This window comes from Oncorhynchus clarkii, chromosome 13 (genome assembly GCF_045791955.1).
Source record: "Oncorhynchus clarkii lewisi isolate Uvic-CL-2024 chromosome 13, UVic_Ocla_1.0, whole genome shotgun sequence".
Lineage (NCBI taxonomy): Eukaryota > Metazoa > Chordata > Actinopteri > Salmoniformes > Salmonidae > Oncorhynchus > Oncorhynchus clarkii.
The window spans coordinates 47,966,814-48,036,563 of record NC_092159.1 but is presented as its reverse complement, the minus strand read 5'-3'; the positions used below and the strand labels follow the sequence as shown (position 1 = coordinate 48,036,563).

Below are 69,750 nucleotides of genomic sequence, written 5' to 3'. Positions count from 1 at the left end.
GCCTGAGCATCATGTCAGCCATGGCTACTTGGATTCAAGACGATGCTCTCTGTGCCCCAAAGGGAGCATTAAGAGATCTCTCCTTGCCCACTCAACTGAAAAACCTCTTGCACAATGACACACAGCACAGACAAACACAAATCAGCAGGCTACACACACACACACACACACACACACACACACACACACACACACACACACACACACACACACACACACACACACACACACACACACACACACACACACACACACACACACACACACACACACACACACACACACACACACACACAGTGGTGTAGTGGAGAGTATACGCAGGTATACGGTGTATACCCACTTATTTTTCAGTGGGCCTTGTGTACACTCCCTTCTTAATCCCCATGATGCATATCAAAGTAGTGTAGTGGAGGTATATGCTGTATCAATAAATAAGTCTGATGCAACAGATCAGAATGTTTCGCTTAAAATGTTGATAAACTATTATTTCTTCAAATTTTAGGTGCAGCAATGTGCACACGGCGGTAGGCCTATATTTAGAAAGAGGGGAGATCTAAAGATGTAACAACTATCATGGGTTGATAATATGACTAGGATAATACCTTTGGCTGCTAGACAATGAAAGAAAGCAGAAAGAAAACCAATATGTATGCATAAGAGGAAGACTTTAGAAAACATTTACCTCCAGATTTCTATGGTGGGATTTTGGCTATATAGGCTACTTTGAAGCAAGGATAAGACGTGCCTCGTAATATAAAGAGATATCAGAATGATATCATGATTATTTGCATCAATTATTGCCATTTGTTTTGCAATCTCCATCTTGTGCTATATGTGCTACAGAAACACCACTAACCAAACAACAGTGCTAGGTGCCTGCACACTTGAATTAAAGGGTATCTACACAAACAAATCTAAATGTCTTACTCGGTTGACATCCTCATTTATCTTTCAATGGTAGGCCTACTATTAGCCTACTTGCACAGTACAGATTGGGTACCTGACTGTGAAAGACCAATATGGGATTGATCATTTTATGTCAGTCAGAGTGTATGTCACTGTTTCTCATGGAATTTTTCACAATGTGTGCCTTTCCTTTGCCGGCCGGGCCGTTTAGGAAATGTTTGGCAAAATTAGAGTATACCCACTTCTCCAGGCACCTCTGCACACACACACAGAGACAGAGACAGAGACAGAGACAGAGAGAAGCCAAATTGGATTTATACCAAAACATCGCACAACTGATCATATTTACACCCGACACACCCTGATAGATTAACATGTCCACCAAAATAAAACAAAAATATACGCTTGCTTTATCGACTTCCAAAAAGCATTTGATTCTATTTGGCATACAGTTCTACAAAGTTATTGAATGTGGTGTAGGGGGTAAAACGTATGACATAATTAAATCAATGTATACTGGCAATACGTGCAGCATTAAAATTGGCAAGAAAATAACAGAATTCTTGAACCAGGGGCGGGGCCTTCGTCAGAGTTGCAATCTGAGCCCTGCACTCTTCAATATTTAGATCAACGAATTGGCCACTATTCTAGAAAAATCCTCAGCCTCTTGTGTTAGTCTCCACAATTCAGAAGTTAAATGCCTACTCTTCGCAGATGACCTATGCTTGCTGTCCCCCAGAGCACATGGCCTACAGCAGCGCCTGGACCTGCTAGCAGTACTGCCAGACCTGGGCCCTGGTAGTAAACCCCAAAAAGACTAAAATAATGATTTTCCAGAGAAGATCCAGATCTCAGGGAAATAAAACCAAAGTTCTCAATTGGTACAAAATATATAGAGTACTGCACACACTACAATTACTTAGGTTTAAAAACAAGCTCAACTGGACACCTTAATGAGGCAGTGAATGAACTGAGAGAGAAAGCACGTAGGGAATTCTACGCCATTAAAAAGCTAATTCAAATTGAAATACCTATTCAAATTTGGCTAAAACTAATTGAATATATCATTGAACCAATTGCACTTTATGGCAGCGAGGTGTGGGGTCCACTTGCAAAACAAGATTTCATCAAATGGGACAAACACCCCATTGAAACCCTGCAGGCAGAGTTCTGTAAGATTCTACTACATGTCCAGAGGAAAACTACCAACAATGCATGCATGGCAGAATTAGGCCAATATTCACTAATAATAAAAACTCAAAAAAGAGCAATTAAGTTTTGGAAACATCTAAAATACAGTGACCCCCTCTCATATCATTACCAAGCCCTGCAATGCCAAGAGCTGAGCAAAGAAAAGAGTCCCCTCATCCAGCTGGTCCTGGGGCTGAGTTCACAAACCGGTTCTACTAACACACTGAAGTCTCAGGACCAGAACATCCAATCAATCAGGATAAACCAAATTACAACACAGTCAAAACAAAACTATATTGCTTATTGGGAAACACAAGCACAAACACAAAGCAAAATGCAGTGCTATCTGGCCCTAAATCGACAGTACACTGTGACTAAATATTTGACCATGGTTACTGATCAAAACCTTAGAAAAACCTTGACAAAGTACAGGCTCAGTGAGCACAGCCTTGCCATTGAGAAGGGTAGACACAGGAAAACCTGGCTCCCTGTAGAGGAAAGACTGTGCAACCACTGCACAACAGCAGAACCTGAGATGGAGCTGCATTTCCTGACAAAATGTCAAAAAATATAAAACAATTAGAGAGTGTAATTTCCCCAAATTTGAAACCCTTATTCAAGGTTTCAAAGACCTCTCTGATGAGAGTAGGCTACCCGTCCTGTTGGGGGAGGACGCAGAGAGCTGTGGGTTGGCAACGCACTGCATTGCTGCCTGCCATAAGTTGAGGGACAGTGTCTGACAGACCAATCAACCTGCACATGTACTCTACTGTATGCTTACTGTTATTGTTGAATGTATAGTTATTTTGAGACTTGGTTATTGTTGTTACTGTTGTACCGTTGACAATTTTGATTCTCATTTTTATTTTTATATTGTAAATATCCAAAATAAGCTTTGGCAATATGTACATTGTTACGTCATGCCAATAAATGTAATTTAATTTAATTTAATTGAGAGAGAGAGAGAGAGAGAGAGAGAGAGAGAGAGAGTGTCAACACTTAGTCAAGGGTCCTCTTATACAATAGGAATGATTTCCTATTGCTGTGGGTCATGCGTCATCCCAACGGGGATCTGCTGTTGATTTGAGAGGGGAGCATTGCACGTGGGCATCAATAAGGCCCTGTTGCCATGGTTATCAGGTTGGTGGCTGGGGTTGTGTGGCTAGCCTGGGGCTCCGTGGCAGCAGTCAGCAGACGCTCTTCGCCTCTTTTATTGACATTTATCACCTCCCAGCAGGCGGCCCCACTGCCTCTTATCTGCTGGCTCATAGAGCCTCACAGCCCACTCAGCTCCCCAACACTCTAATCACTCACATCCCTTTCTCAACTTTTTCATTTTTTAGGCCTCAGAAAGAAAATGTTCATTACTTCATTACTGTCTCACCAGATATGGTAGATTTAGCTAAAATACATTATTTCTAGTCTTCACCCAGATTAACTCTTTCTCTTCCTACAGAATACTGTCTGGGGCCTGGACTAGATATAAGTGCTGACATTAGTGTTGACCTTTTCAAATCTGGGATTGAAAATCTCAGATCAATTTAAAATCTCAAATCAACCAATAGACACTGACCTTTTGAAGCGACTTTAACATTCACTTATAGAAAGCTTTGGAATAACGTGCCATAACATTTCTTTGTATTTGCCTGTTTTATTTATATTTTATTAAAGGTTAATTGTGGGGGTGGATGCTTAGGACAGGATAGCATTCATGAATACATGGTCACAACACCAACAACAGTCTGACGCAGACTTGCGGCTTCGTCTGATGACGCATGGAGCAGAAACACACACAGTGGGTGTACCCTGTGTGAAGGCCTGAGCAACCAGAAGCCACTGTCAACCTATAACTACATTACTATTTCTTGTCATCCTCATCCAACTTTAATGTCTGTGTGTGGGGGGGGCAACAGGGGGTGGGGACAGTTTGGGGAAAATGGAGAGGAAGTGGGGGTGTAGTCTACCACAGGGGGCAGGGGAGAGATTATTTTATCATAGCAACACACAAGCTCTCGTAGTAAGAGAGTACCAACTCCCCCCTGAGTTGTTTTAGTTAATCAGGCATGACCCCCTAACCCGGGTACCTGTCCGTGTACTCCGTTATTTTCAACAACCAATGAGCAACTCAGCCGTAATTCCAGCTGCATATTGAACCTTGAGATTGCTGACAGGCCAGTCTCTGTGGCAAAATTTATTTTTTATTTAACCTTTAATTAACTAACAGGAGTGGCAAGGAGTGGAATGATATCTAAACAGACTGGTACCCAGACTAATAACCCCCACAGATGTCTCACAATTACAGTGCCTTGCGAAAGTATTCAGCCCCCTTGAACTTTGCGACCTTTTGCCACATTTCAGGCTTCAAACTTAAATATATAAAACTGTATTTTTTTTGTGAAGAATCAACAACAAGTGGGACACAATCATGAAGTGGAACGACATTTATTGGATATTTCAAACTTTTTTAACAAATCAAAAACTGAAAAATTGGGCGTGCAAAATTATTCAGCCCCCTTAAGTTAATACTTTGTAGTGCCACCTTTTGCTGCGATTACAGCTGTAAGTCGCTTGGGGTATGTCTCTATCAGTTTTGCACATCGAGAGACTGAAATTTTTTCCCATTCCTCCTTGCAAAACAGCTCGAGCTCAGTGAGGTTGGATGGAGAGCATTTGTGAACAGCAGTTTTCAGTTCTTTCCACTGCCTCTTATCTGCTGGCTCATAGAGCCTCACAGCCCACTCAGCTCCCCAACACTCTAATCACTCACATCCCTTTCTCAACTTTTTCATTTTTTAGGCCTCAGAAAGAAAATGTTCATTACTTCATTACTGTCTCACCAGATATGGTAGATTTAGCTAAAATACATTATTTCTAGTCTTCACCCAGATTAACTCTTTCTCTTCCTACAGAATACTGTCTGGGGCCTGGACTAGATATAAGTGCTGACATTAGTGTTGACCTTTTCAAATCTGGGATTGAAAATCTCAGATCAATTTAAAATCTCAAATCAACCAATAGACACTGACCTTTTGAAGCGACTTTAACATTCACTTATAGAAAGCTTTGGAATAACGTGCCATAACATTTCTTTGTATTTGCCTGTTTTATTTATATTTTATTAAAGGTTAATTGTGGGGGTGGATGCTTAGGACAGGATAGCATTCATGAATACATGGTCACAACACCAACAACAGTCTGACGCAGACTTGCGGCTTCGTCTGATGACGCATGGAGCAGAAACACACACAGTGGGTGTACCCTGTGTGAAGGCCTGAGCAACCAGAAGCCACTGTCAACCTATAACTACATTACTATTTCTTGTCATCCTCATCCAACTTTAATGTCTGTGTGTGTGGGGGGGGCAACAGGGGGTGGGGACAGTTTGGGGAAAATGGAGAGGAAGTGGGGGTGTAGTCTACCACAGGGGGCAGGGGAGAGATTATTTTATCATAGCAACACACAAGCTCTCGTAGTAAGAGAGTACCAACTCCCCCCTGAGTTGTTTTAGTTAATCAGGCATGACCCCCTAACCCGGGTACCTGTCCGTGTACTCCGTTATTTTCAACAACCAATGAGCAACTCAGCCGTAATTCCAGCTGCATATTGAACCTTGAGATTGCTGACAGGCCAGTCTCTGTGGCAAAATTTATTTTTTATTTAACCTTTAATTAACTAACAGGAGTGGCAAGGAGTGGAATGATATCTAAACAGACTGGTACCCAGACTAATAACCCCCACAGATGTCTCACAATTACAGTGCCTTGCGAAAGTATTCAGCCCCCTTGAACTTTGCGACCTTTTGCCACATTTCAGGCTTCAAACTTAAAGATATAAAACTGTATTTTTTTTGTGAAGAATCAACAACAAGTGGGACACAATCATGAAGTGGAACGACATTTATTGGATATTTCAAACTTTTTTAACAAATCAAAAACTGAAAAATTGGGCGTGCAAAATTATTCAGCCCCCTTAAGTTAATACTTTGTAGTGCCACCTTTTGCTGCGATTACAGCTGTAAGTCGCTTGGGGTATGTCTCTATCAGTTTTGCACATCGAGAGACTGAATTTTTTTCCCATTCCTCCTTGCAAAACAGCTCGAGCTCAGTGAGGTTGGATGGAGAGCATTTGTGAACAGCAGTTTTCAGTTCTTTCCACAGATTCTCGATTGGATTCAGGTCTGGACTTTGACTTGGCCATTCTAACACCTGGATATGTTTATTTTTGATCCATTCCATTGTAGATTTTGCTTTATGTTTTGGATCATTGTCATGTTGGAAGACAAATCTCCGTCCCAGTCTCAGGTCTTTTGCAGACTCCATCAGGTTTTCTTCCAGAATGGTCCTGTATTTGGCTCCATCCATCTTCCCATCAATTTTAACCATCTTCCCTGTCCCTGCTGAAGAAAAGCAGGCCCAAACCATGATGCTGCCACCACCATGTTTGACAGTGGGGATGGTGTGTTCAGCTGTGTTGCTTTTACACCAAACATAACGTTTTGCATTGTTGCCAAAAAGTTCAATTTTGGTTTCATCTGACCAGAGCACCTTCTTCCACATGTTTGGTGTGTCTCCCAGGTGGCTTGTGGCAAACTTTAAACAACACTTTTTATGGATATCTTTAAGAAATGGCTTTCTTCTTTCCACTCTTCCATAAAGGCCAGATTTGTGCAATATACGACTGATTGTTGTCCTATGGACAGAGTCTCCCACCTCAGCTGTAAATCTCTGCAGTTCATCCAGAGTGATCATGGGCCTCTTGGCTGCATCTCTGATCAGTCTTCTCCTTGTATGAGCTGAAAGTTTAGAGGGACGGCCAGGTCTTGGTAGATTTGCAGTGGTCTGATACTCCTTCTATTTCAATATTATCGCTTGCACAGTGCTCCTTGGGATGTTTAAAGCTTGGGAAATCTTTTTGTATCCAAATCCGGCTTTAAACTTCTTCACAACAGTATCTCGGACCTGTCTGGTGTGTTCCTTGTTCTTCATGATGCTCTCTGCGCTTTTAACGGACCTCTGAGACTATCACAGTGCAGGTGCATTTATACGGAGACTTGATTACACACAGGTGGATTGTATTTATCATCATTAGTCATTTAGGTCAACATTGGATCATTCAGAGATCCTCACTGAACTTCTGGAGAGAGTTTGCTACACTGAAAGTAAAGGGGCTGAATAATTTTGCACGCCCAATTTTTCAGTTTTTGATTTGTTAAAAAAGTTTGAAATATCCAATAAATGTTGTTCCACTTCATGATTGTGTCCCACTTGTTGTTGATTCTTCACAAAAAAATACAGTTTTATATCTTTATGTTTGAAGCCTGAAATGTGGCAAAAGGTCGCAAAGTTCAAGGGGGCCGAATACTTTCGCAAGGCACTGTAACTAAGTCAAAATCAAACTATAATGTGATTCTGTCAACCTAGAGGAAACACCCATCTCCCTGCACATCTCTCTCTTTCTAATATAGCAAAAGGTTGTTGTTTTCCTTCAGTTAATGAGAATCTACCTCTGGGGATGTCCTCATACCCCCACTGAGTCATTACGCTGCATTGTTTGTGAAAGTAACACAGAGGGTAAATGGAAACATTCAACATAAGCACTATCTGTTCATACACTGTAGGAGTGTTCTCAGTCAGTTGGCGTTAGGGCTGGATTTATCAAGCTGCTTTGGGGAATGGAGTTGTTATAGAATGATCAAATTATTAGCATAACACTCGATGCCTATGGATAAATAATATATACTTTCTATGAATTTAAATACTTGCCCTAAAAATTTGGAATTTGGTCTCCAACTGTAAAGGAATAACATGCCCCAAGTCTCATCTTTCTTTCATGACATTTCCGCCCATCTACTTCCTCCACACACCCACATATTTCCGAGGTAAAAAAAAGTCATTAAAGATGCAAATTCTCTAGAATAACTTAACTTTGACATCAGTGCTAATGTCCTAAAAATAAGCCTTGGTCTTTAACAGGAAGATGTTCTATCAAGGCTATGCGATTACACATAGGAAGAAACAGAGAATGTACAGGAAGCATACATATCAGGGTTGGGGTCAATTTCATTTTAATTCCAGTCAATTCAGAAAGTAACCAAAATTCCAATTCTAATACCACATTTTTCTCATTGAAAAGCATTGAAGAGAATTGGAATTTGTATTTATGCGTACTTCCTGAATTGACTGGAACTTAAATGGAATTGACCCCAACCATGATACATATCCCTTCAATTTCCAAGTGTCCTCACATGAAGTACAAATAAAAATGCAGTCAATAATGACAAAGTATACATCCTATGAGTAGGCACTTGCTGGTGTATGTGTGTTGCTGTGGCTCACAAAAACAAAGGGGGAGCAGTTCAACCATACATTCCACTATAGAAAGTGATAGTCAGGTTACATTTTCATGATGTAACCTGGAGGACAAAGTTCTATCTTTTTTTGTCCCATTGGACAAAAAAAGCTGTCGGTCCAGCTGTCAGCCTGGCTGTCCAGGGCCCCCTGAAACCTGACAGGTGCTGATTCAGGTGAGAGAGATGAATGAAGTCATGGAAGCTGGCAAAGGGAATGGGTTCTCCACAAGCAGTCAACCCACACTGAGATGTCCCTGCAATGCGCAACCATTCCAAATTGCTTACCTACATAGTCCAACTTTGATATTATTACCTCTACATTACACATACAACTGAAATATCCACTCAAGTAGAATGCTGAGGCTTGTAGGACCTCCCATGTCACATAATGAAGGCATTGTTCACGCAGACAGAAAAGTTTACTTTTATACTATTACAGAGACACACTTAAATATTAAAATATATATTTATAAAAGAGTACAATTTAAAAGGTAGATTCTGTATATAGAGATAGGCTACCCCAGTAGAATTGGCCAATTTAGCACGTCTTATGTGAGTTCAGCCGCTTTGGTGATTTTAAGTTAGCCTAAGTTAAGTGAAGTTGTGAAAAAATAGCCTAATCACCTTGTGCATTAGGTCCTCGTTATAGGGTAAAGTGATCTCGAGGGGAGTCAGGCAGTCCTCTGTATCCGTGTCCACCGCAGATGACCCATAGGCACTGTCTGAGTGAAGCCCCTCGCCCTGGTCAACACATTCAATTTCAGGGATATTCTCCATAATGATATCCATCTTCTTTATTTGTTCCTATAGAATCCTTTTGTCAAGGCACGAGTTGAGAAGCTTAATTTTTTTTAATAAGCAGAGCTTTTAGACACGTCGCCGCAATAACTTTATCTCCATTCCCCGCTCTCTCTCCTTTGCTGTCGCTCTTCTCTACACTCACCGCCCCCTCTTTGTCTAAATTCCTTGCATTTGCAGGTTTGATACTGATGCTCCTGGCAAGAACTATAGCCACCTAGGGGGATAATTTCCACAGAGTCGAATAAAAATTTAAAGCAAAGCGCTCCTACTGGAAGCGGACACGGAGGTGTACTATAGTATTTATGAAACCATGTCAACCGTGTGCGTTGAAGTGGAGGACGTGCATCGTGTTCAGTACCATGGTGAGCGCCTTTCTTCAAACGCAAATCATCACGTGCCTTCTCTTTGGGATTACTGCGAATTAGCTATATACACTGCTCAAAAAAATAAAGGGAACACTTAAACAACACAATGTAACTCCAAGTCAATCACACTTCAGTGAAATCAAACTGTCCACTTAGGAAGCAACACTGATTGACAATAAATGTCACATGCTGCTGTGCAAATGGAATAGACAACAGGTGGAAATTATAGGCAATTAGCAAGACACCCCAATATAGGAGTGGTTCTGTAGGTGGTGACCACAGACCACTTCTCAGTTCCTATGCTTCCTGGCTGATGTTTTGGTGACTTTTGAATGCTGGCGGTGCTTTCACCCTAGTGGTAGCATGAGACGGAGTCTATAACCCACACAAGTGGCTCAGGTAGTGCAGCTCATCCAGGATGGCACATCAATGCGAGCTGTGGCAAGAAGGTTTGCTGTGTCTGTCAGTGTAGTGTCCAGAGCATGGAGGCGCTACCAGGAGACAGGCCAGTACATCAGGAGAAGTGGAGGAGGCCGTAGGAGGGCAACAACCCAGCAGCAGGACCGCTACCTCCGCCTTTGTGCAAGGAGGAGCAGGAGGAGCACTGCCAGAGCCCTGCAAAACGACCTCCAGCAGGCCACAAATGTGCATGTGTCTGCTCAAACGGTCAGAAACAGACTCCATGAGGGTGGTATGAGGGCCCGACGTCCTCAGGTGGGGGTTGTGCTTACAGCCCAACACCGTGCAGGACGTTTGGCATTTGCCAGAGAACACCAAGATTGGCAAATTCGCCACTGGCGCCCTGTGCTCTTCACAGATGAAAGCAGGTTCACACTGAGCACGTGACAGACGTGACAGAGTCTGGAGACGCCGTGGAGAACGTTCTGCTGCCTGCAACATCCTCCAGCATGACCGGTTTGGCGGTGGGTCAGTCATGGTGTGGGGTGGCATTTTTTGGGGGGGCCGCACAGCCCTCCATGTGCTCGCCAGAGGTAGCCTGACTGCCATTAGGTACCGAGATGAGATCCTCAGACCCCTTGTGAGACCATATGCTGGTGCGGTCGGCCCTGGGTTCCTCCTAATGCAAGACCTCATGTGGCTGGAGTGTGTCAGCAGTTCCTGCAAGAGGAAGGCATTGACGCTATGGACTGGCCCGCCCGTTCCCCCAGACCTGAATCCAATTGAGCACATCTGGGACATCATATCTCGCTCCATCCACCAACGCCACGTTGCACCAGACTGTCCAGGAGTTGGCGCATGCTTTAGTCCATGTCTGGGAGGAGATCCCTCAGGAGACCATCCGCCACCTCATCAGGAGCATGCCCAGACGTTGTAGGGAGGTCATACAGGCACGTGGAGGCCACACACACTACTGAGCCTCATTTTTACTTGTTTTGAGGACATTACATCAAAGTTGGATCAGCCTGTAGTGTGGTTTTCCACTTTAATTTTGAGTGTGACTACAAATCCAGACCTCCATGGGTTGATAAATTTGATTTCCATTGATAATGTGTGATTTTGTTGTCAGAACATTCAACTATGTAAAGAAAAAGGTATTTAATAAGAATATTTCATTCATTCAGATCTAGGATGTGTTATTTTAGTGTTCCCTTTATTTTTTTGAGCAGTGTACTCTTGAGAGATGGATGAGGCATATTGAGTCATATCCTAAACCTGCTTTTAAACTAGTAATTGTGGCCGAAATAATATATTGTATGTCAATAACTAATTTCACACGTGAACACACACAACCCCTTAATGATTATTGATACTATCCAGCCTTTCTGAGAACCTTGGGAACATGTTAAAATAATCACATAAAGCACTGATATTACTCACTAGCAGAATACATTTCATTCTGCTATTTGAAATCAATCAACTAGTCAAAAACAAAATACCCCAAAAAAAGCAAGACTGGACAAGATTGGATTTTTTTTATTCGTTTGTTTTTTGTTATTGTGCCACCAGTGAACCTGTTGCCATGTTTTACCAGAGGCATTCTGTGATTGGCCAGCAGTCCCCTCTTCAGTCCAGCTCTGTCATGCCTGAGTCAGGGAGCCAGTGCCACTATGTCATCATCATCAGAGTGAGTCATGAGTGGGCTGTGGACGGAAGCGTGGACAGAAGTGACATTGAACAAAGTGTGATGTGTCCAAAAAAAATAATACAAGAAGTGGTTCTCAATAGTTTGAAAAAGGAGTTGATATTGAATGGATGGATAAATATATATTTCTCAAAGACTAAAATATGAATAATCTATTCCATTTACACTAAACGGTGCTCTTCTATTCTTTCTGTTAAATGGAAGCATCACTGAAGCAAGTGTGCAAGGGAAACAAGGTCACTTGTAAACTCAGAGACTGAAAAAACAACAAGAAAAGGAGTTTCAGCCAGTCTAGTTTTAAAACATTACAATTAAAAACAAAGGTATAGGGTAGGGTTTCAGAATTGTCTAAAAGGGAAATAAGTGCACGTCTTGAAGCTATTCTCCCATTATAAACTGTTCATATTAACAAAGTAAAGGCAGCTTCGATTTCTTAACCAGACCATGAAATAGTCATGTTGACCCCTCCTGGATGGGAGTTTCAGTGTTGTAGAAATGCTTATGGACAACCAGTAACATTAAAGTGGTAGGTAGATGACAGAAGAGTCTTCACTTTGTTGGCATACAGAGCATAGACCACATGGACAGTACTGCACTGCATATACACTGATACAGAAGAGGCAGCTAGCCCAGAGCCATGTACTTAGAGAGTTGGGCCAACGAGGTTTCTGCATTATAATGTATTTGCTTGACTGTCTAGTATTAGAACAATATTCTAAAAGTTTGCCTAACTCTAAATATATGGCTCTAGCTAGGCCTATATACCATAACTATGACTAGACCCATTGAGAAGCGATGTAGTCCACTGTGAAAATGATGATGCCACACTGGAGAGCCAGGCCACTGTAGCCTAGAATATTACCTACATCAGTTAGGCACTTCCTCTGACACACAAAACCCCCGGTGGCTTTGCTTTGCAGTGATCATGGACAACAAAGACACATCTCAATGTTCAAGAAACAAACATTTAAAAACATATGTCACAGTAAACAGAACTCATGGGGGAAAGAGGACTCTCCCAACTTTAACTTGTCTCCCAGCTGGTAACTCAGAACATTATTATTCTTCCTCCTCCAGGTGAGCTAGCTGAGTCAGATATGTGATGCCGCAACGTTCTAGCAGCACTTTTATACAAAAGACATGTAAGTAAGTGAAGAGGATGCCACGTCACCATTGTGACGACCTCCACCATGACCTTTTAAGCTCCTAATCCTCCTCGTTGTCATTCTCCAACTACTGATCGACCCGGTCCTGTGTAACCTTAGTCTTACAGTAAAGTGCACTTCCCCCCCCATCTGCTGTTCTGATAATAATGCTTGAAAATAAGCACAGAGGTACTAGTCCAGAGGACCCACTGCCCTCTGACAACAATACAACACAGCATTTAGCCACTGTCAAAATGTTGGCCACTGCTTTAAATTCCTTAAAGCAGAAGAAAACTGTGCATTGAACAGAGTTCAAACATATGCGGGTGGGGTTCTCCTCTTTCCAAAGTTCTACCCAGACAGACCCTGAATGAAGACATATGCAGACAGATAACATAACACAAATTGTCCATGTAACGAACAATGAAGTTCGAACACAAAAAAAAACATTTGTCTTGCAGTCTTCGTGTGCAAATTTCCAGCACGCATCTCCTCTGAAAAGGGCATGTAGCCTCTAAACTGGGAGCAGAGCCACTCCTCAGCGTATGTAGGGAGAAGCCGTGTCTATTTATGTGCCTTATGAGTTAGCCTTAGAGACCAGACCCCACTCTCCCCTCAGGACTCACATATCTTCCCCTCTTCTCAGGGCTCACACATTCTTCCCTCTCTACTCAGGGCTCACATATAATCCCCTCTCCCTCTACTATAGTCCAGCATGCCTCCTGTCCGGGGGGCTACCTGATCCGGCCGTCACCTTTGACAGGGCCAAGTTCTGACTTAGGGTCTGGGGCGAGGGAGCTCCAGGTGGACTTGGTACAGGGGCCAAGGGAAGGGCAGGGGCCCGGGGAGGGCAGGGTGGAGCACAGGTCCCCGGTCACCCAGAAGGCCCCCACTGTGCGGTCCACCCAAGCTTCCAGGGGCTTGCCCACCAGCTGGGCCCTCTGCTGGGCCTCCTGCAGGGCGGGCTCCTGTGGGGGCAGCTTCAGAACAGATCTCAGCTGCTGGAAGCCCTGCTCCAGGTACATGTTGCCTGGTGGCCCCGCGTGCAGCCAGCTGTCCTCCTCTGGATCAGGCAGGGTGGCAGAGAGAGGAGGAAAGGGAAGGAGAGAGGACTGTTAGGGATCAGTTCGCAACATCCTCATCTGATACATAAATACATACTGATAGTCTTCCAGTGACTTGAATACAGAGGCTGAATGGCTGCACTGAATCAAACAGAACACCAAAAGGGGCAAACTACCCTGAACTACACTCCCCTTGGAACCACTCCACTTCCTGGTAAAAAGTAATGAACTACCAGACCCTCAAACCACCAGGCTCACCTTGGCGTAGTGGCTCTCGTCCTTTGAAGGCCAGGGGTATGACGAGGAAGCGAGCCTCGGCCACGCGCTCCCACAGCCTCAGCACCCTGACTGTCCAGGCCCCGGGGCGGAGCGGCCGCTGCAGCGGGGGCTTGTACTGCGTGTACTCTGCGTCCACATCCACACTGATGTCATAAGACGCCGCCACAGTCTGGGCGGGGTCGATCCACACAATGGTGGCAGTGAGGTTGGGCCCCCGAACCCACTTCTGTACCGCCACCGGCTCGTCCAGCGGCCCGATCACACCGCCGAAGTTCCGGAATATTCTCTCCTTGGGGTCCCACTCTGTGCCCACCTGAGGGGGAAACATAAGCACAGACATTTCACATCAACGTGGCAGGGCAGTCATGTATCCTGGTTGTCCTATTGGTATTCGAACCTGCTCCTTTGTATCCAATATCTAGTCTACAGTATGTACTGGTATTTCATCATCAAACTAGCTCCACAAACTTGTTCACCCGTAGTCTCAGCCCTTGTCATACACCATTATCTAAACTGAAACAGCCTTGACTGTACACAATACCCATTGAAATACAGATAGATAGAAATATGCATCTCAGGTCCCACCCACCTCCAGGTTCTTGAGCCTCTCAAACTCCCGGAGGTTGTTCTCCAGCTGCATGGTGGCCTGAGGCACGGCCCACACCTCCACCGTTTCCCTGACCCTTGACCCCACCTTCTGCACCTCCTGACGGACCAAGTAGCCCTGGAAACGCTCGTCGTAGAAATACAGGTGCACCGACACCGGGTAGCCTATTGGCTCATACCTGCACAAAAGGAGGAAGAGATTTGAATAGACAAAATTGAGATATCTTTTAGTGTATTCATCAATACCGTAATTTCCGGACTATAATCCACTACTTTTTTCCCACGCTTTGAACCTCGCGGCTTATACAATGACGCGGCTAATTTGTGGATTTTTCCAGCTTTCACAAGATTCATGCCGCCAAAAAACTGAGCACCGTCACATAATGTGACGTAAATCGAGCGCGCTCAAACTTCCCATCATTCTGATTACGGTAGTCATTTTGTCACCCTCATCATGGCAAAGACACGGAGAAATGCATATGATGCAGCTTTCAAGTTGAAGGCGATCGATCTGGCTGTTGGAAAAGGAAATAGAGCTGCTGCATGGGAGCTTGGCCTTAATGAGTCGATGATAAGACGTTGGAAACGTTGGCAGCGTGAGGAACTGACTCAGTGCAAAAAGACAACAAAAGCTTTCAGAGGGAAGAAAAGCAGATGGCCCAAACTAGAAAATGAGCTTGAAGACTGGGTCAACACACAGAGAGCAGACGGCCGAGGTGTATCAACTGTGCAGATCCGACTGAAAGCCAAAACAATCACCACCGCAATGAAGTTTGACAATTTTAGAGGTGGACCATCGTGGTGTCTAAGATTTATGAGACGTAAAGGCCTGTCCATCAGGGTATGGACGAGTCTGTGTCAGCAGCTCAATCGCGACTACGAGGAAAAAGTTTCAAACTACCGCAAACTCACTGATGCAAAGATAGCGGAGCATTCCATCGGCCCGCACGACATCATAAATATGGATGAGGTTCCTCTGACATTCTGAGGCTATTCAACTCCGACACCGAAGGAGATGACTTCAGTGGTTTCAGTGCACAGGAGGAGGAAGATAGTGACCAACGACTTTCTTGGTAGGCTACTGTTTACTGCTATTTTTATTTTTGTTACAAGCCGTGTTTCGTTAAAGCCTATATATTTTTGTTACAAGCCGTGTTTCGTTTAAAAGCCTATTTATTTTTGTTACAAGCCGTGTTTCGTTTAAAAGACTATTTATTTTTGTTACAAGCCGTGTTTCGTTTAAAGGCCTATTTATTTTTGTTACAAGCCGTGTTTCGTTTAAAAGCCTATATATTTTTGTTACAAGCCGTGTTTCGTTTAAAAGCCTATTTATTTTTGTTACAAGCCGTGTTTCGTTTAAAAGCTGTGTAAAGTTCATTTGTTTCAATGTACCGGTAGGCACCTGCAGCTTATAGACATGTGCGGTTTAGTTATGTACAAAAAACATATGTTTTTTTTAATTCAGTGGGTGCGGCTTATATTCAGGTGCGCTTAATAGTCCAGAAATGACGGTAATTAAACCCAGACTTAAGTTGTCCTCCTTTTGAAGAAATCAATCTATTGAGTGTCAACTAGTCTAAGTAATAGTGAAATCTTCCAGTCTGAATCTACCATTTGGAAGAATTGTAGTATTCAGGGCAGGGCCTCACCTGCAGGTCTCCAGGCTGGTCTGGCTGCTCTCCAGGCTCCTGAGGCCCAGGCGGAAGAAGGAAGAGTAGGCCGTGAGGGCCACGTCACTGAGGGAGCCCACCCCGTCCGCCAGCTCAAACAAGCTCTCCCAGTAGGCCTTGATGGCCACTGTCCCTGGGGCGTAGTGTCCATACAGGTGGGTGTCCAGGATGTCTATAGCCTCTTGGTTCACCATGGACTCAAACTTTCGGGCAAAGAACGTGGGCCGGGTCAGTTGCTGTGGGGGAATGAACACATGAGAATCAAGGTTAAATACTACACTTGTTGGCTGAGGAGGAGTGCAGCAGTTAAGGACACTCAATTTGAACTCATGATAGGTACAACAGTGCCCTCTGCTGGCTGACCTGTATCCTGACGAGGTCCTGTGGTTTGAAGTCGTTGGGAGAGCAGCCGCACCAGTCCACTATGTGTTTGTATTGGCACTTACAGCCCAGCTTCCTGTTCCAGTTGGTAACACGCAGGTTGTTGTCCACCAGAGAGTCACACATGTGACTGTTCCCCAGCACTGTGTGGAAGAAGGACTGGAACAAAGAGGGATTATATTCATATTTCAAACACCGGGATGTGACATTACTGGAAATATAATTGCAACATTTCACTATCTCCACAGGGATTCCTGAACAATGAAGTCAATCCAGACATGTTTCAAAACATAAAATCAATACTTTTGACTCTAGTGTACAACATTCAATATTAAGATATGACCTCAACCAACCCACTTTAACTGGCAGCTAAACTCTCTGCCAGACCCCCTCTTCAGTCTAGCACCTCTACTGCCTAGAGAGGCTGTGACTTAAGCAGTCACAGTGTCATCTTCACCATTGTCATTTTCCCTGTCCATTACCTCAGCGGGGAGCAGGGCGTAGGTGTAGAACTGTTTCAGGCCCGCCACCAGCTCATCTTGGGAGTTGATGACATACTCTACGAAGCGCCTGGTGAGGGAGAACCAGTCAGAGCCCCCAGACACCTCCAGACCCTCTGGGATGGTCCGCTCACCCAGCCGCCACATGTGGTTGTCACACTCATGGAACAGCCGGTCCAGACCCTGCTTCTTTATGAACCTGGAGGTCGTAGGCAGTGTTCGTTTCATCAACAATAACTATGACAGAAGATATACCACTTTTCCTTCTTATCTGTTTTGTCCAATCATAAATATGCATGCCTTTGCACAATATAGTGCAATATTCTCATTGGTCTTTCAGTTGCGCATTCTGATTGAGCTGATCTGCCTGGCTCTCCCACACACACAGCTACCAGGCGGCCACGTCAGTCTAGAGTTTTATTTCATAACTAAAACTAGGAAGGATGAAATTACTCAAATTGGTAATTTTAGTAATAGTTAAAGCTATTTTAGTCAAAAGACAATCTAAAATAGCTGACAAAATTAACACAGCACAGGGAAGGACAGTGATTAAGAGTTAACCTCTAGTTTATAAGGCAAGTTCATTGGCAACCGGTTGCCTTGTTGCCCAACTTCCGCAATAATAACTGATCTTAAATAGTTTGTCAGAGATCTGTCCTTGACTATATGGGAAATAAACATCAAACAGAAGCTTTACATCATAATCATCATTCCTTTCATTTTCCCTTCCAACATCTTAGTCCTGTCCTCCAATATGAAAGCTTAACCATTACATCATACTGAGTGATGCTAAGCTCGATGAGAAGAGCAGTGGAGGAAAATCTCATCCGATGTGAGCAGTGTCAGACACTAACAGTGAGAGCCAAGTGTGTCAGACAGACTGACGAGGCTGTGAGTCAGAGGTTTCCTAACTAAGCTCCCTACCTCGCATTCTCCCGCCCATGTGACTTGAGGAAGTTCTGGTCTCTGTGCTGTGACAGAAAAGCCACCAGTTCATCGTTGGTCCTGCCGGAAGGCAATAGGCCGGGGAGAAGACAGAAAGAAAGGAGTGAAGGAAAGAAGAGAGGATTAGATTGGGAATAAAACGCTGACTGGAGCGTGGCGCGAGGAGCAGAGAAGGGGGGGACGATGACTTTCCATGGGTGGAATTAGCCACTGCCGGCAGGATTTGGGAGGCAGCGGCGGCTCCTCTGTATGCATTTATTCCCCCCTTTAAACCCTGGGATGGTTCAGGAGGATTGGCCACTGCTCTGGAAGTAGCTCAGAAGGGCCTCAGAAATCAACCCTAGAACTGATTGACAAGAAAGAGGCGATTTAGCAGTCTGTCTCTGTGCATCAGTGACCAAAACAGTCCATGACAGCATGGGCTTTCATCTAGAAGGAACCGTGGCTCTCCGTTATCTGGTAGTTATAGGAGTCAAAGTCACTGCAGGTCAACGGAATAATTGAATCAAAAATCGCAGAGTGAGTGAAACCAAAAAGCTCCAGCACAGATGAAAAACTACAAATCCAGAGCATGTTTCTTCTAAAACAGACAGAGTTGTGTGGTAGGAGGAATACAGTCTTCATTACACACATGCCAATTAACCATCATAAACATTAAACAATAGTTTTAAAGCCCATCATAAGACAGTGGTGTTGTGGTCACTGACCTGGTGGGGAAGTCAGTGGCACTGAGGTTGATGAAGAAGTCCCAATTCCAGTCCAGCATGGAGAGCAGGTCCTGCATGCTGTGCAGGTAGGCCTTCAGCAGGCTGGCACCACCCCAGATGGTCACCATACGCCAGGGCGTGGCACGCACATTGGGGTACTGCTGGGCGATCTGCTGCACCTCCCGATGCAGGTAGTTGGAACGCTGGGGGGGGGTTAGGAGACAGAACGTTTACAATCGCAGTAATACTCTGATATTAGGCTGATTATGGAAGTTGGCTGATTATGCATTAGTCACGTAAACACCGTACTTAGAGAAGTTCAAACTAAGTAATGCTTTTTTGTGAAATTCTTTTTATTGGATGTTGTTATTCAAGATGAAATCCTTCTTGAAGCCATCACAGTAGTGTGTACGTCTGCCAGTAGTTACCTTGTCCACGTGGATGTAGTAGAAGTGGTCTCGGTGGTATATGGCTTTGATGAGGCGTTTGAGCTGCCTGACAGCCCGGCCGTGGACCACCAGGACGAAGGCCACCCTGACCGGGTTCTCCACCTTGGACAGGTCATTGTCCAGCTCATCAGCTGTCTGGACCGGGCTCGAAAAACCTGGGAGGAGGACACCATTTTTTTAAATGTAACCTTTATTTAACTAGGCAAGTCAGTTAAGAACAAATTCTTATTTACAATGATGGCCTCCACCGGCCAAACCCTGACAATGCTGGGCCAATTGTGCGCCACCCTATGGGACACCCAATCATGGCCGGTTGTGATATAGCCTGGATACAGCCACAACACAGCATGAGAGAGAGGATCATGGGAATGAGTCTCTGGATACAGATTATTTGGATGATACACATGGGACTGATTAACTGTCTAAAAATTGAAAATATATTGTCCTCAAACCCTGTGTTATAGGTGGATGGCATGGCGTGGTATCTGGGGGGGGGGGAGTCATTAAGAGTCTGCAGTGTGTGGTCTGTCTGGATGTGCTGTTAGTCTCTGATCTCTAGAGGAATGATGGCTAGGTAGGGGTGTGTCTCACCGTGCAGCGGGCAGAACTGAGGCAGTGCCCTTGGCATGAGCTGCCCGGCCTGATGCTGGCACACAATGTTGGCGATCTCCTGCCGGCACTGCCGCGAGCCGGCGCGGTGCAGGGCCGACAGGGCGTCCTTGCCCATGATGTCACACTTGGGCACAAAGTCGCTGCTGGGGGCTTGGGGTGCCCCCTCCACGCTGCCCGGTTCCCCTGGCATGACTGGAGGGGGTAGTCTGGCTGCCCCCTCCCCTCCACCTCGGGTATCAGTGAAGTTACGGCTGCTGGAGGGGTCATGAGGGGGAACGCCATCAACTGCTACCCCCTGGCCCAGGGGCACCTTCACCCTGATGGTGTGCTTCCCCCGGCGCTTGGTGCCCCTCCGGAGGGCGCTGGCAGCCGTGGCCCCCGTCCTCTCCAGCCTGCTGTTCCATCGGGCCCCGCTCCTCCCAGACAAGACGTTCTGTCTCTCCCAGGCCACCGCCTCCCTTTTGGGGTCCTGGCTGTTGTGGTCAGGTAGCTTAGACCGCCGCGTTTTCCTCTGGGGGGGGGGGGGGGGTTAGCACAGAGAAGATTCTCATTCTTTCCTGTCGATACACTACACAACATACTGGGACCAATCAAATTATTAGGAATAGTGTTTGAAACGAGGAGATGATTCACCCTCTAAGAACGAACAAAACAACAAGTCGATAACAGAGCAGGAGCACCAGAGGCGAGATGTGTTTACAGTGCGTGTTGTTTCTGCTCTGGGTTATTTTTAGCCTCTGCCTTTTGTTGAAGTAATCAGGAAAAGACAGAGTTCAGAAAAGGCACAACATACAGATGGGTAATGAAGGCAGGGATTCACCGCAGTGACCTCAATAAACCTCAGTCAGACCCTGGGCACAGTGCAGAGCACACAGCGCATGCATGGACCGTACACATTCAGTCACACCACATGAAATTGGACATATGCTGACATCTACAATGAGAGTCCTTATCAGACCACTAAGGGGAGTGTGTGTATGTGTGTGTGTGACAGAGAAGTCCTCTGACATGTAATTAGTGAGGCTTGTAAATGGGCAACGACAGGCAGGCAGGCAGGGGGAGCTGGAGGGTTACCACGCTCTGAGCTGCCCAATAAGATCACTGTCGGCCAGGGGCCAAGTGGCCTTATCAGCAGCCACCCCTGCAGTCCCAGGAGCGCTGCCCACTTCGGCACCCAGCCCTGAGCCCGTGCCGCTTCAACTGTACAGTGCGCAGCAATGGCCCTCCACCATCACTAGGACCCCCTGGGGAGGAGGGGATATATGTATGTGGGGATGTGTGTGAGTGTGTGTGTGTGTGTTATGGGGGGTGGGCAGGGACACATTCATTCGAAGCAACTCCAGCAAATCACAACACAAAAAAACATAATGACTCCTTGCTCTAAGGGTGTTTCTGGAGGTTAGTAGAGATAAAAAGGGGGGGCGACGACTGCTCACCACACTCTTATTGGAATGAAAAAAAATGGGTCCTCCACAAATGGATGCGTCGAAAGCATCAAACCCCCAGCTATTTTCACTTCTGGCAGGAAAAGATCACAGCTTATTGGAATTGTACAGAAAGGCCCCAAAATATGCACCCGGAGAGGGGATAGAAAAACAGGGAGTGGGCCGTGCGTTTCCTGCCCCTGTCAGGCAGCATGACCCTGAGTGGGCCCTCGCCACACGCCGCTGGCACAGAGACAGACCAGAGCAGACTGTGGGAACAGAGGCTATGGCCTGGGACAGACAGCACAGGGAGCTAGACCAGTGCCAGTCTGCCAAACCAGTGCCAGTCAGCCAGACCAGTGCAAGTCAGCCAGCCGGTAGTCAATCCAAACAACACAGCTACTGATCTCCCAGTGCACCACAAATAAGTGTTCCAGTTTAAAAAAAGCATTTGTCGACAATGATATTACAGCCCAGCCCCATTGAATGTGTTTTGCGTCATGGGGTCTATTGAAAAGCATCACATAGGGCCCCCCCCCCCAAAAAAGAGTTGAGTTTGGAGAGAAAAGTTCATATTTTAAAAGACTGTTACTCTACTGGTGGTTCACTGGTTCAAAACTGCTACCAAATTGTAAGTGGACTTATCTGGGCAATGTTATGTTATATTGAAGAAAAACACAGCGATTTCAATTAAACTCTTCCCTATTTTTCATACTTTTTAATTAACGCCCTCACGTCAGAAATACTTCGACCCAAAGGCGGGTTTTCTTTTCTTTTTTTCATTCTAATTAGTTGAAGCCATATCACTGCCATCACCATGTGAGGAGAGCAGACCAGCACGCCCCAGCAGCTCTTTATGAAGTCACTGACTGGGGACGACTGAACTGAGTGTGCGGTTTTCTTCACTTCTTCTCAAGTCCTTTTCTGTGGGGGCTATAATAGGATGCATGTGGTTGTGTTCACACATGCACAGCAAGCAGCCAGCTTCTGATTAGAGCAGATGTGAGTTACATCGAGGCCACTGAGCAGAGAGGGATTCAGTCCAATCACTCAGCCCTACATAGGCCCCAACTCTATACCCACTCACTCAAAAAAGGGAGGGCCACTGCCATTGTGTTAAATCATTTTTTCCCCATTTCAGTCATTTAGCAAACACTCTTATCCAGGGGGACTTACAGTAGTGAGTGCATACATTTTACATACTGTTCCCCCATGGGAATCGAATCCACAACCATGACGTTTCAAGCACCATGTTCTACCAACTGAGCCACATGGGAACTGTAAAAATGCCTCCTCCAGCCTCCCAATTACCTCATTTATCACATTATTTACCTAACAAAAAAGTATGTCAGCAGTAGGTATAAGGTTCAAAATGATGTTTCACCATTGGGTGGTGGGGGCGTATAAATGTGCCTTTGTTTAGGCTGTCTGATTCAGGACTGAAGTGATAGCAAGAGCTGGATGCATCCTCATGGAGTGAACATGGAGAGTAACATGTTTTAAAGCAATCTACTAGAGGTCACAATGGGAACATCCTGCTCTCAGAGGGATCTCATGTCATGTCACATTTCCTGTTTACACTATGTCCATCCAAAGGGAAATGCATTCATTGCATCTTGGCTGTTATTGATTCAGACAGATTATGTAATGTCCTACTGGTCCAAGTAATAACATCTTCTTGATTGCGAGAAAGGACGTAACATAGAAACACAATAAGCAGAGAATAGCTAATAGTGGGTTTTCTCCATGAAATAACATAGATTTAAACCATCACCAGTGAAACATAGAGTTCAGACACAGAGTCCAAAGAGTCCCAGAGCAAACCTACCCACCCTATGCACAGTACCTCTTCTGGGGCCCTCCTTAGATGCTTCCTCTCCCTCCATTTATGCACAGCTCAGTGAGACAGCTCTGTGTGACCACTCGAGCCACGGGCTGTTCACCACGCTACCATCCAGCGCGATGTCAGTACAGGTGCATCAAAGCTGGGACCGAGAGACTGAAAAACAGCTTCTATCTCAAGGCCATCAGACTTAAATAGCAATCACTAGGCGGTTACCACCCAGTTATTCAACCCTGCACCTTAGAGGCTGCTGCCCTATATACATACACATGGAATCACTGGTCACTTTAATAATGTTTACATACTGTTTTACTCATTTCATATGTATATATTGTATTCTACTGTATTTTAGTCAATGCCACTAAGACATTGCTCATCCTAATATTTATATATTTCTTAATTCCATTATTTTAGATGTGTATTGTTGTGAATTGTTAGATACTACTGCACTGTTGGAGCTAGGAACACAAGTATTTCACTACACACGCAATAACATCTGCTAAATATGTTTATGTAACCAATAACATTTGATTTGATCAGTCTGGAGGGTTACGCACACACAAGTAACATCATGAAAGGCAGAGCGGGACTTCCGACTCTTTCAGCACACATTCCTGAAGCGGAATCTGTATCAATGCCTCAAATGATAACTAAATGCAAGTTCCCGGGGCTAAATCTGTTGACATCTCACAATGACTTTATTTGAAGAAGAAGAAGAAATGGGAGGTTCCAGGCCTCTAGGGTACTGTTCCAGGTGTGCATGTGAGATTGGAGAGCAAAGATTGCCATGGATAAGTATGTTACAGGTCGGTTCAGACGCTCTACTTCAATGTACTTTAGAAAATATAGACCAAATTGGTTAAATGTCAATTACTATGCTTATATCAAGACCAATAAATTGTGAATCAAACTATGAGAGTAAATTACTAAGATGACTATGGTATGCAATGGACCCATGAGCCAACTCAAATAACTTGGTCCAAGGATGATAAGTAAAGACGAGCCAGATGGAAGCACGACCGCACATTCCATACGCTCGCTCCAACTCGTTTCATGTCATAAATTTACATTATACTGGCTAGTCTTGACACCTACTTTGAATAATCACCGAATCTATTAACCCAGTTGGCAAGCCCGATAATCAACTTCGCCATGTATTTCCGTTATCTTCATCACTACACGAGTCACACAATTGAAGTGACAGTCGCAGAACCTAACAACATTCATCCAAGGACATGCCAAATCACAACAGAATGAAATGAGAGCCTAAACAATGCGACCTGTTTTTAAATATTTGCTTGCTAGCTGGTTGGCAGATTACAGTTTACAACACAATGACCTCATACACAAGTTCTTATGAGTACTCTCGGGAAACGTCTAACCTGAATTCTGAAGACAGGTTGGCTAAAGAAGTGGTTCACTAGTCTGGTGTGGTTTATCTAGCGAATTGGTTTAAATGTGCAATTCTAGCTTTAATAAGCGGAACAAGCTTACTATAAACTAGCTTTGGTTAACTACAGTATCTGTACTGTAGTTAGCTACAGAGTACTAGAAACAGCTAGCTAACGTTTACGTTAGCATAGTACTGTACGCTAGCTTGCTAACTACCACTACCAGCTTTACAGAGACGAAATCGTATTTTAACCAGCTAAATAAAGTCAAATTAAGCTTTCTTACCTCCGCCTCGCCCTCTTCGAGACTTCTCAGACTCCATACTACTAGCCCTTGAATCAGAAGAATCGTTAACGCGGCGGCAATCGCTAGTTTGTATCGTCGGAGGAGCTTCTGCACTCTGACGCTGGCCACCATTTTTCCAATTCTAGTGTTCATGAGCGTTTGCTAGGGGAGGAGAGAAGCAAATCTGAGCAACGCGCACGCAACGTCATAGACTTACATTTCCTCAGGATAGAAGATGTAGGCAGGCTACTGATTGCACATTTTTGGGTTAATTCTGAGTTTAAGTCTTATAAAATACGTTTGATTATGGTTTAAAAGCATTGTTGTTTTTTTGTTTTCAATAATGGTATAGGTTTACAGCTAGATAGATCTACAGAAAATGTGTCATTTATATGATGAACATAATCAGAGACCCTGTGTGAAAAAGAACAAATACAATTAAAGCCTATCATCATTAGTAATAACATTGCATTGAATGTATTTAAATGTTAATACAAAATGCTATTTGCGTGTTCCTAATTACATTTAAGGATGACAAGTGCAGCCCTTTCTACAAACGCTTTGTCAATCCTCTTATGGTTTATTAGATTATGAACTAGTATGATCATTATGGGTCCTTTTTAAATTATAATGATAATCAGATTCTATAATTTGGAAATGCACACACCTGTCTATATAATGGTCCCACAGTTGACAGTGCATGTCAGAGCAAAAACCAAACCATGAGGTCAAAGGAATTGTCCGTAGAGCTCCGAGACAGGATTGTGTCGAGGCACAGATCTGGGGAAGGGTACCAAAAACATTCTGCAACATTGAAGGTCCCCAAGAACACAGTGGCCTCCATCATTCTTAAATGGAAGAAGTTTGGAACCACTAAGACTCTTCCTAGAGCTGGCTGCCCAGCCAAACTGAGCAATCGGGGGAGACGGGCCATGGTCAGGGAGGTGACCAAGAACCCGATGGTCACTCTGACAGAGCTTCAGAGTTCCTCTGTGGAGATGGGAGAACCTTCCAGAAGGACAACCATCTCTGCAGCACTCCACCAATCAGGCCTTTATGGTAGAGTGGCCAGACGGAAGCCACTCCACAGTAAAAAGGCACATGACAGCCCTCTTGGAGTTTGTTAAAAGGCACCTAAAGCCTCTCAGACCATGAGAAACAAGATTATTTGGTCTGATCAAATCAAAGATTGAACTCTTTGGCCTGAATGCCAAGCATCACATCTGGAAGAAATCTGGCACCATCCCTACGGTGAAGCATGGTGGTGGCATCATTATGCTGTGGGGATGTTTTTCAGCAGCAGGGTGACTAGACAGGATCGAGGCAAAGATGAACAGAGCAAAGTACAGAGAGATCCTTGATGAAAACCTACTCCAGAGAGCTCAGGATCTCAGACTGTGGGCAAAGGTTCACCTTCCAACAGGACAACGACCCTAAGCACACAGCCAAGACAACACAGGAGTGGCTTCGGGACAAGTCTCTCAATGTCCTTGAGTGGCCCAGCCAGAGCCCAGACTTGAACCTGATTGAACATCTCTGGAGAGACCTGAAAATAGCTGTGCAGCAACACTCCCCATCCAACCTGACAGAGCTTGAGAGAAGAATAAGAGAAATTCCCAAAATACAGGTGTGCCAAGCTCGTAGCGTCATACCCAAGAAGACTCGAGGCTGTAATCGCTGCCAAAGGTGCTTCAACAAAGTACTGAGTAAAGGGTCTGAATACTTATGTGAGGATTGACGCTGGAGACGAATAAACAACAGACATGAAACAGAACAGGAATCGTGTCTGGACAGGGGAAAAATAATGATATCAATGCTGACACGGGGATCTGACCGAGGAACAAACAGATATGGGAGGGGCAATCAACAAGGTAATGGAGTCCAGGTGAGTCCAATGAGCGCTGATGCGCGTGATGGTGACAGGTGTGCGTAATGATGGACAGCCTGGCGCCCTCTAGCTCCAGAGAGGAGGAGCGGGAGCAGGAGTGACAGTACCCCCCAGGGGTGCCACCTGGGTGAGCCTGAGGTGCCGGCTTAGGCGTGGGAGCCCGACGAGCCGGCTGAGGCGTGGGAGCCCGATGAGCCGGCTGAGGCATGACGTCTGCCGAGCCAACCAAGGCAAGAAAACCTCTCGAGCTAGCTAAGGCGTGGAAGCCCGACAAGCCAGCTGAGGCACCCCCGGTTTCATCAGCGACGGCACCCGGACCCGACGTTGCCAACAAAAACAAGAACTCCCTGAACATTTAATAAACAACAGACATGAAACAGAACAGGAACAGCGTCTGGACAGGGGAAAATAAAGACATCAATGCTGACATGGGGATCTGACCAAGGAACAAACAGATAGGAGGATCAATCAACAAGGCAATGGAGTCCAATGAGCACTGATGTGCATAATGATGGTGACAGATGTGGTAACGATGGGGAGCCTGGGCCTCCCGAGTGGCACAGTGGTCTAAGGCACTGCATCACAGGTGCTAGCTGTGGCACTAGAGATCCTGGTTCGAGTCCAGGCTCTGTAGCAGTGTCCGGGTTAGGGGAGGGCTTGGCCAGCAGGGATGTCCCTGTCCCATCGCGCTCTAGCGTGGAAGGCCATGCACATGCACGCTGACACGGTCGCCAAGTCTACAGTGTTTGTTCCTACACATTGGTGTGGCTGGCTTCCGGGTTAAGCGGGCATTGTGTCAAGAAGCAGTGTGACTTGGTTGGGGCATGTTTCTTGACCTTCGCCTCTCCCAAGTCTGTATGGGAGTTGCCACAATGAGACAAGACTGTAACTTCTAATTGGATACCACGAAAAAGGGGTCAAAGTATATATTTTTTTAAATATTACAATTTTTTAAAACAAAATGATAGGCAGCCAGAGAGGAGGAGTGTGAGCATATATTTCGTTTCTAATTTGTTTCAATAAATTAGCTAACATTTCTAATAACCTGTTTTTGCTTTGTCATTTTGGGGTATTATGTGTAGATTGATGAGGGGGGAAACTATTTAATACATTTTAGAATAAGGCTGTGGAAAAAGTCAAAGGGGTCTGAATACTTTCCGAAGGAACTGTACATGCAGAAGAGATGCGTTTTGGACTCCCCCAACTGGCTGTTCCCTCTCATTGCACACTATCCCATCACAGGCATCTATCTCCCAAGGTAAACTGTGACTACAACGCTGGAATGTGATGTCCTCCTGGCTGATTTGGACCCTAATATTGGGATTCCCAACCAAGATAACTATTTATCTTCTGGCTTCTTACTTTGTAAACTTTAAGATATTGTAAAGCGTGATGTTCTGTGAACGCAGTCAATAAGTTACATTTAATCAAATACATAAACTATTTGCTTTAGCGTGTTATAGTCTGGTTGATGGTTAAACCTATCTAGTCTGTCATGAAGAATACAAGCTAGTGCATTTCTGAACGATTGATCGAATAAAGTTGGATTTAGCCTATGATCTGTCAAGAAAATGCAACAGAAAAACCTTTATTACATTGTCTCAACATTATGAAAAAAGGCTTTGGTGTGCTGCTATGAGTTCAGTGGCTACTTAATTAACCAGTTTCAGCCAAGTTGCCTCCTTGGCGACTGCGCGCGCGTGTCTATCAAGGACTGTTTGTTGTCCGGTGCCCGGCGACGTCACGGAATTTGAGAGCGCGACAGTGCGCCCTAGGACTCAAATACTGTGGCAAGTTTACCGACGTGAGTTTTCCTGATCCGACTCTTGTTTGGAGCTCGTATCTCTTGCATTGGAATAGTACAAGGGATAAGGAAAATAATCAGAATCTATGATCTCGGTCCCTTTGATGAAAACAGTCCCATTTTACCCTCTGACTTCATGATCCAATTGGGTATAGACAGTCTATTCGCCAGAGATGTCCACCGCTGCAACTCCAACCACCCCCTCTCAGTTAACATCGGATCAACTCACGGTCATTGTGGCAGCATGTAAGTAAGATTTTAATCTCTCAAAATGTCCAATTTTCCATGAAATTGATGGTGGCATTTGAGCATAGATCAGAATCAGATATAATCTTAGGCATATTTTTGTAATTAACCCATCTGTTATGATAAACAGGCGTATTGGCATGTCACTTTTGCCTGTTACTTTAATAACAGTTGTAAGTGTTCATTCGTTTTCTTTGGACAAAACACAACTATTGTAAAGTTGTAGAAAACTGCAACAGTGTAGCCTATGTGGACCACTGACCTATGCTATAGATCTGGATGGGGAGTCTGTTGCCTCAGCAGGTTATTCACACCAGTGATGGATCCTTTTACTTCATCAAATCACTGCTGTGGTGGTGTGATAAGGAATATGTTGAATACACTGTTCGCCAGCTGCTGTCACTGTAGATAGCAGCCTATTTGCCTACCACATTAGATATGAAGCTTTCTATTTTTAGAACCTATCTGTATTATCTTGAAGCTACTAGTGTTCCTCTTGGACTTGTTTTGTATCCGAAGATGAATTACATGGTTGACTTCACATTTATATTTGATAGTAAATTAATTTGAAGTGTGGAAAATCGACTGCGACTAACATTTCAATAGCCAATTATTCCTGTCCACAGATTGAAAAACATATTGTGAACAGCGTTCCATTAAATAGTCTACACAGTATGTCCACACAGCGTTTCAACTTAATTACCTGTGACCTGAGCAGGAAAAGGTCTGTCCCCTAGCAACAGCATATTACAGTGTTCTGAACACTATAGTAAATATTACTTTACATTAATTAGACTGGGGCATTACGTAATGTACCTTTTGTACAAGTGCATGTCCATTACCATTTTGATGCATTGTTAACAGCGGGTGATGAGTTTTCTCTTCTCCTCTCCTCTCCTAGTTTCAGGTCTGGTGTTCTTTGTGGTGATCTTGGTGCTGCTGTCCATATACCGGAAAGAACCTCACTGCTGCAAGGACACCCATGGAGACATGGTAAGGACCTTGAGCTCACTCACTATATTTTATTGAAAGATACAATTAATGAGAAATTGTCCCTTGTAAACAAACCATAAATTAAAGTTAGGCACAGATACAGATTAGATGTGACTGAGGCTAAATGTACCATGCAAAGTAAATGTAGCGCCATTAAGAGGTGTCACGTTTAATTTGCATGGCTAGGGGAACAGGCCCAGAATAAACTTGATATGATCACTGTAAAACCATGCATTTGCATTTCATGGAATTAACAGTGCTCTGGCTATGAGCTCCAGCTTCCATAACTATCCTTGAGTACCAAAGGAATCATGAGTCACAGTGTGTGGCGAGGCAGCATTGACAAATGCTATTGATACTTGCGCCAATCTTGTGATGTGTCAACACCACTACAATGAGAATATTACAACAGATTGTTTAGCTAAACATTTTACTCAAAACATGTTTTATGAAAACATATGAATGGCTAACCCAGGGCGGAGGAAAATCTGATCTTGACTGCAAACAAGCATATCCTGCACAGCCTACTGGCAAATCTCACCCAGAAACTGGATACAATATTCCGTGTTCCCCTGAGTGAGGAACACAAACACTGGCACAGAGGAGGAGTCTTCAGTATCATTGTTGACCTCCTTTCCTCTCCCTCCCAGAGAATAGAACTTAGTAGACAGTGTCTTATATGAAGGCAGTATCTTATATGAATGGTACCATGATGGATGCCCAAAGTATGGAGGTTCATACATATCAATACTATTTAACAACTTCAAACTATGACCAATATTCAAGTCCCTAACCTGGTACAGGAAATAGGGAACAGGAAGTATAAACTCTCCATAGAGGTCAGTTTTCAGTTTCTGCCCATCCTTCATGTTTCCTCTTCCTGACCTGCGTCCCTGGGGTAGGGTTAGTATGTTATCTCTGGAGAACAGGGACACTACTCATACCTTCCAACTCGTTCCCTTTCTCAGACAGACAGGAAACACCAACATCTCCTTTGTCTCTGCTATGTTTGGCTCTGGCCTGAACAGATTAGAGAAAAGTTTTGCTGTCTCTTGTCAGGAATAGACAGGCTTGTCCTCTTGTACATGTCAGCCATTTTGACCTGCTGTCAGCTAGAATAACCCACACATGACACATCAGACAACATTGCTCGTCACTATTTCCTAACATATTGTCAGTGTGGGGAGTGGAGTCTAGTCTATATAGTAAACAGTGGGTGACAGGGTGTAAATATGGAAAGATCTTGGTGGGTATGGAGATGACCTCTGGGATCTGTACTGGGTGAAAGAATACACAGCTAGCTGGTGGTGTGAGCAAAGTAAAAAATCAAGTTTCCTGACGATTTAAGTTGTTTTTTATATAGAAACCGATTTGTTGAAATCAGTTTGTTGTTTTTGGTGTCCCTGTTATGTCGTTTACACATTCCCTGAAATCCTATTCAGTCACCCATATAGTCATAGTGACTGGTTAACTGAGGCATGTTGCAGAAGAGGGTGGTTTTGTTACAAGATCATTACAAGGACACCAACCTGAAGGCAAGCCAGATTTCGAGGGAGGCTCACATGGGAAAAAGCCTCTATTATTGTTTTCTATGGAACGTTTACTTTCCTCTATATGTGTTGTTGCCACATACCTTTCCCTGCTTCAGTTTTCTCCATGAATAATGGCCAGACCCTCCTGTGGGTGTTGGGAACAATGGCTCTCCTTCAGGTCGCGGCACTGAAAAAGGCACACTGCCGATGGGGTCCTCCCCCCACTTCAGCTCTGATTTTACACGGTTGTGCTTTTTCACGCTGGGTGAATCAGAGGCAGTAAACAAAAGGACATCTCCCTTTTTTATCCTGAAGACATTTTTTCGCCCCTTGAAAGTGAAAACTAGCGAGGGAAAGTGACCTCTGACATCAATTTTTCTGTGGCGTCTCTCTCTGTCACATGCTGGAGGGGTGGTGACAAAGGTCAAACTGCATCACTGGGAACGTGAGTGATGTCCCCGTTCGGGCAGACATCAAAACTGGCCCTGATGTTTTGAAGGTGACCATTTTGTCAATATGAACAAGCCTACTTCCCTATGCGTGATTCGCAGTGGAGAAATTTTCCTATGTAAATTGCTACAACCGTTCTCCTATTCATCACGCATCCTCATTTTAATTTATTTAATTGAACCTTTATTTAACTAGGCAAGTCAGTTAAGAACAAATTATTATTTACTGTGACGATCAAACCCTAACCCGGACGACGCTGGGCCAATTGGGACTCCCAAGCACGGCCGGTTGTGATGCTGGATTGAACTCTGTCAGGCAAAAAAATCCTTTGTTGTAATGCTGTGTAATGTTGTCCAAAGTAACTATGGGGGCCATAATGTGTATTTGAGCATGCTTGTTGAGAGGAACCTGCTACAGTTACAAGGAAAGAGAGAGATGCTGAAAAGGTCACACTGTGTGGTTTCTTGCTAGGGACCCTGGTGACACAGTAGGACACTGTATTGTCCCCCAATACAAAGAGACTCATTTAAGCCCAGGGTAATCACCTAGTTTTCCGGCAGGGCTTTTGAAGAATTCCAGCACCTCATACAGTGTGAGCCTGCCTAATCTTGTTTGAAATGGGTGGGACTGGGAGGAGGAACGGACATCATAGGGTGGTCATCTTATAGGCTAGATCATTTATGGTATTGCTAAAACAGTCAGGTCCAAAACGAATGAAACAAGGCATGACAATTGGTCAATGAGGCTGAAATTAGGGAATGCCTTCCTAATTGGGACGTTGGGCTAGCCTTGTAATTACCAGGCTGATTACCACTGCGTTATCAAAACAGAATGTAAGCTCGCAAGACTTTCGGAATGTTGTACAAGGTTAACGTTGAGCAGATTGTAGACATTCAGTCTCTATTTTAATTAGATTCTCGTTGAGATCTCAAATTTAAATGTAGGGTTGTTAGAAGTTGTTCAGTCATCTCTGTAGTTAATGTGCTAATGGAGGGTTCATCATACTATAGTCTAACTCACATTAATCACGGTTCCCTCTGTCCTCCTGCAGGATGCCCCTCCCCAGTACTACAGCAGCAGACAGACACTGGTGGGAAACCCCTGTCTGGAACAGACTCACGACAATACACACTCACAGGTAAAAAGGCCCAGCACTGGATGGGTCAATACGTTTTCAGTCAATACGTTGTCAGACCCAGTGATACCTGTGTGTGTGTGTGTGTGGTGGTGGGGGGGGGGGGGGGGCTATCCAAAGTCGCTGTAATCATAAATGCATTAATATTTGAATGGTCGTCAATCATCATTAAGTAGCTTATACCTGCACCGGGATTATTATGCGCACAGATTGATACAAGGCAATGTGCAACGAGCAGACAAGTCAGAACCATGGAGAAAGAATTAGGCCTAGGCTACACCTTGCTCTTTAGATAAGTCAGACAGTAAACTAAATAACATCAATCATGCAAGATCAGGTAGACCGCAGTCTACAACATAAGCAGCAAACACATCCACATCAATTTGATAGGCTATTGCTCTCTGTAGTCAAGCACAAGGAACTGAATCCCATGTGTCTACTACTGTGCTATAGTTCAACCTAATTATGTAATATAGAATAGACTACTTTTGCGTTCATATGCCATATAAAAATAAGTTACAGGGGAGAACATTATAGTAAACCTACTCACCAAACAGATGTCGTGTGATGGGGTAAAAGATCATTCATGCGTAATCATGCAATGTAAAATTGTAAATACATTTTGAAAAGTCTAACGAACAGGCAGAACCTAATCTGAACTAAGAAAATAAGAAATTATACGGTTTATATCCCTGAATAAATTATCTTTCAACTTAAAATTGAGCTCATGAGACTCTGCTCAAATTGTCACTCTTTTTAAATAGTAACCATTCCAGTCATGAGATGTGCATCTCACTTCGCACTTGCAATTCTTTGCTTTTCAAAAATATTATTTTCTATTTATTTTGTTATATATTCCATAATATTTTACTTATAAAATAGAGGTGTCTTGACTGTGATAAGGGCACAGGAATATAAAAGTGTATTTTCTACTAAATTAACAAACAAGGCTATTGCCAATTCAATTTCATATATCCATAATCACCAGCAGCTAACCAGCAGTGCAGCACCAGTCTCAGGCCAGGGGGCCCCTCAAGGGGGTATAGCGACACACATGTACATTGCTTTATAAAATAAGCAATACCGGCTCAGACCAATTCCAAGATTTAATCAAATCATATTATATATACATTTGTCATGTTTTATAGTGTTAAATAATATTTATTTTATTTGTTTTTGGTACAATGTTTTTCTTGTAAAAAATCTCCAGGAACAGGAGTCCCCGCTTCTGCTGTGTGTGGATAGGTTTATGCGCATAGTCAGCAGTGATGCACTGACAAGGATTCTCCATGACCAAACAGACACCAGCAGTATCTTCCATCAAAGTGTTTGTGACATCTCTCTAACTGTTCCATTGTGTTCCCCGGCTGTCTGCTTCTTCTCTCCATCAGTCAGGGCAGCTGTTCCTTATCGGTCTGCCCTCCAGCTACCGCCTGCCCTCCCTGGAGGCGCCCCTCCCCAGGCTGCCCTCCTACGAGAGTGTCAGGAAGAAGGACCGCCAGAGACAGATACACATGATGATCGCTGACCGTTTCGGCCTCAACGGCTCCATGCTGACTGAGGTAAGATACCGGGGGGTGGACGGGTACCATTGAGATAAGTGGCATGTGTCCTCATAAGTATTGAACGCTGCCTCAGCCGCCTGAAAGTGTAGGTTATTGAACGTTACCAAAGTTCATCTTTAGTTCATTATTAAAGAGCCTCACATATATAATCTATTTACTCCTAAATGCAGTGACCTATAAAAGAGAATAAATGAGAGGTTTTGTTCATTATGAATGTGCTGTCACAGGATAACTGGAGCTTGTTCTAAGATGAAACACTATTCAGAACGCCGTAAATAGGAGCCCTATCATCTCATCTTCTGCTGTAGTGATGCACAGACTGCACATTCCCAGGTTTTACCGTGTTGATCTTTCGCCAGGGCTTTGACTTGCGTAATGCTCGAGCAAACAAAGTAATGAGAAAAAGGCAATTCAAACATAATTAAAGCTTGCGTCCTCAGTGTAAACAGTGGCAGAGAATGCAGCTTTGTGCTTTTTTCCTCCTTTACTCGTCTTTTTTTGCTCCTCTTTTTCTTTAGTAAACGTCCCAGTGAATACGTGCCCTCCCATCAGTCCCCCATCCTGTCACCGGTAGCTCAAAGTGGCCCCTGTCAGACTTTAGAGGGGTTCTGATGGCCCATAATTGCTCTGTCTGTGCTGTGGCCGTAGGGGCTGGAGTGAAACTTTGTTGCGTTTTACGTGTGTGGTGTTTTTATAGGCGCGCAGGGCTGTCCTTGCCGCCCGCGGGGGCCCCAAGCAATTAAAAGATAAGGGGTTAGTCAGGGAGTGAGGAGCTGGCTGATGACGGAGATAGGCTCTGTACTGGAGGAGTGATGCTAAAGGCAGCCCGGGTGCTGCCAACCAAATCTGTCATGTAAACGCTAACATGATGCCATTAGGTTTGACGTTAGAGATCATGTATCAGCCAATACACGCTAGGAAACACCTACACCTGGGAAATGGAGTATGTAATCTTAGATGGGATGTATTTTTAGAAGGTCATGGGTTATTTTGTTGTGTGTGTGGAATATATAGCGTTTAACATTTTCAGTACGTTTTATAGCCTCTCAATTATGAGTGTTAACATTTATTTATTTATTTAACCTTTATTTTAGGAGGGTGACTCATTCTAAGTGGCTCACTTTGCCACAAAGTATAGCTTGATATGATGAGCCGCGACACACACAAATCAAGCCATCCACTCACCCATTTGACACGTACCCACCTACCCTAGGTTCTAAAGCAGTGTTAACCAAAACTTACTCTTTCTCTCCCACAGCCCCCTCCAACGTATGAGGAGAGCATCCGCCACTCCATTGAAGTGCCCTCTGACATTCTGGGGTCTGTAATAGACGCCCCTCATCCCCAGAACATTTACCCTCCGCACCCTGGCACAGACCTTACCACTCAGTCAGAGGTAACCACTCAGTGCCCATCCACTCAGGATGCCAACAGTGCCACCCTACCAGTCTGAATCCTCAGACTCGCTACTGACACACGATGACAAGGACAACTGGAGTATTGATGCTTTTTATCCACCTTGATGTGCCAAACTGGTCAGAAGATAAGACAGTGGAAATGCACACATTCTCAATAGGTTGAATCAGATCCAGCAGCCAATGGGTTGACTGGACTGTAGGAACATCCTGCAGTGACAGTATGCTGGAAGATAGTGAAATTCTACATTGCGGGTTACTCCATACTGACAAACTTGAATGTCTAAACACCTCTTGTCAGTTGTGATTTTAAACTGGATCCTAAATAAGATTGATGAACTGGGAAGACTTGGATTGCCATTCTTCAGTGAAAAGGGAAACCGTCCTGTAGATGACCAATACCATGACAATATGTGTCTGAGGTGGCAGGTTCTAATGCCAAAGTTAACTGTAAGAGGAGACAGGCCAGGTAGAAAGACACTCCATGACAAATGTGCTGCTGAAAAACAAATACTATTTTGCTGTGAACAGAAAAAGCACCAAAAAGGGAAGAACGATCTTTAGATTTAAAAAAAATGTTTCTCATATTTTCTACATTTGATCATTTTATGGATTAAAGTAATCTGGATTATTGTTTTTGGGGGAACTGTGTTGTAGCAAGTCCTTTTCTGAGTAAAATCACTCTCCTCTTTTAGTGCAATGTACGAGCCAAAAACGTATAAGCGTGAGATGTAAAATGCTCATATATCCTACCCTGCTGAGCTTGGGTTGTACAGCTGAGCCAGCTACAACTTGTAAGTGAGTCAACAACACCAAACCTGTGTTGGCTCTGGTAACGGGTCTTGAATGCCCAATGCAGCCGTTTTTATATCAAATCATTTATGGGTAACAATAATGTACCTTACTGTGATGGTTTTCTATTAAAATTATCAAAATGTTTTTTTGTTGCTTTTAAGCTTTTTAAGCGTTAAACGTTTTAACAAGCAAGATTTGTGGTCCGAGTGGGGAGGAGAAAAGGGAAAACTAGTTGTTATTGTTAGAGAGGTTTGGAACTCTTTATTATTAATCTATTAACTCATTTACCACCTGGTGATGTCACCAGGCATGCCGAAACTTCACCATGCAAAACCTGATGTTTAGAAGGTCCTATTTAGAATGTATTTTCAACCAGGAAATAATACTGATCAAATCTTGTTAGTTTCATCAGCTGTTGTACAATATGATGCAAAACACAGAAAACTGAATTTTGACTGCACGGGGCCTTTAAGATACAATTCAGCATTGGGATTGTGGGAAGCGTTAACTAAGTAGATAGCTTTGTTTATTCAAGAGCTCTGTGAACAGTGAATGAGAATGGCTGTGTAAAAAGCTTTTTTTGTTGGTTAACTGGGCTGCCTGTTTTAACAGTCCCTGCACAAGCTTGAGAAGAAACCAGTATGAATGACAAGAAAAAGTATGTCATATTTCCCTCACATCATGTCTGAAACAAAAGTATGAGGTTTCAGCAGCCGTTAGCAAGTAGGGACAAGTCTACTCAAAAGGCAGCAATTGGGAAATACTTGTATGTTTATACAAGTGTAAGAGTGAGAATTGGAGTTGATGATCATTTATAGACCTGTCTGTCACGTAAACTAATTGAGATGGTGGTGGGTTCTAGATAAAGACATGTTTAACATAGCGCCTGTGTGCTGTCTCTGTCTGGCCTTAATGTCTACTAGTTTCCTTTTCACCTCATTTAACACATGATTTACTTAACAAAAGGCACATCTCAATAGGTGGTCCAGGTATGACATGGAACAAGCAGGGGGAGAGGCAGGTGGTACTTTCCTCTTTTGTTCTCTATTGTTCCTCAAACAAGGAGGAGGCTGATGACATCACATCTGACCATCTCCTTTTATTTGATTTATTTAACCTTTATTTAACTAGGCAGTTAAGAACAGTGGGTTAACTGCCTTATTTAACTGCCTTGTTCAGGGGCAGAACGACAGATTTTTACCTTGTCAGCTCGGGGATTCGATCTAGCAACCTTTCGGTTACTGGCCCAACGCTCTAACTACTGCCGCCCTTAACCTGCCACTCCAAAATCCTTGAAGTTAACTTAAAGTTTGCGGTTGTCTCAAATACACTATTTTGCTCAAAACGTATTTTTTTGACCCTTTAGTGTATGTATTTATACTTGGGATATTTGAACAGGAAAAGTAAAACAGAATCACTGGAGGACGTCTAACTTTCACTTTCCAAACCCTCTAAACTGCACTTTACATTGGTGGGAGCAGTGTTTTTGTGCATTTTGAATGACCCTGGAACCTAACTTTTATACAAGTGAATGAATTACCTGTACGTTTACTTTGAGCCCACCACCAAGTTACATCTGACCTGTACACACACATTGAACATATGTATGTAAATAATAAACTGTTATTAAATCCAATTGTATTAGCCACATTCGCCGAATACAACAGTAGACCTTACAGTGAAATGCTTACTTACGAGCCCCTAACCAACAATGCAGTTGGATATATGGATAAGATTACGGATAAGAAATAAAAGTAACAAGTAATTCAAGAGCAACAGTAAAATAACAATAGAGAGACTATATACAGGGGGGTAATCTATATTTTCTTAATCATGTAAATTGTTACTTGCAAAAAAGTCATAATGACAGTCTAAAGAGGAAAATGGATGCATCTGTTTCTGTATTAATGAACATATGTTACCTCTGTGCCTTGTCAAAGTTCTTCTCCATCCATTGTCACTCAAAAGCTTGACCTCTGACATCTGGTGGCCAGCTATAGAATTGCAGTCTTGAAGATTACACCATTTTAACTGAAAACTGAACCAACCCACCCCATACTTTTGAGACAATACTCTCACATAAACAAAATGTCACAGTCAGTAATATATTTAACTCATTAGATGAAGTGTCCACAAGGGTTCCATTGTCCTGCTGTTGGGTGTGTAATGAGAGAGAGAGAGAGAGAGAGAGAGAGAGAGAACAAACAGAGGAACTCAGAGGTCATTAAGCTTCTCACAGTTGGGCAGCACAGCTGGAAACAGCCTAGGGGCAGAATGAGAAGACACTACAGGATGAACAACTTCCATCACTGTCTTCTGGCTGACAGACACAAAGTGCAACTGTTTGGTAATCCCCTTGAGCTCTTGTCGTAAAAGATGAGCCCCATATAGTTAATGAGGTCTTATGGTCGTTTGATCCCTTAAAATACAGACCACAAAAAGAGGTGACATGGGGTGCTCTCTTCATCATTGACATCTCAACAGCTATTTAAGCATACAGATTTGGCATTTAGGGGATTAGCACATGCTATATTGAAAGACAGGCTTTGTTAAATTTACAATTACTTTCTGATAACCCTTCAGATTTCAATGAAGGAAAGCAAATAGCAGTGGATTTTTTCTTCAATAAACGTCCTAATCTTCGTAGCCCTTTACACTCGTACCTGTGTATGGATTGAAAATGACAGATTTGGGCACTAATAAGTACCTAAATTGGAATGCAGTTACTGTACAGTATCATGCTATACATGACATCAGAGTTCTGGCTCTGAACTTCACAGTGCTGTATGGGTATTGACTGACAGCTGTTCTGAACTTGAGCACCACGCGTGACAGAGGTTTCCTCAATCACTCCCAGTAATTGGGCAACCTTTGCAAATATTTTGTTGTCTGAGTGAGGGAAATGCTGTAAATGAAGATGAATCAATGTATTCTGAAAGACGAGATGTTGAGGAATATAATAAATACAGCTTTGATGTCATACGAGCAACACAAACATCCATGAGACCAAATGTGAACTTCACATTTCCAAATCATAAAACTCATGTCATATACAGTGTCAGTACTGTCATATACAGTGTCAGTGTTTATGATCACCATGTTTGATGTACAGTTACCAGATGACATGGCATCATACCCTGTTTGTTTTTTTAACAGAAAGAGACGATTTGTTTATTGGGAAGAATATTTGCGCAGTACACACACCTGAATGCACTCATGACTATTTTCTGTGAGCACCAAGATTACAATCTGTTTCTCTGAATTGTCTTGTGAAAGCCTAACACTGTAATATGTTATCTGATGCCTTAGCTAGTCTTATTGGCAATAGAACAAGCTTTCAAATCATGCCCACCTGATCCAGATTGCGATTTATAATGGACCGTTTTTGGATTGCGTAAACAACAACAGTGATTGTGTGATGGCAGGAATGCAGGGTTGTGTTCCAAACAAAACAACTACAAGTGTGCTTGCTCTAGTTCCTCAACAGCACAGCTAGGAGAGCTCAAAAAAATCCTTATAGTTGAAGACTCTTCTTTGACTCAAAGAAGTGCATTGAAAATGCTTCGGAACTGTGCACACTTTGGAGAGGTGTGTGGCCACTTGGAGAGAACAGTTAGTCCTCTCGAACCTACTCACCCAGACCCTTGTCATTTTTTGGGGTCTTATGTTACACCTACCCCATATTCTCCGGGAATAGTCTTATCATGTTACAGAATGTATCCAGAGTCGTTTTAGATTTTGTTATCAAGAAATGTGTCAAAAAGTACAGTAAATGTAAAATGCACAGAAAATTAACAGGGTCATGTTTGGATTCGGAGTGTCAGGTGAACTGTTGCGTCCTCACCTTTGATCTAATACTTTTCCCATCATCTCCAAGCTGTTCCCTTTCAATTGCTACCATGGTTATGGATACGATGCTTCGTGGGTGAATGTTGTTGATGTGTGCAGAGGGTCTCTGGTTCGTGCCCAGGTATGGGCGAGGGGACGGTCTAAATTTATACTGTTACAAAAACAAAAACAGGTTTTAGAAATGTTTTAAAAGTATTCAGACTCTTTACTCAGCACTTTGTTGAAGCACATTTGGCAGCGATTACAGCATTGAGTCTTCTTTGGTATGACGCGACAAACTTGGCACACCTGTATTTAGGGGGTTTCTCCCATTCTTCTCTGCAGATCCCCTCAAACTCTGTCAAGTTGGCTGGGGAGCGTTACTGCACAGCTATTTTCAGGTCTCTCCAGAGATGTTCGATCAGGTTCAAGTCCAGGCTCTGGCTGGGCCACTCAAGGACATTAAGAGACTTGTCCCGAAGCCACTCCAGCATTGTCTTGGCTGCGTGCTTAGGGTCGTTGTCCTGTTGGAAGGTGAACCTTCGCCCCCAGTCTGAGGTCCTGAGCACTGTGGAGCAGGTTTTCATCAAGGATCTCTGTACTTTTCTCTGTTTATCTTTGCCTCGATCCCGACTAGTCTCCCAGTCCCTACCGCTGAAAAACATTCCCACAGCATAATGATGTCACCACCATGCTTCACCGTAGGGATTGTGCCAGGTTTCCTCCAGATGTGATGCTTGGCATTCAGGCCAAAGAGTTCAATCTTGGTTTCATCAGACCAGAGAATCTTGTTTCTCAAGGTCTGAGAGGCTTTAGGTGCCTTTTGGCAAACTCCAAGCGGACTGTCATGTTGCTTAACCGAGGAGTGGCTTCTGCCTGGCCACTCTACCATAAAGGCCTGATTGGTGGAGTGCTGCAGAGATGGTTGTCCTTCTGGAAGGTTCTCCCATCTCCACAGAGGAACTCTGAAGCTCTGTCAGAGTGACCATCGGGTTCTTGGTCACCTCCCTGACCAAGGCCCGTCTCCCCCGATTGCTCAGTTGGGCTGGGCGGCCAGCTCTAGGAAGAGTCTTAGAGGTTCCAAACTTCTTCCATTTAAGAATGATGGAGGCCACTGTGTTCTTGGGGACCTTCAATGCTGCAGAATGTTTTTGGTACCCTTCCCCAGATCTGTGTCTCGACACATTCCTGTCTCTGGGCTCTACGGACATTCCTTCGACCTCATGGCCTGTTTTTTTCTCTGACATACACTGTCACTGGTCCACTTACATGCACACAGGAGCAACAGCGCCTCTTCCCCCTCAGGAAGTTAAAAAGGTTTGGCATGGGCCATCAAATTCTCAAAATGTTCTACAGTTGCACCATTGAGAACATCTTGACTGGCTGCACCACAGCTTGGTATGGCAACAGCACCCCCTTGATCGCATAGCACTACAGAGGGTGTTGCATACAGCCCAGTACATCACTGGGGCTGAGCTCCCTGTCATCCAGGACCTCTATATCAGGTGGTGTGATAGGAAAGCCAAGACATTTTTTTAAAAGACTCCAGCCACCCAAGCCATGGACTATTCTCTCTGCTTCCACACGGCAAGCAGTATCGGTGCATAAAGACAACAACAGACTCCTGAACAGCTTGTATCTCCAAGCCATAAGAATGCTAAATATCTAACAGAATTGCTGCACAGACTACATATATTTTTTTTTTCTCTGTCTCTATGCACACTCACAGGACTCTACACACTCACGCACACTGACACTCCAACACACACATAACATGCACATACATTTATACTGACTACAGACACGCACACATACTCACATAGAATCATCATTTACGCTGCTGCTACGCTGTTTATCAAATATCAAATCAAATCTAACTTTATTTGGCACATGCGCCGAATACAAGTGTAGACTTTACTGTGAAATGCTTACTTACAAGCCCTTAACCAACAGTGCAGTTCAAGAAGAAGGAAATATTTACAATGTAGGCTAAAATAAAAAGTTATAATAAAAAGTAACACAGTAAGAATAACAATAACGAGGCTATATACAGGGGGCATCGGTATCCTGATGTCTAGTCACCTACCCTATACATATACTGAACAGAAATATATCCGCAACATGTAAAGTGTTGGTCCCATGTGTCATGACGTTGGCCTGGAGGGGTAGGTTTATGACAGTCATAAATACCTCTTCCCCCCTTTTTCCTCTCTCTACCCTACTGATGTTACATTTGCAAAACCCTTGGTTAACATAGAGATTCTGGGAACATCAGAAGGTGGGGAGAAATGAACTACACTGCTCAAAAAAATAAAGGGAACACTTAAACAACACAATGTAACTCCAAGTCAATCACACTTCTGTGAAATCAAACTGTCCATTTAGGAAGCAACACTGATTGACAATAAATTTCACATGCTGTTGTGCAAATGGAATAGACAACAGGTGGAAATTATAGGCAATTAGCAAGTCACCCCCAATGAAGGAGTGGTTCTGCAGGTGGTGACCACAGACCACTTCTCAGTTCCTATGTTTCCTGGCTGATGTTTTGGTCACTTTTGAATGCTGGCGGTGCTTTCACTCTAGTGGTAGCATGAGACGGAGTCTACAACCCACACAAGTGGCTCAGGTAGTGCAGCTCATCCAGGATGGCACATCAATGCGAGCTGTGGCAAGAAGGTTTGCTGTGTCTGTCAGCGTAGTGTCCAGAGCATGGAGGCGCTACCAGGAGACAGGCCAGTACATCAGGAGACGTGGAGGAGGCCATAGGAGGGCAACAACCCAGCAGCAGGACCGCTACCTCCGCCTTTGTGCAAGGAGGAGCAGGAGGAGCACTGCCAGAACCCTGCAAAATGACCTCCAGCAGGCCACAAATGTGCATGTGTCTGCTCAAACGGTCAGAAACAGACTCCATGAGGGTGGTATGAGGGCCCGACGTCCACAGGTGGGGGTTGTGCTTACAGCCCAACACCGTGCAGGACGTTTGGCATTTGCCAGAGAACACCAAGATTGGCAATTCGCCACTGGCGCCCTGTGGTCTTCACAGATGAAAGCAGGTTCACACTGTGCACATGTGACAGACGTGACAGAGTCTGGAGACGCCGTGGAGAACGTTCTGCTGCCTGCAACATCCTCCAGCATGACCGGTTTGGCAGTGGGTCAGTCATGGTGTGGTGTGGCATTTCTTTGAGGGGCCGCACAGCCCTCCATGTGCTCGCCAGAGGTAGCCTGACTGCCATTAGGTACCGAGATGAGATCCTCAGACTCCTTGTGAGACCATATGCTGGTGCGGTTGGCCCTGGGTTCCTGCTAATGCAAGACAATGCTAGACCTCATGTGGCTGGAGTGTGTCAGCAGTTCCTACAAGAGGAATTGATGCTATGGACTGGCCCGCCCGTTCCCCCAGACCTGAATCCAATTGAGCACATCTGGGACATCATGTCTCGCTCCATCTACCATGGTTGCACCACAGACTGTCCAGGAGTTGGCGGATGCTTTAGTCCAGGTCTGGGAGGAGATCCCTCAGGAGACCATCCGCCACCTCATCAGGAGATTGCCCAGGCGTTGTAGGGAGGGCATACAGGCACGTGGAGGCCACACACACTACTGAGCCTCATTTTGACTTGTTTTAAGGACATTACATCAAAGTTGGATCAGCCTGTAGTGTGGTTTTCCACTTTAATTTTGAGCGTGACTTCAAATCCAGACCTCCATGGGTTGATAAATTTGATTTCAATTGATAATTTTTGTGTGATTTTGTTGTCAGCACATACAACTATGTAAATAAAAAAGTATTTAATAAGAATATTTCATTCATTCAGATCTAGGATGTGTTATTTTAGTGTTCCCTTTATTTTTTTGAGCAGTGTATATTCTGGTAATCCGACCAATGTGGTGGTACTTAATGAATATGATGTCAGTTCGGTTGTCATCTGAGACATTCTCATCAATGATAAGATGACATAAACTCTACAGTGGAAAGTCTACACATCCGAGTTATCGGATTCACATGGAATTGTTGTTCAATTTAAATGTTTGAATATGAAATTATTCGTGATGGGATGAAATGTGATTTTAGATTCTAAAATGTGAGATTTGGGTTTTCATAAGATAGGGCTCTGCTCAACCAGTGGCCCGCCCCTGTGTAGAGACATGGGCTATAAAACTTTTCAAACACGCCCTGTTCTCCCTTCCTATATAAGCCCTTGACGACAATATAACCTCCTATTCCGAGGACGTGAGGACGACGGTTCAATGTCAGAATGGTTCAGATAATAACTACAGAACGAAGCCAACATCAGCGTGAGCTTTGGTTGCGAATTGTATGAACTTTGAACTCTTATTCACTACAGAAGTGATACCTCCTAGCCGTTGAGTAGGCAACAGCCACTGCAAACGATGGTTAGGAAGGAACAGACAGAGTATCCCGTCTACCACACAACGACATTACTACAATGTATTCAATTTACCAGCAGAGACATTCTTCAAAGGATAAAGGACTCGGTTGGGCAACACGGCCTTCCATCTACCACCAACCTACCGAAGCGCAGCTCAGAGTAAATATTCATTGCATTTTCCTTTTCCAAATGGGTGGTAATTTAGAATGCATAAGATACTGTATTTACGATAGCACAGCTTCACCCTTTGTTCCTCAGTCTTCCCGCTCTTTCACTCAAACCCAGCCACTTTTCTTTTATGTAACAAGCTGTCATATCTGTTCCGCCCGCTAGGAACGTTTTCCTTTATGACGTAATTTGTAATCAAGTTATGATTTAATTATGTGTATGTGTAATTCTGTGTAATTAGTTAGGTATTTAATAAATAAATAATTAAACCCAATTTTGTATTACTGGTTCAACTTGTTAGCCAGGGTACGTGCATAACCAAGAATTTACAACTTTCAGATGAGACTGAATTAAGATGACGATTAATTTTGACTGCTATTGATGTAAAATATTACTAGGTCTTTAAGAGTTTATTCGGAAGATAACAGCTCTATAAATATTATTTTGTTGTGCCCAACTCTCTATTTAAATACATTTACATGATTAGCTCAGTCAGGTAATATTAATTACGGAGAATTAATTTTATATAATAGCATGTCATATAACTTAATCCGGCATAGCCAAAGACACGACACATGTTTCATTAGCTGGAATAAAAGTTAATACACACAAAAACCTATTTCTCTCAAATGTTGTGCACAAATTTGTTTACATCCCTGTCAGTTGCACTTCTCCTTTGCCAAGATAATCCATCCACCTGACAGTTGTGGCATATCAAGAAGCTGATTAAACAGCATGATCATTACACAGGTGCACCTTGTGCTGGGGACAATAAATGGCCACTCTAAAATGTACAGTTTTGTTGCACTGATGAAACTGAGGAGTATTTCTGTATGTAAAAGCCCTTTTTTGGGGAAAAACTCATTCTGATTGGCTGGGCCTGGCTCCCCAATGGGTGGGCCTATGCCCTCCCAGACCCACCCATGGCTGCACCCCTTCCCAATTATGTAAAATCCATATATTAGGTTCCTCAGGAATTTATTTCAATTGACTGATTTCCATATGTGAACTGTAACTCAGTAAAATCCTTGAAATTGTTGCGTTTATATTTTTGTTCAGTACACACAAACACACACACAAAAAAAAAAACACACACACACACCTCTAGTACATTGTAAATATGATATTGGAACTGACCCTTTATATAGCTTCTTACTTTCTCATGTTCTTGTTTTTATATCTTGTGTGTTTTTGTTTTACCTTATGTTATTTTTAGTGCTACACTGTTATTGATTATTGCACTGTTGGGTTTGGAGCTTGCAAGAAAGGCATTTAATTGCATGAGACATTGAAAAACATGAGACATTAAAACTTGAAACTAATGGATACATAGATTCTCTCTTTAGCCATGTTGTAATGGAACTTACTTTTGAAGTAACCTGAAATATATCACAGTTAACTACTCAGTTTCTGAAACTCAGATTATCATGTCAAGTAGTGAACACTTGTTCATACTACAGAGAGAATGCCGTTGCAATGTACTGAACAGGGCCCGGATTCCCGAAAGCATCTTAAGGCTAGGTTAATCATTAAAATGGTTAGATTAACTTAACCTGAAGATGCTTTTGGGAAACAGGGCTAAGTCAACGCTTTATATATACACACTGTTTTGATGCCACCGTGCCTCCATCTTGGCACTCCCCCAACGGAGTACAAATATATTGGAAGCTATAGAAATGCATTTATTAAAAGTCTACATTTGTTTTGTTTTTTTTACCACGTTTATTATATTACAGACACCTTCATTCTCCTCTACCGATATAAGTAGGACACGGTGACATCCCGCCAACTTTTGAGAAAAAACACTTCACATCAGAGTTGTCTCGAGATGGCTATGCATATTCATGAAATTAGGCTAGTAAGCATAGTATCTTTTTTATTTTTTTAGTAGCATAGTATCTCTCTCCATTGAATACACGCGGTTAACGTCAACGAACCTAATCGAATATTCAAAGCGGGATTACAATAATGCTATGTATCCACCAATCCAAAGAAAGGATAGGCGGGAGCTAGACAGCCCGCCGTTCCACTTTGTGGACAACTGATGTACCACAGCAATCATGGCGGCGCTGTTTGTCTGCTTTCGGATTGAGAAAACGGAGAGAGCCGAACCATCTTCGTTCCTAGGAAAATCTTGTATGTAAACAAGGTCAGTCATACTGCAGCATACAGTCAACTTGTTCTCTAATAGAATTACTCCTGTTTATAGAAGACATCAATCGGCTTACATTACAACATTGTGACAGGTATGTCTAACAAGTTTGTACGACTCAACTGCATGATTGTGTCAAATCTTCTATCAAATATAATACATTCATTTCGATTGCATGAAAGTCCACAGACGTCACATAACAGCATGGCATTGTTTAGTGTCGCAAAAATAACTTAACTATCATGCATAGTGTAAAATTCGACATGTTGCAATGTCAACCAAGGATATATAGGATCAAGCACTCTGGCAGTGCCGCAAAGTCACACGACCCTACTCATTACTTTGTGCGCAGACTGCGTGTGTCTAGACTGGTCTGTAACTGGGTCACTGTCACTCAAACAAAATATGTAATACACATAGGCCTACTCTGAATACCTGAACAATGTTTCCTGTTTTTGTTTTCATGATTTAATTAGCCTACTCACATTTTTGTTGCATTGTATTCCATTTCATTTCATTGTATTTATTTGTATTCTATTACTAAAGGTTGACATGAGTTTACCGTGAATTTTATAACACATGCCATCTGGTTCTGCTCTCCACAATGTGAGCCGATGAATATGCATTTCATTTATCAATATTATTATTTTGCACCAGTCATTATGCTAAGGGCTTCAGTGGCACACTGACCTAACTCACATGCCACATTTACCCTGCTGTGTCTGTGTTATGGAAAAACAAAGGCCAAACACATTACTGCTGGCAGATGAGACGGCAGCAAAGAGCATGCAGGGCCAGTCACGTTACAGAGGGCCAAGTAACCTCTGCTCTGACTCATCACTGATCCTAACCATGTTACTGATCAGTTGATGCCCCAGGCTCTAAAAGTGGGTAGGATCCCGTGCTTACCTCACACTGATAATATGACTTGAATAACATCCACACAATAACTAGGTCAGACTATCATTAAAGATACCAAAGGGGAGGTATTCTTCATGTTATGATGACCACAGATGTGTTGCTGTTATGATTTGGTCCAGTACGATTAGCCATGTGTTGCCTGTCCCTCCGCACTATGATTAACGATTTAAAGCAATCTTCTTAACAGTGGAGCTGCATTACTCTTTTGGCCATGATGCCAATGTCTTTTATCTTGACTCGGGACAGAATATAGGGCAGTAGGATGGAACAGCTGACACATTTCTAATGAAAGTAGGGCAGGGTTAGTTTTAGATTTCAAACCATTTGAGTCCCCTTAGATAATTTAGGTGGTCCTGCTACCACTGAATCAGATCAGTGGTGTGGTTTTAGTTCAGCAGTAGCACCTGTCAATCTGAAATCCTTACACGGGTAGTGTATATTCTGTCAAGTAGAGGTTCCCTGTCTGTCAAGGTACATTTAAAATGCTATTTTATTCATCTTTTTCTTTGTAGAGTCTCAGCACAGTTTCCAAGATGATGCAGTGTTTCCACTTTATAGTCGAGCCGGTCAAGAACATCACAGCCAAGCTTAAGGTACAGTAGGTCAAACTCCTGTCATGCATTACAAATCCTCCAAACAACAAAAACATTTACATGTTTTTTTGTTCAAATCTTTTTTGCTACGGTCAGAGATTTTATCATAAAGGAAAGTCACCTTGAAACGGCTGTGGAGGGGTTGTCATGGTAGCGTCACCAGTCACATGCTTACTCAAGTAGATAGGTTTTAATTGTTTCTGTAGATTGATTTAATTACCTATTACAAATAAAAGTTGACGTTTGTGTGTGTGTGTGGTATGGAAAACCCCAGGGAAAACAGATTACTGCTGGCAGATGAGACAGCAGCAGTGAGCATGCAGGGCCAAGTAACCTGCACGGACTGTTGATTTGATTTAGTTTAATAATAGATGATGTCAGGGGGGTTATGGGAGAGAGGAGATCTCTTTCTTTCCTGCTGAAAGGAGAAGGGCATGGTGTGCATTTTGATAAGGCCAAGTGGGTCCTTTTCCGGGTTGACCTTATTACTTCCTAATGCACTAGTAAAACACCCATTTCTGTCCTAAATCTGTTTCCTTTCCTCTTTTCCTAATATTTATTTTGTATTGCTACTTTCTATGTGTTCTATGGCTAAGTCTTGACACTATTTTTTTTTTGTCTGTCAGGAATCTCGCAAGAGGGCGAAGAATGAGAAGCGAGAGCCACTGGAAGAGAATCAGCTGTTTATAGTGGAGCTGGCTAGAGATCTCAATCGAGTGTGCCAGGTACACTGAAATATATACACACCTTTTGTAACATCCATTATACAAGTATCCATTGTCAGGTCTAGGTTGGAGGATAAACAAGTCTCCTAAATCCCCCACTTGTCTATGCCCTCTCTGAAGAGGTCTGAGGTGCTGGAGAACATCTGGAAACTAGAGGACATCTGGCCCACTCCTCTTTGCAGGGCCTTCATCCTGGAGTGGGCGTCTCTGCTGGAGAGCAAGGTATGGAGAGCAGGAGCCAATATACTGTAACAGCTATTAATATATACTGTATAGCTTGCAGGTGACATTCTCCAAACACGTGTTGAATGAGTCTTCACCTGTTGTCAGCAGAAGAGGCCCATGCAGTCGGATGGTTGGCCAGAGGAGAGCGAGTGGAGGAAGCAAGACCTGTTCAGTGAGAATGAAATGGAGAACGCTAAGAGGACAATCATCAACTGGACCAAGGACCTGAGAGCCCAACCTGAGCAAAGTGTGTGGCCTGGGGAGGCTGTGGCTCAAGTTCTGGAGGACCTCCAGGCTGCATGGAGGAGTCGCCACATGCCCAACCTCTTGACAGCCATGGAACTGCTCATGTGGGTCTTACTGACACAAGGCCTGGACAAGGTGGGGGCCTCCTTAAATATCAATTGTCCCCCTTTAAAATAAATTAATGTATATTCATGATAACAGCTCTGATATTTACCAAAGCCGCTTTTCTCCTTCTCCATGTTTGTGCTTGCAGGAAGCCATCCCTCAACAGTGGCTCATATGGAAGCAGAGGACTCAGAAGATAGGTGCTGCCTGCTACATTCCTCACTCAGGTATGTGATGCCTTGGATAGGCATTGACAGAGCCAGATGTGATGTTCACAGAACGTATTGTTTATTTGACTAATATTTGTTACTAATCTGTTATGTACAGTGAGGCAAAAAAGTATTTAGTCAGCCACCAATTGTGCAAGTTCTCCCACTTAAAAAGATGAGGCCTGTAATTTTCATCATAGGTACACTTCAACTATGACAGACAAAATGAGAAGGAAAAAAATCCAGAAAATCACATTGTAGGATTTTTAATGAATTTATTTGCAAATTATGGTGGAAAATAAGTATTTGGTCAATAACAAAAGTTTCTCTCAATACCCTTTGTTGGCAATGACAGAGGTCAAACGTTTTCTGTAAGTCTTCACAAGGTTTTCACATACTTGCTGGTATTTTGGCCCATTCCTCCATGCAGATCTCCTCTAGAGCAGTGGTGTTTTGGGGTTGTTGCTGGGCAACACGGACTTTCAACTCCCTCCAAAGATTTTCTATTGGGTTGAGATCTGGAGACTGGTTAGGCCACTCCAGGACCTTGAAATGCTTCTTACGAAGCCACTCCTTCGTTGCCCGGGCGGTGTGTTTGGGATCATTGTCATGCTGAAAGACCCAGCCACGTTTCATCTTCAATGCCCTTACTGATGGAAGGAGGTTTTCACTCAAAATCTCACGATACATGGCCTCATTCATTCTTTCCTTTACACGGATCAGTCGTCCTGGTCCCTTTGCAGAGAAACAGCCCCATAGCATGATGTTTCTACCCCCATGCTTCACAGTAGGTATGGTGCTCTTTGGATGCAAGTCAGCATTCTTTGTCCTCCAAACACGACGAGTTGAGTTTTTACCAAAAAGTTATATTTTGGTTTCATCTGACCATATGACAATCTCCCAATCTTCTTCTGGATCATCAAAATGCTCTCTAGCAAACTTCAGACGGGCCTGGACATGTACTGGCTTAAGCAGGGGGACATGTCTGGCACTGCAGGATTTGAGTCCCTGGCGGCATAGTGTGTTACTGATGGTAGGCTTTGTTACTTTGGTCCCAGCTCTCTGCAGGTCATTCACTAGCCCCCCCCCCCCCCCCCCCGTGTGGTTCTGGGATTTTTGCTCACCGTTCTTGTGATCATTTTGACCCCACAGGGTGAGATCTTGCGTGGAGCCCCAGATCGAGGGAGATTATCAGTGGTCTTGTATGTCAACCATTTCTTAATAATTGCTCCCACAGTTGATTTCTTCAAACCAAGCTGCTTACCTATTGCAGATTCAGTCTTTCTAGCCTGGTGCAGGTCTACAATTTTGTTTCTGGTGTCCTTTGACAGCTCTTTGGTCTTGGCCGTAGTGGAGTTTGGAGTGTGACTGTTTGAGGTTGTGGACAGGTGTCTTTTATACTGATAACAAGTTCAAACAGGTGCCATTAATACAGGTAACGAGTGGAGGACAGAGGAGCCTCTTAAAGAAGAAGTTACAGGTCTGTGAGAGCCAGAAATCTTGCTTGTTTGTAGGTGACCAAATACTTATTTTCCACCAGAATTTGCAAATAAATTCATTAAAAATCCTACAATGTGATTTTTTATGGATTTTTTTTCTCATTTTGTCTGTCATAGTTGAAGTGTACCTAAGGATGAAAATTACAGGCCTCTCATCTTTTTAAGTGGGAGAATTTGCACAATTGGTGGCTAACTAAATACTGCCCCACTGTATATTCCAGTATGGGACTGGATCTCTAATGCAGCAGTGGAGATTTCCCTTGACCTGGACACGGCCAACCCTGACCTGCTGATCTCCAATGACGAGAAGAAGATGCGCTGCGGCTTCGAGAGAAAGGATGTGCCAAACTACCACCAGCGCTTCGATGGCTGGTGGTGCGCCACAGGGGTGGAGGGTTTCAACTCTGGCCGCCACTACTGGGAGGTGGAGGTGGGGGAGCGGGACTTTCGGCTGGGTGTGGCCAAGGAGTCAGCCCTGAGGAAGGGCTTCAAGTCCCTGAACACAGACACGGGCTACCTGACCCTGCGCCTGGAGAGGGGCACGGAGCTCAAGGCCCTGACTGTGCCCTTCACTGCCCTGCCGCCTGGTCTTATCCCCCGCAAGGTGGCCGTCTACCTGGACTACGACCAGGGCCAGCTGTCCTTCTATGACGTAGACAGCCGCTCCCACATCTACAATGAGAGCTTCAACGAGAAGCTGTTCCCTCTGTTCGGCACAACAGAGATCATTAAGGACCTGGTGATCAAGTCCCCTGGGAGCAAGGCCTATTGCCTCTGTCCCTCCCTGTGCCTGTGGGGCTGAACTTTCCCTCTTAACACCATCCCTCTACCCTATGGTTACCCTCTCACCACTCCTATAGAGTAATCAGAACCTTCGTTACTGTAAAGAACTAGACCATCATGATCCACTGATGCTGCTGCTTCTATGTGATTCTTTCTGCCTCTTCCTTACTCCAGTTATGCTATGCACTCACATGCTCTGTATTTTCATACATTTGAAAGAATACCGTAGTATTATCTTAATCTATTGTGAAATATTAATCCTGCAATAACAATGCACTTTCCGTGATGAATAAATATACGAAACTCAAAGGTTCTACTTTTTGTGCTGTGTTTTATTGAAGTCCTTCAAATTTGATCATGTTATTGAAGAACACTGTGATCTGAAATAAAAACACAATAACTATTTCATACTGAACTGTACAATGTCATAAGGGATCAAAATAGGTAATCATGTTATGAAGTTCTAGATTTGTTTACTTACCAAGTGGGGGTGTTGATGAGAAGACCTCCTCCTTCTCCTCCTCCTCCTCCTCCTCATAGACCACTATGACAGCACAAAAATACCAGGTATCATTTGATTTGAACTTAAAGCCAAATAAAGAGCAGAGTCCCAGAATTGACATAAAAATAAATATTAATCAGAAACTATTTGTATGCCATTCTCTAGACAATAACATAATTTTATCCTATCTCAATTACTTACATGTCAAATGCTGTCCAGAAATGAAGAGGGGGCCCTGCCCAGAGCGAAGGTTGAAGATGACAGGTGGGATGAGCTCAAACCCACTGAAACTGACCATAGGTTGGCACATAGGGTGAAGAGTGGCAATGGGCACTGGCTTGCAGCATTCCCCAACTCTGTCCTGTACCTCCACCACATGCATCTCGTTACTGGCCTCTGCACTCAGACACATCTATACACAAGGGGAGCAGAGATTAGAGGTTGGGCTGTCATTGGACTATGTTAATTGTTGTGTCACTGACTCAAGTCAAGTGATCTCTGCTAATGGGGTGTGTGGAGAGGGCTGGAGATGGACTAAAGACTTAGACTGACCGTTCGGATAAAGAACTGATGCTCCAACAAATCCTCCGCTATTTCAAACACTGCCTTTCTCTGGGTGTCATTCAGCTCACAGCCTAGTCAGAGGAGAGAGGAGACCCTGGGTTTACAATACATTGTTGTGCATCTAGGTCACCAATTTCAAGCCATCTCAAAGTGGCATTAACCTCAGTACATACCCCAGAGCACACAGACAGTGTCAGAAACAGAGGGTGAAAGGGAGAGATCCATGGCGATGAAGTGGAGTGGAGTTAACCTCCTTTTAATATTCTGCAATCCTATGCCTCTTCTCTCCCTGCTTTATTGATACATAAATCAGGGGTTTCGATTGTGTCAGTGTTTTGGTTTGGGTGTTGATAAAGTGGTCTATGGAGGTCACCAAATTCAACCAGAACTCAAACGTAAACGGAGACTCACCTCACAGATCGAGACAACAAAAACAATTCTAGCATTAAAATCTGTCCTGGTCTGGGTCGTGCTAATCAGGTGCTAATCACAGCGCATTCGACTCTCATTGGCCAGGAAAACAAAGGCGTGTAACCATGGATGATGAATCTAATCAGTTGTGTGCGTTTAATGTTTTTTTTGCACAAAATATAAACAGATCTGTTTCGGTCATTTGACATTAAATAAAAATGTATATTTAAAAGAGAACCGTAGATAAAATATGTTTAAAGAGATTCACTAGTTAAAATATGTCTTTCTTTATTATGTGCCGACTGGCATGATGTCATCGATACGCGACGACTAGAGAATGAAGTTTGTTGTCAAGTTGGACGTTTTTCTGGATAAGAGATGACTTCCATTAAAAAGGCGTTAAAAACCCATTTTGGGTTCGATAAGTTCCGATCCCAGAAGCAGGAGGACGTTGTTAAAGCAGTTGTTAAAGGTGAGAACCACAATAGACTTGTTGGACTTACAATAATTTACCTAGGAACGGCTCTTCTAGTTTTAGCTAATCTTAGCCAGCCGCGGGCTATCTAACTAGCTAGGTAGCTAATTAGCCAATTATTCAACCAGTTCATTGACTGTTACCTACTACTAGCTAGCATGATCAGTTATTGTTATTAAACATATCTGAGTAATGCCGTTGCCCAAATCGGACTGTCGATGGAAAATTGTAAATTACTGCCCCTGTTGTGTGCAGGTGACCGGGATGTTTTTGTGTGCATGCCCACCGGGGCAGGGAAGTCCCTCTGCTACCAGCTTCCCGCAGTGTTGGCTAAGGGTATTACATTGGTCATATCCCCTCTTATCGCTCTCATCCAGGTCAGTCTCTATTCTTTAGCATTTTCTTCTGTTGTGTAATTTGTACTGATTACGTGATTGATTCTGATATAGACTGAGCTATCCTTAACTGCATAGCTAGCTATGTATTTAGGTTTCTTCAATGATGATCCCTTTCTCTGTATCCACCATAACAGGACCAAGTGGACCACCTAAGGGACCTGAACATTCCTGCATGCTCCATCAACTCCAAGCTCCCTGCAGGGGAGCGCCGTCTGATTCTGGACGATCTGGAGAGTGAGAGCCCCAGGTTGAAGCTGCTTTACATCACCCCAGAGATGGTGGCCTCCTCTGCCTTCCAGCCCTGCCTTACAGGCCTACTCTCCCGGAGCCTCCTCTCCTACCTGGCTGTGGACGAGGCTCACTGTGTCTCCCAGTGGGGGCATGACTTCAGACCAGACTACCTCAAACTGGGCAGTCTGCGTGCCCGTCTGCCCGGGATACCCTGCGTGGCGCTGACGGCCACGGCACCCCAGAAGGTGCAGGAGGACATAGCAAAGTCCCTGAGGCTGCGATCACCGCTGTCCTTTGCCACACCTGTGTTTCGCAGTAACCTGCATTATGAGGTGGTGTACAGGGAGCTACTAGAGGACCCCTACAAGCACCTGCATGCCTTCATCAGGGAGGCCCTGACCCTGGGGGAAGGCCCCAAAGGACAGGTTGGTGGACTAGATTCCCCTCTGACTCTCTCCTTATATGCAGTATCTCTTCCTACTCTATCTAATGGATGGTGTAATCAGTTAGGGCTGGGCATTGTGGCCTAAAATTCATAGGTCTATTTTTTTTTAATTATAGGCCATTCACAATATATATCTAGATTTAAAGGTCAAATACACCACATTTCAAACAGTCAGCAATAATCTAATGAATGGGCTTGTGAAATTATACCTAGGGTAAATATAAGCCTTCCACAACCATAAAACCCACTAATAATGTAATTATTTTATCAAAATAGTTTAACCTGCTTTTTTGCAATATTCAGCGATCTGGCTGAAAATGCCCGGTTTGCAACAAACTGAACATAAATTTACTAGAATCAGTGTTAATTGATTCTCTGGTTTTATTAGTGTCTGCTCTGCATGCAATTTGATGAGTTGAAAGGTTAACTTCTCCTCTATTACAGTAAAATAATGGATGGTGTAATCAGAGTAATGTGTTTCGGTGTCCCTATGACCGATTCTGTTGGAACAAACCTTAAATGCAAATAGTGAGTTGAACCACTTATCAGGGAGGAAGTGATGTGTCATCTTTGTTGTTGTGAGTGGCAGGGGGAGGGGCCTGTGTGTGTGAGAGAGAATGGGAAGGTGCAAAGGAGACAAGACCAAAAAGACATGAGAAAATGCAGACAAACGGTCATAAAATACAAAAAGTGATTGTTGTGATACAGGCATTTGGAATATTGCGCTAAAAAACATATGTCATCCAGCCTTATAATCAGTGCATGGTACTTAGCTTGGGATATTTATCTGTATGTCTTTCTTCAGGGTTGTGGAATTGTGTACTGTCGGACCAGAGATGGCTGTGAGACGGTGGCTTACCAACTGACTAAGCTTGGAGTCCTGGCCAAGCCTTACCATGCAGGTGAGACATTCCTCAAGGGCTTACAAACATTGTGGGGTAGGATAGTAAATGGCAATGTTAAAGTTTAATAAAGATAAGAATCAAGCAGATTATTTTATTGATGGAGAGACGAGACATAACAAAGTGGGTGGCATGACTCTTGACCTTTAACTCCTGCTTGTGTAGGGTTGAAGGCAGGAGATCGCACAGAGGCTCAGACTGATTGGATGCAGGGTAAGGTGCTTGTCATTGTGGCCACCATCAGCTTTGGCATGGGGGTGGACAAATCTAATGTCAGGTTTGTGGCCCATTGGAACCTTGCCAAGTCACTAGCCAGTTACTACCAGGAATCTGGGCGTGCGGGGCGAGACGGGCTGCCCTCTTCCTGCAGGACGTACTACTCCCCCAAGGACAGGGAGCAGTTGAACTTCCTCATTCGCAAGGAGGTGGCCCGCAAACAGGTTACGTCTAGACTACACTGTCAACCTGCCTCACAGGCTTGTTATTAGTATAGAAATATGATGGTGCTGTAAATGCATGGGGATTGCAATTGGTGTGTAGAGTGTTCAAATCGTTTTATGTTTGTTTATTTAACTTTGAGCGAATGATTGTGTGACTTCTCTGCAGGCAAAGCGTGGCTCCGAGAAAGATCAGGACAAGGCTTCCATCACAGACTTCGAGGCCATGGTGTCATTCTGTGAGCAAGAGGGGTGAGTGTTATATAACACAGGGGTTCCCAAACTTTTACACTCAGGCCCCCTCTTCCAGCATTGGGGAACATCTCGCGCTCCCCCTGCGCTCGCGCGCCACATCTATTTCTGTGACCACAAGCACTGTTCATGACACATCCTTTTTTTTGGAGGAGAGAAGATTTTGCAGGTTTAAAAGCATACAATATTTCCTGCAAATCTACACATTTTGTCATGGTGTGCGGAGAAACTTTTGCAGTTTTAAAGCAAATTTTCTTGCAATTCTATATGTTTTGTCATGTGATATTTGAGTGACTCAAAAATCAACAGGTTGGTTGATCTGGACATTTCGGACAAGTTATAAATGGCTCTCTAAGGTCTGCAATGACTGAGAAACTGATGATGCACTACATCATTTTGAAGTGCGTGCGTGCGTGCGTGCGTGCGGAACAGCAGCAGCCAACAGTTTGGGAACCCCTGATATAACTCACCACAATCATCTGCATTTTGTCTTATTTCATGTAAGCGATACAAAAGCGTATTGCACTATTTTAGGCAGGCTAAGAAAATGCTTTTTCAGAAGGAAGAGATGCCCTTTTTAACCTATGCAACAGCTATACGGAAATGACAGCATTACTCTTGTTCTGTTTTTGTGTATAACTGTGAAGCATATTACAAGGCAGCAGAGGGCAGGCATGGTCCTCTGAATCGCCTGAGGAATGAGATAAAGGCTTGTTTTTGCTGAACTAATGCTGTGTTCACGTGCTAGTCGGAACTAGGAAACAGACTTTTTCGACTTGCTAACTGGTTGTAGTTATCCACGTGCAGCGTTCAACCAGTTAGCAAGTCGGACATTTCTGAGTTTCCATCTAGCACTTGAACAAGGCAATAAAGCAAAGGAAGTCCTTTAGATGTAAGAGTGTTGCCATATGTCTTCTAAGGGGTTTGGCAAGATGCCTCCATTTAAGTGAGTTGTTGCTGGAAACTGCAGAGGGCTCTTTCTTAGAGTCTCTGAGCCAGTGGCAGAGGTTGAGTTGACACCCATACATCCTAGAACTGACAGACATTCATCTCCCCAAGCAATCCCATGTGCTTCTATTGGGATCTTTAGCTACATGTCCAGTTGTTTGCATTACTGTGTGTGTGTGTGAGATTCCATGCTCCTGTGTTCCTTGTGTCTTTGTGTTGTGTGGATCAGTTGAAGCTGTCCTAGAGGTCTAGTCTTGTCCATCTCTCACGTCAAAGACTGCTTTGTTAGCCAACAGAGCCCAGGGATGCCCCATGGAATGTTGATACTCCTGAAAGCCGGGCCTGTTTGACTGCTTCTCAGGGAGGCTCTGTGTGTGTTTTGTATGGAGGTGTGTTGTTCAAGGGCTGGGCTCCTTTATAGATGGGCTCCACACCCTCCCCACGGGTCCTCATCATTCCTCCGGGGTTAAGAGGCCCATAGAGTGCCTCTCCAGAATGTCTCTCCTGGTGATACAGTGGCACTCCATAGAGTGCCTGTTTTATAATGTCTCTCCTCATTATTGGGGGAAGTGGGGATTGTCTCAGGTTAGCTGACTATGTGGTCCCTTGGTTCTGGTTCTGTGACAGCAGCAGCACGTCAAACAGGTCATCAGCAGCATGAGCAGGAAGACCACTAGGAAAGAACACACCTTTTATAGTAGCTAGCCTACATATTTGAATTTTGTCCAGACAAGATGATTGATTTCACACTATCTAAAGTGATATTAAAGATGTTGGAGTTTCATCCTTTGCAAGACATGTTCTGAAGCACATGGTTAGGTGTATGGAGTATATCTCCACTGAGAGGTGTGTGTGTGTGTTATATCTATGTATATATTATGTATGAGAGGTGTAGATTACCGATAAAGAGGACGAGGACAGCGAAGGCCCCCATCTCCAGAGGGCTGGCGGTGGGGAGACCCTGCAGTTTGGCCCAGAGCTTCTGTAGCAGGGTCAGCATCTCCTCCCTAGCATCCATCATGTCCCTCACACTGAGGGTGGGTGCAACTCTGTAGTATCTGGGTGCAGGTTGTGTGATGTGACCACTTTGCTGAAGCCACAAATAAAGGGATAAAACTGGATGAAAGATGGATTATTGATTATTAATAATGGATTATTATTACAATATATTGTTAGAATTATTAGAATCTAGGCATTTGTTTCATTCCTTATTCTTCACCCATAATGGACTGTGAGTCTAGAAGTCAGAGATGCTGTATGTTACTGTCTAACTATGTAGATGACCTGACACCAATGGAATGTTGACAAACCATTGTGTTCATCCTTGAATATATAGGCGAGCTGCTAGTGCATGTGTTTCTGATGAGTAGGTAGGACAGAGCGAAATCAACGGATTCCAGCTCCTCCTATAAGAAAGAGGAGGATCTAGAAAGTGTGCTATAATCTGGTAATATGTTGGTGTGTGAAGATTTGAGTTTTTCTGGGCCAGTGGGATTTTGTCTGTTCCAGGCTTACTAGAGTAATTCTAGGGCTCTCCCAGCAGCATAGCTGTGGACTGACACACCACAGTTATCACAACTGTCATGATACTGAGAGGAGGGTCCCACTGGCTGACTGTATAAAGGGAGGACTTTTATCTATGTTATTTCAAGGGCAGACACTGATATTTGCCTTGTTGTGTGTTAAAATATCTTCTAAGTTTTTGTCTATTCATTATGCACATATGAGTAGGACATATGTTGCTGTTGCTATGGGAAAGTATGTTCCCTATAAACTGTGAATAGCAGTTGGATCCTGCTCATATGAATTATCTCATGATCATCCCTTCACAGTTCTCCTCCTCATCACCCTCTCTTTATCTTCTTCTCTCTAGCTATGCACCTACACCACAGTGTTACTTCTCCTCTCCCAACCCTGATCACACTGTAGGCTACTTGATTACATTACATGTCAGTTCTCTTCAACACTAGATTGACTTGGATTATGTATTGATGTATTGATTCTATTAAAGGGGAAGTCTTTAGACAAATAGAATAGTGCTTCAATTCATTTGATAGTAAAATGCTTTAATGACTATAGGTGTGGCATGTAAAACAGATACCAGACTGTTGGCTCAGTCTCTTTGTCCTGTTGTCTGTGTCCCTTTAAAGAGATTCTGTTCCTGTAGTGTTGCTGGACCATCATGGTGGAATGTGTTCTGGCCAATGTATTCTGTATGAATTCCGCTGACAATAGTTTTTACTTTAGTGCTGTTTCCCACAGCTGCTCTGTCTCTCTCTCCCAGGTAGACTCCCACCAGCTGGTGTGGTGATAGATCCTAGTCAGACTGGGCTTTCACCAGTCTCCGGTTTCATGGCTAGGCCGGGGGGTATGGGAGCAAGTCTTCCCACAGTAGCAAAGTGTAGCTAAATATTTAGCTGTTAGAAATGTCATTATGATAATGACATACAGGAAGAGTGCTCTCCTTCTAGAGCTGTTCCAACTCTGGTCCACACTGTGTTCACATGTAAATAGCCTCCCTATTAATACACAGCTGGAATACACTAAATACAGAATACACTACCCATACAGCTAAATTACACTCTTCACATGCTTTTGGTTAGGCTATAAAGTATGCTAAGACTGTTATTCTGGCCTGTATTTGCATGTATATAGGCTACATGTACACACTAACAACCAGCATACACTCACCTGAACTGTATGGGTAGTTTGCAGATATGCAACAGAGTAAATAAAGGTGCTAAACTGTGCTTGTCTAACGAAGAGAATCAGTTAGTGATGTAACACAAGAACCAATACCTACCTGAGTGAGTGTGGAGAGTGAGTTCCCTGTGTGTTGCTGGGTGAGTTGGAGCCAGCAGTGAGACAGGGGTGGTGACCTCGCCTCCTCGACCCAGCGGTCTTTTCAGGATTAGGGTTAGCAGAGATAAGTCCTCAAGTAGCAATTAGTATTGAAGCCAAGAGATGACCAAAACCCCACCCGCTGCACTGCTGTCCTCTGTACAGTCTGTTCTGGGTTTCAGAAAGGAAACAAATCGGGCTCGAAGTGAGCTTTCTCCAGCTGTCATTGGTTTGCTTTCCACCGTCTCTCACTCCACTCTTACTCTCTCCTTTTATTCTTGCTTCTCTCCCAGTTTGTAGTAGCTGTTGTCGTCTCTTGGTGCCAGTGGAAAAGGCAGCGGTTGTGCAATAGCAACACTGTTTATCTCCACTTACAAAGGACTCCTGCTGTGTTTTTGTGCTCTCTGCCTGTTGTATTAATATAGGCTAGTTCATCATCTCCTCCTTCTGCTGTGGGTCGTTTTCTTCTTCCTTCACTCCTCCTCTGGAAAGACTCTGTTGCTTCATGAGCTCTGTCTCTCTCTCGCTCTCTCACTGTCTGTCTCTTACTCTCCCCTCCTCCCTTGGTGAGACTGCCTCTTTCCCCCCTCTTTGAAAGCTGTGGAGACTGGGTTTCCATCCGAGGTAGTCTTGCTTTGTGTGTTATGGAGTTGTCTTGACTAGTATTCCTCCAAGAGACACTAGCCTGTATGAATGTGTGTACGACGGAGTGGATCTGTGTGTGTGTATACATGACATAATATTGTGTATTGAGTGAAAGTGCAAGCTGTTATACAAAGAAGCGGAACAGCCATACTCTAAAGAGTGAATAGACATTCAGATGTTGAAATCTATTTAAAAGTCATTTAGAACAGTAACATCCTCACCAACCACCACCCATGGCCAATCTCACTCACCTACAAGTCTCCTAAAAGTAGATGATTTTGGTTTGCTATTCAGACTAGACTCTAGGGAAGCAGTTATTTTATAGAACCTCGTCTCTGTTTCACGTTATTCACTCAGGAGTCTTTCCACACCCACAACCCCTTTTTCTCCTCATCAATCAAGCTTGTCAGAATAGAAGGGAGTGGTGTGTCTGAGTGATCAGAAACTGCATCCAGTTCACAGACGTATCGTTAAACGGGTGTTCTTTTCCTGGAGAATACACTTCACACTCCTGCAGAGTCACTGCATTTGATTTCCATAACTGTTTGACCGCACCCATTTTGATTTGAATGAAACTTTCCATACATATTTGCCCATGGTAGAAGTGGTCAGAAAGTGTCTTTTTTTTGTTGACCTGAATGCCAAAACATTCTAGCTCAAAGTTGACCCATTGCTCAAAGTGGACCAGTTTTGCATACCCCACAATTCAATGAGACATCCATGTCTTCATCACTGGAAAAGATAAACAGTTAGATTTTAAATCATTTAAAAGCTTTCAAAAAGGGTTGTCAAAATATTTGATACATTCTTTCAGTTGAGACACAACATGCTCTTGAGTACAGGGTGGGTGTCATTTCAATCATAGAAACATTATTAATAGAATGGACCTATCCCTTCAGACCCCTGCAATTAAGCCGATACACCATTGACATTTTAAATGTAATTAAAATGTTTACTTCTAATTACTACCATAAAGATGGCTGCTGGTCCACCCACAATTGAATGTCAACTTAAATGGGAATGTCTATTCTATGCTCTATATTTATTTGATTTCAATCGGTTTCCTATGGAAGGTTGACAGTGTTGTTTAAACAAACTGATATTCCCATTCAAGTCAACATTCTCTGATGTGTGGACCTCCAACCATCTCTGTGGTACCATTTTAAAAGTAGCCATTTTTTATTTTAGTCACATTTGAGTACATTTATCAGCCAAAACATGACAACCACCCCTGTATTCAAGAGTATGCTGTGTCTCAACCGATGGCAGGCACAATTCAAACACCTCAGATGGTAGTTTGTATGTTTTTAAATGATATCAAACTCAACTCTTTATCTTTTCCAGTGATTTAAGACATTGATGTCTCATGTTATGGTGGGGTATGCAAAATAAGTCAACTTGAGCACCTATATCGCCTAAATGTTTTGGCATTCAGGTTTCAAAAAGCAGTGGTGTAAAGTACTTAAGTAGTACTTTAAAGTATTTTTACTTAAGTAGATTTTTTTTCCCGGTATCTTTACTATTTTATATTTTGGACAACTTTTACTTCACTACATTCCTAAAGAAAATGATGTACTTTTTAAAATATTTACATTTTCTCTGACACCCGAAAGTACTCCTTACATTTTGAATGCTTAGCAGGACAGGGAAATTGTCCAATTCACGCATTAATCAAGAGAACATCCCTGGTCATCCCTACTGCCTCTTATCTGGTGGACTCCCGAAACACAAATGCTTAGTTTGTAAATTATGTCTGAGTGTTGGAGCATGTCCCTGGCTACCCGTAAATGTAAAAAAAACAATGATAATTGTGCTGTCTGGTTTGCTTAATCTAAGGAATTTAAAATTAATTTAAGTATGATACTTAAGTATATTTTAGCAATTGCATTTACTTTTGATACTTAAGTATATTTAAAACCAACTACTTTTACTCAAGTAGTATTTTACTGGGTGACTTTTTTTTTTTTTGTCATTTTCTATTAAGGTATCTTTACTTTTACTCAAGTATGACAATTGGGTACTTTTTCCACCATTGCCAAAAAGTCACTTTCTGACCACTTCTATCATGGGCAAATATGTATGGTAAGTTTTGTTCAAATCAAAAGGGGTGTGGTCAAACAGGCATTCAAATCAAATGGAACGACCCAACCCAAATGGAACGACCCAACCCGAGTCACTAGATGTTATTCCCACTTGAGCAGAGAGTGGCTCTGCTCAAGTGGGAATAACATCTAGTGACTCGGGTTGGGTCAAAGCCTTATTTGGCCACATGATGGCCAGTTGAGTGTGACCTTGTTTGATCACACACCATGGGCACACACACACATACACATTGATCATACACAGTACTGGGGAATCTGTTACACAGTGGTAGCTATTGATCAATGACAATCCTCTTCGTCATTTCTCCATGACACAATCATTGTATAATTCCTCCTATCAGCAGCATTAGCTACCTTTCTGATATTATACTGTGTCATGTGCACTCTTCTGTATTGTGAGTCTTAATGAGGAATGCACAATATCTTGGCTCTGAGCATTTTGAGACACTGGGCTCCACTGAGCTACTCTGTGAATGCAAGGCCTCCTAGGGTTTTGACCTCTAGCATGTCTGCAATATGTTTGTCTCTCTCACACCCATATTTCTGGGCTCTCTCAGCTGCCGCCATGCCACCATCTCCAAGTTCTTTGGGGACCAGAAGCCGGACTGTGCGGGGGCCTGTGACTACTGTCGTGACCCCAAGGCTGTGCGTGCCCAGCTGGAGAAGGGGGCCACTTTGTGCACCAAGACTGGAGCAGCTTGGAGCACACAGCCCAGGGGCCCGTTTGGGTTTGACCGTGACCTCTACGCTGGGGGGAGGAAGGGCTACGGCTTTGAGAGGTCAGAAATGCAATGGTCTAGTAGCCTGGAGGCCAGTCTAAAGCAGAAATAGACTGGCATCCAGGCTAAAATTTGTTGTAGTTTTTAGTTGCTAACAGGGAAGATGGGGGGGTATTGACTCGCTAGTCATGTTTTGGTTGCAGTATTTGGTTGGATTAGGATTATTTTCAAATGTATTGTTGATTTTAAAATGTGTTTTCTAGCTGTCACTCATAGACAGTACAGTAGGAATGCTGAGGTCTGTGGTGATGTCATCTCCTCAGGCATGATGAGGAGGGCTGGGAGAGTGGTGGTGATGATGATGGCTCTGAGCATCGGAGGAAGGAGTTTGGAGATCTCTTCAAGAAACAAATGAACCTGCGCAAGGTGAAACCTCGCATTAATGTACTGTGTACATGGACAGCCCTGCTGTCATACTGTTATACACAACATCTGACTCATAAGCGTTCCATTGCTTCAGTAAACAAACCTTCATACACTGTAGCAGCTTTCTCTCTCTCCACATCTGTGTTCCAGCTGTGGTCAGCCAGTCAGCCAGGCAAGGAGGCTATGGGGCTAGGGGCCCCTGTAAGGCACCATGTGGTAAATCTCTCCCATATGTGGAGTCAAATCGGCACAACAGGGCTATTCAAATCCATACTATTAATCCTGACAAACAAAAGATGTGTTGAGTTGAGCCATTATTTTGAGACTGTTGGTTTGAGATGCTGCCAGCAACCGCATGGGGCTTGGAACACTGAAGCACTAGAAACTAGGTGAGAGAGGCAGCGGTCTAGTGCTGGAGTGAGGAATTTGAGGGGCCCTCTGTAGGTTCTCTGCTCTAACTGACAATAGAAGTGTAAGGGGGGTGTCTTATTTCCCTTTGTTTACTTCTCTCTCTTTCCTCTGTAGGTTTCTGAGGGACACAAAGATTCATTTATCCCCCCAGGTGGGTTCTCTACTGTTGTAATATCTGTGTAGACAAGCAAAGTGACGGGCTAATAATACTGTTGTGTGACTGAATGGGTTTGGATATTGTGTTCAACTGTCTGCAGATGATAACTGCCCACTCAGGGAGGCCAGCAGCCAGAAAATCCCCAGGCTCACTGTCAAGGTACAGCTCTAGTATGGAAACGTCTCACAGACGCGCATGCTCACATGCATGCTTACGTACTTGCAAAGCAATATGCACATTTGCATGTTTTTGATGTTTAATGCACATGTCCTTGTGTATTCAGTGTCTCCACCATCATGAGCTCGTTAGAAACTATTTATTCATCCATAATTAAATTCTGCTTTAAATCGTTCACCCAACAAGATGCTGGCTTATCCCGGGTCCCACTCTCAATTTGTGATCAAATGCAAAGAGCACTGAACATCTATGTTTGCAGATCGAGGTAACAGAAAGGGGATTGTACTACCACTGTGGTTCATACATGTATTACAAGAATAGCCATTTTCATGGAAAAACTTAGCCTCATTTGTATTTTTTTTAGCGGTGTCTGACTGATTGTATGCCATGATTTAAAAAAAGTTTAAATAAATGTATGTATAGTGTTGATTTTATTCTGGAGCTGCTACTGACCAGTTCTCCCTTGTAAAGACATGCTTTAAATCTAAATGACACTTTCCCTTTGAATAGAGGGGGGAAATAAAATGAATACATCTTCACTTACCTTTTAAAAAATAGTTTTGACGAGAGTGTGTGCCAAATGTGTGCATCAATTCTAGGCCCGGGAGCACTGTGTGGCCCTGTTACAGGAGGCTCTGAACAACCACCAGGTGGCAGCAGCAGACACACACAGGTACCAGTCACTACTAACCACATGCACCTAAAATACCAAGTCCCTGATGCCACTGGGACAACTGAACTGACACTTGGATTTCTTTCTTTCCCTTTTTCCTCCGCCCCTCATCCAGCTCTGACACACTCTCCTTGGCAGTGGATATTGAACATGAGGTCTTCAAGATCACCAAGTCTTCCAACCTGTACAAAGCAGCTGTCCTGAAGAGAGTAAGTAGCTCCTGACTACTGTCTGGTTTATTGTACAACTGTAAAGTCACTTTATGTATCGAGTCCTATGGAAGCTATTTTTAAAAAAGTTATTATTTCACTCAGCTAACTTATCTCTTGTTCCTAAAGGTATCAGAGATGAAGAAGGGAGGGGCTGCCTCTGCAGGAGGAGGAAGAGAAGGGACCAGCGGCTCTGGGGAATCCACAGAGATAAAGACTGAATCCAAAGACGAAGCAGCCTCCTCCTCTTCCTCCTTGACTGAGGAGCAACAGGGCTTCACGCCTGCCTCACAGATCTACTCAGTAAGGCCCAACACCACAGCACACAGAGGACTCTGCTTTTACTTTGCCTTAGAAAATACTGTAGTGCTCCTTTATAAACAGCAGTAATGACTAAATATGTATCTACTGGCTAATGCATTGAGACTGTCTCAGCCCATTTAGTAACAGGATGCAGTCAGTGTTATTGTGAGTCAGCCTCATACTGGGTTCTATTAGTAACTAAGCATCCTTCCTTCTGTGTCTCCTTCTCTTCACCAGCTAAAGCGGAAGAGAATAGGAGCAGGTCTGAGGGGCTCCTCCAACCCCTTCCAGACTGCCAGTGAGCTGATGAGGGCCTCTAACTGTGAGGTCTCCACTACAGGTCCAGGGGCGAACAGTGGGACAGGGAGCGGGGGCCCTGACTGCCTGGCTGGGTCTGGAGAGTCAGCCGGTGAGGAGGAGAGGGGGAAGAGGAAGGAGACAAATACTGGAGATACAGCACCAACCATCAGCTCCTCCATCAGAGCTAAAGCCAGTGCAGTCTCTGCCTTCCTGAACAGTCCCACCAAGACAGGAGGCAAGGCCCTGAGCAAGAAGCAGAAGCTAGCAGAGGCTGCTAAGAACTCCCGCAACATTACCCAGTACTTTGGGAAGAAACCGATTGAAAAGAGTCAAGAGGTGGAGATAAGAACCAATGATGTGTCATCTCAGGCCTTTTCAATACCACCCCAGTCACTCCCCACTCAGGAAATCACACCTGCTACTGTCTCCATGGATACCATCCCTATGGACACTAGTCCCATGGAAATCATCCCCACAGAAACCATCCCCATTGAAACTATCCCTATGGACACCATCCCCACAGAAATCAACAACTTGGATAATGATGAGGAGGAGGTTAAAGAGGAAGCTAAACTGGACTCTATCACAGTGTAAGATGTCCCTCGGAAGTTGTAGATAAAGTCTTTCACTGGTTTATTCCGTTTTGCGCCTCTCTCCCTAAACTCCTTTGTCTTCTTCCCAGGCAAAGTGCACATGAAAACAAGGCTAAATCGTTGCTAAAACTAAGGGTATGGAGATCAATATTATATTGCCACAACAGTCTTATTGTGTCGTCCATGGTTTTTTAACAGTAATGTAATGATGACATCATTGTTAACATCTACTACCACATGTTCTCTGTGTGTGTGTGTGTGTGTGTGTGTGTGTGTGTGTGTGTGTGTGTGTGTCAGCTATGTGAGGACAGTGAAGAGAGGGAGGCCCTCCCTCCAGCCAAGCGCAGCTGCCCCCTACAGGACAGCAGGAAGAAGGTGACCTTTAACCCCAAAGTCCAGGAGACTGTACTGGAGCCAGGGAGCCCAAGCAAAGCCCCCAAGCCTGTGTCTCTGAAGGAGGTGGCTGACATCGTGGTGCGCTGTCTAGACCCCTTCTATATGCAGGGCAAGTTTGCCACCAAGGTGAGGGAGAGAGGGAAGGGGCATAAGCTGTGATGAAGATATTTGGTTCTTCATTTGTTACTTTTTCAAATCGTAGTATTCCAAATCTTCCTTGTTGTAGGAGCTGTTCAAGTCATTTGCCCGCTACTTGTCTCATCTACTAGCAGAGGGGAGGAGTAGGGGAAGAGGTCAAGGTGAGGAAGATAAACATTGTGTGTGCGCACTAGCGCAAGCTGCCTTTTCTAATAATGAACTATATTTGTGTCCACAGTGAAAATGCAGGTCAGGAATCTGATAAAGAAGTTCTTCAGCAGTGTGAAGCGCTGTGAGAGTGAAGCAGACTGGAAGCACCTGAAGGGACCACACAGCACTGAGACCGCTGAACACAGAGGGATGGGAGGAGGCGGGACTATGAACAGAAAGGTGGAGGAGGATAACAACCTGGGGGTCTGATCCCTTCATCCACTCTCGCTCTCCAACTGATTCCCTCCCTCACATCTCTCCCAGGCCAAGATACTGAGCTGTTTCAGAGATTATATGCTGCTATGCTGTGTCAACTCCAGGCTCATGCTGTCGTGGCTTGGAGAGCTGCTGTAATGGCGGCTATTAAACATGTACTTTATACAGCACGTCTGCTGATGCTGCTATGGAACAAGTAGTCATCCCTGCTCAACGCCGAACAGAGGTGGCTCTTTGTTTGATGTTAGCACCATGTGACTAGGACATGGATGCTATGGCTATACCAGGCCAAACCCTGCTGCTACCTGGTCTGTCATTCTGCCTGACTAAAGAGGACAGCCAGCTGGATGTGTAACAACCACACTCTATCCTTGATTGATTTTAGAGATGTCATTTAATGTCTTTTTTGTTGTTTGTTAGTTATTAGTTGTTTTCATGAGATTCTAAATGAGATCTTTTGTTTATGCTGAGGAATCCCCAAAAATATTAATTAGTTTTTTTTCCTCTTGTCCTTATGGTTATCTGGTACAAAGTTCTTAAAAGATCAGCGCTGGCCACGTCTGCCTGTGCTGGTTGGTGACAGGGTGGGTGACTTTTCAAACAGTCAGTCATTTCAAACATGATGGAATCCAAAGAGCACTTGATGCACCAATGGGGAAAAACACCCAGCATTCACAGAAATGTATCTAAACAAAACCCAGCCTTCACACACTATTGCTCCATGTGAGACCTGTAAAATAAAATCTCTTGACACTGAATGTCTAGTGGTTGTGACTAATTGGCTCGTAGGCAATATACAATTAGATTAAGTGGGAAGACTGTTTTATGGAGCAGAATCTTCCCCTGTATAGGGGAGGGGGTTGGGGATCGTTGCAGAATGGATCTGGGGAGATATCGGTGCAAAGCACGAGTGAGATTGTAACAACAGCTGGAGGCCTACGTAAATCACAATGGCGGGGAGGGGGCGGAATTATGAG

At 43.8% G+C, this 69,750-nt stretch overlaps 6 protein-coding genes across 10 annotated transcripts in view; 3 read left to right on the top strand and 3 right to left on the bottom strand.

Annotated features, from left to right (window-relative positions):
* Positions 1 to 9,235, bottom strand: part of LOC139424006 (ras-related protein Rab-37-like) — a 22,474-nt gene extending 13,239 nt beyond the window's left edge. Inside the window, exon 1 of the mRNA XM_071175681.1 lies at positions 9,071 to 9,235. Coding sequence (XP_071031782.1) covers positions 9,071 to 9,235 — 165 coding nt within the window. The remainder of the gene's footprint in view (positions 1 to 9,070) is intronic.
* Positions 9,236 to 11,531: 2,296 nt separating this feature from the next.
* On the bottom strand, positions 11,532 to 25,156 carry LOC139364943 (xylosyltransferase 2-like). 2 transcript variants are annotated; one of them, XM_071102200.1, is made up of 12 exons: positions 25,019 to 25,156; positions 20,054 to 20,585; positions 19,442 to 19,617; positions 19,014 to 19,216; positions 18,286 to 18,366; positions 17,344 to 17,560; positions 16,844 to 17,020; positions 16,460 to 16,716; positions 14,794 to 14,989; positions 14,184 to 14,517; positions 13,600 to 13,924; positions 11,532 to 11,714 (listed from the first exon to the last, which is right to left on the bottom strand). In XM_071102200.1, exons 1-12 carry the CDS (start codon positions 25,148 to 25,150, stop codon positions 11,663 to 11,665), a joined length of 2,682 nt encoding a protein of 893 aa, XP_070958301.1. In that variant the 5' UTR covers positions 25,151 to 25,156; the 3' UTR covers positions 11,532 to 11,662. The 2 variants fall into 2 exon arrangements, with proteins under 2 accessions (XP_070958301.1, XP_070958302.1); XM_071102201.1 differs by having other exon boundaries at positions 11,532 to 13,924.
* Positions 25,157 to 28,649: 3,493 nt separating this feature from the next.
* Positions 28,650 to 39,553, top strand: LOC139424005 (uncharacterized). Of its 2 annotated transcripts, XM_071175679.1 has the most exons (5): positions 28,650 to 28,956; positions 29,858 to 29,949; positions 32,983 to 33,069; positions 34,458 to 34,628; positions 35,890 to 38,477. In XM_071175679.1, the coding sequence occupies exons 1-5, from the start codon at positions 28,884 to 28,886 to the stop codon at positions 36,082 to 36,084; spliced, it is 618 nt and encodes a 205-aa protein (XP_071031780.1). In that variant the 5' UTR covers positions 28,650 to 28,883; the 3' UTR covers positions 36,085 to 38,477. The 2 variants fall into 2 exon arrangements, with proteins under 2 accessions (XP_071031780.1, XP_071031781.1); XM_071175680.1 differs by lacking the exon at positions 32,983 to 33,069 and having other exon boundaries at positions 28,674 to 28,956; positions 35,890 to 39,553.
* Positions 39,554 to 47,290: 7,737 nt separating this feature from the next.
* On the top strand, positions 47,291 to 53,005 carry LOC139364940 (butyrophilin subfamily 1 member A1-like). Of its 2 annotated transcripts, none has more exons than XM_071102197.1 (7): positions 47,291 to 47,480; positions 48,820 to 48,900; positions 49,527 to 49,625; positions 49,746 to 49,847; positions 49,959 to 50,231; positions 50,350 to 50,428; positions 52,131 to 53,005. In XM_071102197.1, the coding sequence occupies exons 2-7, from the start codon at positions 48,841 to 48,843 to the stop codon at positions 52,709 to 52,711; spliced, it is 1,194 nt and encodes a 397-aa protein (XP_070958298.1). In that variant the 5' UTR covers positions 47,291 to 47,480; positions 48,820 to 48,840; the 3' UTR covers positions 52,712 to 53,005. The 2 variants fall into 2 exon arrangements, with proteins under 2 accessions (XP_070958298.1, XP_070958297.1); XM_071102196.1 differs by having other exon boundaries at positions 47,303 to 47,480; positions 49,956 to 50,231.
* Position 53,006: 1 nt separating this feature from the next.
* Positions 53,007 to 61,282, bottom strand: LOC139364942 (nucleoplasmin-like). Of its 2 annotated transcripts, XM_071102198.1 has the most exons (6): positions 61,061 to 61,282; positions 59,158 to 59,347; positions 53,747 to 53,829; positions 53,396 to 53,606; positions 53,174 to 53,236; positions 53,007 to 53,072 (listed from the first exon to the last, which is right to left on the bottom strand). In XM_071102198.1, the coding sequence occupies exons 2-6, from the start codon at positions 59,276 to 59,278 to the stop codon at positions 53,053 to 53,055; spliced, it is 498 nt and encodes a 165-aa protein (XP_070958299.1). In that variant the 5' UTR covers positions 59,279 to 59,347; positions 61,061 to 61,282; the 3' UTR covers positions 53,007 to 53,052. The 2 variants fall into 2 exon arrangements, with proteins under 2 accessions (XP_070958299.1, XP_070958300.1); XM_071102199.1 differs by lacking the exons at positions 59,158 to 59,347; positions 61,061 to 61,282 and adding an exon at positions 53,932 to 54,929.
* On the top strand, positions 54,498 to 69,531 carry LOC139364939 (RecQ helicase-like 5). Its single transcript, XM_071102195.1, has 18 exons — positions 54,498 to 54,641; positions 54,900 to 55,021; positions 55,177 to 55,698; positions 56,524 to 56,620; positions 56,786 to 57,060; positions 57,227 to 57,309; positions 64,403 to 64,624; positions 64,888 to 64,990; positions 65,516 to 65,552; positions 65,659 to 65,717; positions 66,335 to 66,408; positions 66,524 to 66,617; positions 66,747 to 66,920; positions 67,158 to 67,810; positions 67,903 to 67,948; positions 68,111 to 68,335; positions 68,436 to 68,508; positions 68,586 to 69,531. Exons 1-18 carry the CDS (start codon positions 54,548 to 54,550, stop codon positions 68,765 to 68,767), a joined length of 3,135 nt encoding a protein of 1,044 aa, XP_070958296.1. The 5' UTR covers positions 54,498 to 54,547; the 3' UTR covers positions 68,768 to 69,531.
* The last annotated feature ends 219 nt before the right edge of the window (positions 69,532 to 69,750 follow it).

Coding starts and splice junctions, on each gene's coding strand:
- LOC139424005 (XM_071175679.1), top strand. CDS start 28,884: ATGTCCACCGCTGCAACTCCAACCACCCCCTCTCAGTTAACATCGGAT. Junction 33,070..34,457: donor ACGACAATACACACTCACAG/GTAAAAAGGCCC, acceptor TCTCTCCATCAG/TCAGGGCAGCTGTTCCTTAT. Junction 34,629..35,889: donor ACGGCTCCATGCTGACTGAG/GTAAGATACCGG, acceptor TCTCTCCCACAG/CCCCCTCCAACGTATGAGGA.
- LOC139364940 (XM_071102196.1), top strand. CDS start 48,841: ATGATGCAGTGTTTCCACTTTATAGTCGAGCCGGTCAAGAACATCACA. Junction 49,626..49,745: donor ATCTCAATCGAGTGTGCCAG/GTACACTGAAAT, acceptor CCCTCTCTGAAG/AGGTCTGAGGTGCTGGAGAA. Junction 50,429..52,130: donor CTGCTACATTCCTCACTCAG/GTATGTGATGCC, acceptor TGTATATTCCAG/TATGGGACTGGATCTCTAAT.
- LOC139364942 (XM_071102198.1), bottom strand. CDS start 59,278: ATGATGGATGCTAGGGAGGAGATGCTGACCCTGCTACAGAAGCTCTGG. Junction 53,607..53,746: donor ATCAGTTCTTTATCCGAACG/GTCAGTCTAAGT, acceptor CCTTGTGTATAG/ATGTGTCTGAGTGCAGAGGC. Junction 53,073..53,173: donor CTCATCAACACCCCCACTTG/GTAAGTAAACAA, acceptor TTTTTATTTCAG/ATCACAGTGTTCTTCAATAA.
- LOC139364939 (XM_071102195.1), top strand. CDS start 54,548: ATGACTTCCATTAAAAAGGCGTTAAAAACCCATTTTGGGTTCGATAAG. Junction 55,699..56,523: donor GGGAAGGCCCCAAAGGACAG/GTTGGTGGACTA, acceptor GTCTTTCTTCAG/GGTTGTGGAATTGTGTACTG. Junction 65,553..65,658: donor AGATTCATTTATCCCCCCAG/GTGGGTTCTCTA, acceptor AACTGTCTGCAG/ATGATAACTGCCCACTCAGG.
- LOC139364943 (XM_071102200.1), bottom strand. CDS start 25,150: ATGGTGGCCAGCGTCAGAGTGCAGAAGCTCCTCCGACGATACAAACTA. Junction 19,217..19,441: donor ACTACATCCACGTGGACAAG/GTAACTACTGGC, acceptor ACCCCCCCCCAG/CGTTCCAACTACCTGCATCG. Junction 14,518..14,793: donor AGAGGCTCAAGAACCTGGAG/GTGGGTGGGACC, acceptor TTTCCCCCTCAG/GTGGGCACAGAGTGGGACCC.